Source organism: Colletotrichum chrysophilum (assembly GCF_026319265.1).
Source record: "Colletotrichum chrysophilum strain AFK26 chromosome Unknown scaffold_230, whole genome shotgun sequence".
In the NCBI taxonomy this organism is placed as follows: Eukaryota; Fungi; Ascomycota; class Sordariomycetes; order Glomerellales; family Glomerellaceae; genus Colletotrichum; species Colletotrichum chrysophilum.
In genome coordinates, this window is record NW_026517517.1 from 1 (window position 1) to 56,574 (window position 56,574).

General features: G+C 51.5%; 17 protein-coding genes and 1 non-coding gene across 18 annotated transcripts; 12 read left to right on the forward strand and 6 right to left on the reverse strand.

Annotated features, from left to right (window-relative positions):
- Window positions 1-1,182: 1,182 nt before the first annotated feature.
- Window positions 1,183-1,406, forward strand: COL26b_013427 (uncharacterized protein; the record flags this gene model as incomplete). Its single annotated transcript, XM_053186043.1, is given in 2 exon segments — window positions 1,183-1,389; window positions 1,401-1,406. 2 exon segments carry the CDS (start codon window positions 1,183-1,185, stop codon window positions 1,404-1,406), a joined length of 213 nt encoding a protein of 70 aa, XP_053029996.1.
- Window positions 1,407-1,664: 258 nt separating this feature from the next.
- COL26b_013428 lies at window positions 1,665-1,751 on the reverse strand. Its single transcript has one exon. It is a non-coding gene; the product is annotated as a tRNA-Arg (tRNA).
- A 737-nt stretch (window positions 1,752-2,488) lies between these two features.
- COL26b_013429 (uncharacterized protein) lies at window positions 2,489-3,736 on the forward strand (the record flags this gene model as incomplete). Its single annotated transcript, XM_053186044.1, has 4 exons — window positions 2,489-2,611; window positions 2,764-2,858; window positions 2,986-3,485; window positions 3,534-3,736. 4 exons carry the CDS (start codon window positions 2,489-2,491, stop codon window positions 3,734-3,736), a joined length of 921 nt encoding a protein of 306 aa, XP_053029997.1.
- Window positions 3,737-4,952: 1,216 nt separating this feature from the next.
- COL26b_013430 (uncharacterized protein) lies at window positions 4,953-6,306 on the forward strand (the record flags this gene model as incomplete). The annotated part of the gene is made up of 3 exons (XM_053186045.1): window positions 4,953-5,128; window positions 5,199-5,891; window positions 5,946-6,306. 3 exons carry the CDS (start codon window positions 4,953-4,955, stop codon window positions 6,304-6,306), a joined length of 1,230 nt encoding a protein of 409 aa, XP_053029998.1.
- Window positions 6,307-7,910: 1,604 nt separating this feature from the next.
- On the forward strand, window positions 7,911-8,263 carry COL26b_013431 (uncharacterized protein; the record flags this gene model as incomplete). Its single annotated transcript, XM_053186046.1, has 2 exons — window positions 7,911-8,214; window positions 8,241-8,263. 2 exons carry the CDS (start codon window positions 7,911-7,913, stop codon window positions 8,261-8,263), a joined length of 327 nt encoding a protein of 108 aa, XP_053029999.1.
- A 1,657-nt stretch (window positions 8,264-9,920) lies between these two features.
- Window positions 9,921-10,360, forward strand: COL26b_013432 (uncharacterized protein; the record flags this gene model as incomplete). The annotated part of the gene is made up of 2 exons (XM_053186047.1): window positions 9,921-10,118; window positions 10,340-10,360. 2 exons carry the CDS (start codon window positions 9,921-9,923, stop codon window positions 10,358-10,360), a joined length of 219 nt encoding a protein of 72 aa, XP_053030000.1.
- Window positions 10,361-14,088: 3,728 nt separating this feature from the next.
- COL26b_013433 (uncharacterized protein) lies at window positions 14,089-15,980 on the reverse strand (the record flags this gene model as incomplete). Its single annotated transcript, XM_053186048.1, has 7 exons — window positions 14,089-15,021; window positions 15,076-15,202; window positions 15,259-15,407; window positions 15,434-15,538; window positions 15,678-15,706; window positions 15,764-15,895; window positions 15,944-15,980. The coding sequence occupies 7 exons, from the start codon at window positions 15,978-15,980 to the stop codon at window positions 14,089-14,091; spliced, it is 1,512 nt and encodes a 503-aa protein (XP_053030001.1).
- A 1,203-nt stretch (window positions 15,981-17,183) lies between these two features.
- On the reverse strand, window positions 17,184-17,593 carry COL26b_013434 (uncharacterized protein; the record flags this gene model as incomplete). Its single annotated transcript, XM_053186049.1, has 2 exons — window positions 17,184-17,438; window positions 17,513-17,593. The coding sequence occupies 2 exons, from the start codon at window positions 17,591-17,593 to the stop codon at window positions 17,184-17,186; spliced, it is 336 nt and encodes a 111-aa protein (XP_053030002.1).
- A 786-nt stretch (window positions 17,594-18,379) lies between these two features.
- On the reverse strand, window positions 18,380-19,598 carry COL26b_013435 (uncharacterized protein; the record flags this gene model as incomplete). The annotated part of the gene is made up of 2 exons (XM_053186050.1): window positions 18,380-19,430; window positions 19,555-19,598. The coding sequence occupies 2 exons, from the start codon at window positions 19,596-19,598 to the stop codon at window positions 18,380-18,382; spliced, it is 1,095 nt and encodes a 364-aa protein (XP_053030003.1).
- A 3,791-nt stretch (window positions 19,599-23,389) lies between these two features.
- Window positions 23,390-24,244, forward strand: COL26b_013436 (uncharacterized protein; the record flags this gene model as incomplete). The annotated part of the gene is made up of 1 exon (XM_053186051.1): window positions 23,390-24,244. One exon carries the CDS (start codon window positions 23,390-23,392, stop codon window positions 24,242-24,244), a length of 855 nt encoding a protein of 284 aa, XP_053030004.1.
- Window positions 24,245-30,864: 6,620 nt separating this feature from the next.
- On the reverse strand, window positions 30,865-32,197 carry COL26b_013437 (uncharacterized protein; the record flags this gene model as incomplete). The annotated part of the gene is made up of 6 exons (XM_053186052.1): window positions 30,865-31,504; window positions 31,559-31,599; window positions 31,657-31,723; window positions 31,781-31,921; window positions 31,964-32,016; window positions 32,102-32,197. The coding sequence occupies 6 exons, from the start codon at window positions 32,195-32,197 to the stop codon at window positions 30,865-30,867; spliced, it is 1,038 nt and encodes a 345-aa protein (XP_053030005.1).
- A 5,918-nt stretch (window positions 32,198-38,115) lies between these two features.
- On the forward strand, window positions 38,116-38,600 carry COL26b_013438 (uncharacterized protein; the record flags this gene model as incomplete). Its single annotated transcript, XM_053186053.1, has 3 exons — window positions 38,116-38,250; window positions 38,311-38,382; window positions 38,529-38,600. The coding sequence occupies 3 exons, from the start codon at window positions 38,116-38,118 to the stop codon at window positions 38,598-38,600; spliced, it is 279 nt and encodes a 92-aa protein (XP_053030006.1).
- Window positions 38,601-40,954: 2,354 nt separating this feature from the next.
- On the reverse strand, window positions 40,955-42,860 carry COL26b_013439 (uncharacterized protein; the record flags this gene model as incomplete). The annotated part of the gene is made up of 7 exons (XM_053186054.1): window positions 40,955-41,092; window positions 41,143-41,333; window positions 41,394-41,707; window positions 41,756-42,019; window positions 42,075-42,149; window positions 42,209-42,587; window positions 42,647-42,860. 7 exons carry the CDS (start codon window positions 42,858-42,860, stop codon window positions 40,955-40,957), a joined length of 1,575 nt encoding a protein of 524 aa, XP_053030007.1.
- Window positions 42,861-43,512: 652 nt separating this feature from the next.
- COL26b_013440 (uncharacterized protein) lies at window positions 43,513-45,005 on the forward strand (the record flags this gene model as incomplete). The annotated part of the gene is made up of 3 exons (XM_053186055.1): window positions 43,513-43,844; window positions 43,902-44,108; window positions 44,174-45,005. The coding sequence occupies 3 exons, from the start codon at window positions 43,513-43,515 to the stop codon at window positions 45,003-45,005; spliced, it is 1,371 nt and encodes a 456-aa protein (XP_053030008.1).
- Window positions 45,006-46,840: 1,835 nt separating this feature from the next.
- Window positions 46,841-47,572, forward strand: COL26b_013441 (uncharacterized protein; the record flags this gene model as incomplete). Its single annotated transcript, XM_053186056.1, has 1 exon — window positions 46,841-47,572. The coding sequence occupies one exon, from the start codon at window positions 46,841-46,843 to the stop codon at window positions 47,570-47,572; it is 732 nt and encodes a 243-aa protein (XP_053030009.1).
- Window positions 47,573-49,037: 1,465 nt separating this feature from the next.
- COL26b_013442 (uncharacterized protein) lies at window positions 49,038-50,492 on the forward strand (the record flags this gene model as incomplete). The annotated part of the gene is made up of 2 exons (XM_053186057.1): window positions 49,038-49,816; window positions 49,883-50,492. 2 exons carry the CDS (start codon window positions 49,038-49,040, stop codon window positions 50,490-50,492), a joined length of 1,389 nt encoding a protein of 462 aa, XP_053030010.1.
- Window positions 50,493-51,056: 564 nt separating this feature from the next.
- On the forward strand, window positions 51,057-52,601 carry COL26b_013443 (uncharacterized protein; the record flags this gene model as incomplete). Its single annotated transcript, XM_053186058.1, has 1 exon — window positions 51,057-52,601. The coding sequence occupies one exon, from the start codon at window positions 51,057-51,059 to the stop codon at window positions 52,599-52,601; it is 1,545 nt and encodes a 514-aa protein (XP_053030011.1).
- A 2,891-nt stretch (window positions 52,602-55,492) lies between these two features.
- Window positions 55,493-56,231, forward strand: COL26b_013444 (uncharacterized protein; the record flags this gene model as incomplete). Its single annotated transcript, XM_053186059.1, has 2 exons — window positions 55,493-56,055; window positions 56,213-56,231. 2 exons carry the CDS (start codon window positions 55,493-55,495, stop codon window positions 56,229-56,231), a joined length of 582 nt encoding a protein of 193 aa, XP_053030012.1.
- Window positions 56,232-56,574: the final 343 nt, after the last annotated feature.

Genomic DNA, 56,574 nt, shown 5'->3' on the forward strand with positions numbered 1-56,574 from the left:
GGCGTGTACTACAGAGTATATAGCTAGAGCCTGCGGCCCTCCACGCCACATACCCTTCGGGAGGTCTGCCGCAAGGGCGGCCGCGCCCTTGCCGCCATGGCGTTAAATATTAAACAAACAAACAAACAAACAAACAAACAACCAAGCGTGCTCCCAACACCACCCCGAACGCAACCCATCCAGCTTGCCGCCACACCTATCCCCCAGTGTACGGACTCTAACGCCGAGGAGGGCATTATTACAAGCGCCACCGCCTATGCCGAGAAGCTTCCCTCAGGTCCTCGAGTAATCAGCAGTAGCACACAGATTGCTGCCACTGTCCTGAAAGAGCAGGCAGAGTGGGGAGAACGCGAGCTTGTGAAAGGATCCCGGGATAACGCGCAGAGGGCCATTCGATTCATCCAATGTGAACACACGAGGCTAGAGTCCTACCTGGCACTGAAGGACACGAACACCCAGCTGGTGGCCACCCATGCAACAGCAATCGAAGAACGCAATTAGTTGCAGCGGCAGCTGTGTCAGCGAGAACACGTCGCCGCAATCGATGCATACGCCGACTATGTCGGCCGGCTTCTCCGTGCAGTCCGGAACAGGGTGCGGACGGCCGTCCGCGACAAGCAAATATTGCCAAAGATTGCAAAGGCCGGGCCCCCACATGTTGACTTCCTGGCTAGGGGCATGGCGGCCCGCCTGCGAAAAGAAGCGGTGGCAATCGCGAAGTGGGCTGTCGACACGAGCGTTGAGAAGGGCGCCAGGCCCAAACCTGATATTTCAAAGTATTTAAGCGATGTGAGCTGGCAGCATGGTCATGATTTCAACGAACCCCTGCGGGGAGAGACACTTGCGTAGATAGTAAAAGCCTACAGGGCCCGATGCGAGAGAGCCCGGTCGAAATTTGAGCCGCTCGTCAAGATGAAGGATTGGGCAGGGCTACACAATTTGATTCAGAGCGCACATGGCGCAGTGCCTACAGCATTCAGCGGACCTACTGACCAAATGGTTTTGGAAGCGCTTTCTTCTGCAACCAGTTTCTGTCAACAGTGGTATTTTCTGCGGCCAACGCGCCGCAACAACAATCAGCGGCACCTCCCCGCCAAACACGCCACGGATGAGGCCGACCGCTTGTCGAGTCGTGGGACGGGGGAAGTAGAGCAGCAGCACCATCGACGACGACGTACAACGATGAGGATGAGGATGAGGATGAGGATTGAGGATGAGGATGAGGATGAGGACGAGGACGAGGATGAGGATGAGGATGAGGATGAGGATGAGGATGAGGATGAGGATGAGGACGAGGACGAGGACGACGACGGAGAACGAGGACGACGACGGACGAGAACAGGGACAAGGATGACGATAATGACGGAGATCATGGCAATGGCAGCCAAAGTGACAGACAGATGTAGAAGCAGCAGAAGACGTACTTAATATCACACACAAGTAGGTAACTCAACTTAGCTTAAAGATATGTGTACGGCCCTGTATCATCATTCTCGAGTAGCCAGATGAAGTCGTGACAATATGATTTGCAGATTTCAGCTTATCCAGGCTGCTGGCATAAAAGGCCTTCACAAACGCCGCGAACTTAACCTCATCCGTTGAGAATCCCAAAATCATCATGAAAAGATTAAAAACGATGTTGTGGGAAACGCAAAAATGTATCCCGACCTACCCAGGGATCGAACCTAGAATCTTCAGAGTATGACTTGGAGTAGCCGAAATCTGACGCGATGCCATTTCGCCAGCAGGCCAATTGGATGCGATTTTGGCGAGATTTGGGCCTTATATACGGCAGACAGGGATCCGCTGGCTTCGTCTTAGTGGTCGTGCGGGGCGGAGAGGTACCCTTACAGGTGTGGGCAGTCTGGGGAACCTGTTCATGCTGTGCTGTTAGTGGGTAGATGATATCGGGACATGTTGGCGGGAGAGAATGAGGTGAACTTGATTTGACATGGAACACGACTGTGAATTCTGTGCTGGCAGAATTTGGGGAGGAAGATTAGCTGCGGGCAGGCAGTCAAGCTCAATCCAGTGATTGACTGAGTCTGAACGAGCGCTAAAGTTGGGGCAGTTCTGTGTGTGTGTTTGGTTCACAGGGGGCATCTAACTTGATGGCATCAAATGCAACCTCTGAAAACTCCTACGAAATTTTGTCGGAAGAGGAAAACCTCGCCTAGATGCCGCCATCTATGCAAGTATGTTGAATACGGGGTCGTCATAGTAGGGGAGAGTTTTCGGAACGCCCACCGCGAACCCGACGATCCCTCCACTATCCGACGAACACCTTTCGGCCCCGCTTCGAGGGATGGTTTGTCGATGATTTGTGCCGCTGGAACTGAATTTCGGACGAATTTTCGGTTTTCCGTCTTCGCCGAATTGTTGAAGTATATCTTGGAGTGGTAGGGATATCTAGTGCGAAGTCTGCCCATGCAAAATCACAGTACCCTTTCCCTTTCGTCGCTGTTAAGCCAAGCTGCTGCAAGTTAATATGCCGACCAACAAAGCTGCCTGGCTCACCGAGCCAAAGTCATATCCCTTCCAAATAAAGGATGCCCCGTTTCCCACGGCTGGACCGGGAGAGGTTGTGATTAGGAATGTTGTCACTGCTTTAGTGAGTTGCGCTTCTTCACTGGTCCATTGCCCAAGGTTCCGGCTAATGTGGAGACAGAACCCCGCCGAGTGGAAAATACAGTAAGACTGCACGCAACAGCACGTGAAACGGAAGGCTGGTTATAGATCAGAGATCTCGGAGTGATTGTACAGAAATACCCAACCATCCTGGGGGCGGATGCCGCTGGATATATCGAAGAGGTTGGCGAGGGTGTTACGCATCTGCAAAAGGGTCAGCGAGTGATTGGGTGCGTCCATAATCCATCAGGCCAGTCTCCCCCTTGATCGAACAACAGTCACTGAGCCCCGAGTATTTAGGTATTGCACCGGTCTTGGTCTTCAAAATCACGAGTTCGGAACGTTTCAGCTCTACAGCAAAGCCGCCGCGAATCTCGTCGCGCCGATCCCCGATGACATGAGCTTTGAGGCGGGATCAGTACTTCCCCTCGCCATCGCAACCGCTTCGGTGGGTCTTTACAAGAAGAAGTATCTCGGCCTGCCGTTACCTGGCTCAACACCAGCACCGACGGGCAAGGCATTGCTTGTATGGGGTGGAGCCTCATCAGTTGGCGGCACGGCGGTGCAGCTTGCGGTTGCCTCGGGATTGAGGGTTATCACGACGGCTTCGAAGGCCAACTTTGACAAGGTAAAAGAATTAGGAGCTGACACCGTTCTCGACTACCACTCTGAAACTATCGTCGACGATGCCATCAGGGTGTTGTCTGGGACGGACCTTGCGGGGGTGTACGATGCGATCTCCTCTCAGCGATCTTTGCAACCCATCGGCGCTATTCTGGACAAGCTTGGGCCGCACCAGGTGGTGACGGTGCTACCTGTGGAGGGAAACTTTGGAAAGAATGCGCTCATGTCATTCGGTAAGTCATTCTGGAAAGCCATCGCAAGTATTCTGACACTTTTTCCAGAGACGGCCTTTCAAATCACCGAAAACCCTGAGGAAGTCGGCGATCCGGTTTGGAGAGAATTTGTGCCTGGAGCGCTCAAAAACGGTCAGCTGAAGGCGAAACCAGATCCCGAGGTGGTGGGAAAGGGGCTGGAGTCGATTCAGGGTGGGCTTGAGCGGCTCAAGAAAGGGGTCTCTGCGACGAAGCTGGTGATTCAGTATTGAGGTGGGGCTCGTCTGAGGTGGAAAGATCTGTGTGTATCTTATGCAGTAAGTTTGAAATGCCAAAAGATTAGAACTTCAAACGGGGTTGCAGGATTCTGTCTGTGCCGTGCATGCATGCATGCTTCGGGATGCAGTCAGCTGGATCAGCTGGTCCTCCATCAGTGCTGCGAAGCGCATCGGTGAAGACCTCACCTGGAGCTCACCTGTAGCTCATCTCGGTGTATGCGCACGTGCCATTGGCCGATGCCAAAAAGCAGCGGCGGGATTGGCTCGGAAGGCACCGACCGACCTTGAAAACCGGAAATAACTGAGGTGAGGTGGGGCATCTGAGGCCGGACTTCGGCTGTTCTGTTGATCCATAACGTCACGCCGCATTCATCCAGATCCGTGCGCATGCCCCACCATGACGCTACACTGTGTATCCTCCTTGCAGCTAGCGCCATGACAGCTTGCCTGCAGGCAGCACCAAAGACGGGCAAGAGCTGGATGGGCAGGGTCCAGACTCCCTCCGAGGAAGCCGGCAGCGCCGCAGTCGCAGTCGCAGTCGCAGACAGCAGTCGCAGACAGCAGTCGCAGGCTGCCAAGGCAGCAAGCAGTACAGCGTCACCATCAGCAGAAGGCACCACCCGTCGGGTCGGATGGTTGGAGGGGTTCTTGACTCCTTCCCCGTCCACATTCGGCGCCCAAAATCAAGCCGGCGGACGGAGCCTGAACCTGCCTGCGCTGCGCTCGGCCGCCTCGGTTCCAGACATGGAAGCCATGACCATGACCAGACCAAACCCATGACTCTCGCCAGTGTCGCTATCGTTCCATGTTCCTTGCGGATGTCTCTGCCATCGTCCGTCTTTTGTTTCCTCCTCACCTTACCAAGTACTTTTAAGTTTGCCTTTGCCTAACCGCAGGTACCTTAACTACCTTTACCTATCTGACCTTACCTCATTGTACTCTTCCCGACCTGAAGACGACGTTGGCCTCCTCCACCAAGCAGCATCCCAGCTTGCCGTCCAGCTACCCGTCTCACATGCCCTTCGCACGCGACACCACGAAGACGACTCCTCATCAACCCGCCACGAAGCTCTCCACCGACCCCTATCTCCTTCGATCTTAGCCGCTTGACGTCAGACCTACGAGAAACCTCCAACTCCTCTTCCGCATGCCTTTCGAACCCGCGATACTCTCCCAAACCGACCGAAACCTCCAACATTACCCCGCGATCATGGCGACCGACGTACACAAGAAGGCAGACGAGGCGGTGCCAGCTCCAGGTCCAAATGCTGGCTTGCTCAGGAAACCAAGTGACGCACATCCGGCCGGTCGTATCAAGCATAACAAGCTGATGCAAATCCTCCGCGGTGTCTCCTTCGCCGTCTATTTCGCAGCATGCTGCGCAAGGTACGAAGCTCCATACCCCGCTCTGCTCTGCGACGAAAGAAGACCACAGCTAACCTGAAGCTTGCGCCAGTATCTTTATCACCCAGCTGATGGGCTGCGGCCTCTACCTGGTCAACCGCGAGCTCTACTACGCCTACATGGCCCTGACGAAACAATCCTTCGCCCTGACCACGACCGCGATGACGCACATCTGGGGCCCCACGAAGATCCGGATAAGCGGCGATGCATCGGTAGCGGGGCAAATACGGCAGACACCCGGCGGCGGCGTTGAGTTCGACTTCCCCGAGCGCTTGATCCTGATCGCGAACCACCAGATCTACACGGACTGGCTATACCTCTGGTGGGTGGCGTATGCCAACGAGCCAGGCATGCATGGGCACATCTACATCATCTTGAAGGAGTCGCTCAAGTACATTCCCCTCGTCGGCTGGGGCATGATGTTCTACGGCTTCATCTTCATGTCGCGCAAGATGTCCACCGACCAGCCGCGCCTGGCGCATCGCCTTGGCAAGCTGAAGATGGAGCACACTACTCCCAGTGGCAAGAAGCACCGCGACCCGATGTGGCTGCTTCTCTTCCCCGAGGGCACAAATTTGTCAGGCAACGGCCGCAGGAAGTCAGCGGCATGGGCGGAGCAGACGGGCCTGAAGGACCCTGAGCACCTACTGCTCCCACGCAGCACCGGAATGTACTTTTGCCTGAAGGAGTTGAAGGGGACTCTGGATTACGTCTATGACTGCACTGTCGCATACGAAGGCGTCCCGTAAGTTCCTGCGCCGGCCGGTCCCGTCTGAGACACAAGCTAACAACATTCCAGTCGTGGCAAGTACGGCGAGTCCTACTTCACCCTCGCGAGCACCTACTTCCAGGGCCGCCCCCCGAAATCGGTCAACTTCCACTGGCGCCGCTTCCGCGTCGCCGACATGCCCCTTCACGACCAGAAGGAGTTCGACGCCTGGGTGCGCGAGAGGTGGTACGAGAAGGACGCCCTGATGGAGGAGTACCTCGTCAACGGCCGCTTTCCACCAAGTGAGGACAACAAGAAGGGATACATCGAGACGGAGGTCCGCCTGAAGCACTGGTGGGAGCTGTCCCAAGTTTTTGTTGTTGTAGGAGCCGCCGGGCTCATTTTTAGGATGTTCATCAACACGATGCAGCGCTGGGCGGCGGCCTTCTAGGCTGAGCAGCCATGTTGACGTTATGACGTGATGCTTTCCTTTTGGGTTGGAAGCTGGATATATGGTGGTTCGGCAATGGATTGGGTACACTTTCATGATTCCCCCCGGTGGCTGGTGATTAGCGAGCGATTTCTCATACACGGTGGTTTGGTACATGGTTCGGTCTGGATAGGTACGGTGTATGGCCTGCTTTCATTGATGGCCCTCAGAGCGTCGTTTGACGACACGAATGTGAGGCTTATTGGATTAGAGAAGATATACATACAGAAAACTTGGGATCAGCACTGCCACAAGGACAGTTGAGTCAACTTTGATCCCTAAACTTAGTTGCTGTTGACGGGATTGTTATTTTGAAGGTTTAAATCAATTAGCCTACTTACAAGTATAACCTTTCCATCGCTAAACAAAGCTACAGTACAATAAACTTCCTAATCCAGTATCTCTAAGGCTATCTAGACCCTCACGTTTGCACTCACTGCCCCCCTCATAGCCGCCAGCCGCTGCCGCCGCCGCCCCCAGCCCCCGAGTGAGCCCTTGAGGAGGCCTCGCCCACTGATGCCTTCACATACGCATATAGCTGGGCGTGCCTAGATAAGAAGGGAACAGACTAATCCAAGCCCTCCTATTAGCTAATTATGAATACAACAATATAGCAAGTATTTCAAGTCATTTGAGGGCTGTCGATTCGACTACTTAGGTGGCGATAACAGCGTTCTTTCCTTATGTTGCCTGTATAGCTTGTCAAGTGACCTGCCCTTGCGGAAGCGCTGCTTGGTACCATTCAAGTTGACTAGGGAGGGTTGCCTGAGCATGCATCTAAATATCACTCTGTACTTTCAATGGCTCCTCATCTCAATGCTGGGCCATCTTTATGTGGCCCTTCATTCGGCATTCCAACCACTGTCTGCATGCTACATCCCCTATCCCGGCTTCCTTCTCAAAGAATCTTACGGGCATTCAAAGCAGTGCAACGCCAACAAATGGCTGAAGCCAAGGCACCTTGGGAACCGATTAGTCGCCTCGTTGAAGCGTCAATCAAATAAATTGCATGGAACCGAAACTTCCCTTCCTTTGATGACCAGACGAGGCTGCAAATTAGTCTACATGCTGCTTCTTTTGATTTTGATAGCCTGCTGAATATGCTGTGCCGGTACAACAAGTATTCCGATGCATTTCAGACTGCTAGCTCTTGAATTGAGGCTCGCGAGAAGCTTTGGGTCTCGGTTTTCAAGGGGTGGACATCGAACGACGAAGTTCCGGTCCCCGACAAGATCCCCGACAGAGAATCCTCTCACACCGCGATTCAGATAGGTGTCCTCGCAGAAGACGCGCCCGTGCCTGGCACATCAAGCAGCAAGTCGGGCAACAAGAAAACCGCGACGGGCGAACCCCCCACGCCATCACCCCACAAGGTGAAGCCTTGCAGGAAGGCCGGGGCACCGGTCTTCCTCAAGGTCAACCGCCGTTGGACTGATGAGATCATTTATCCTAAGGTTGATAGCAAAGGCAGCTCGTTTCCTAACATTGTCGGGATTATCCACCCCCCTGGTTTCCACCTTCCAACCTGGAAGGGACGCCTGATGTTGGCACACGACGACGCTGAAATGACAAGAATCGGCAGAATCAACCTGCAGCAAGTTGTGTTCTGGGTACGACATCGGGTGCGTTATTCACTCCTCAACAACCTGCGCGGTCGCGAGTCGTGTCTTGCAGGTGATGATGGTGGAAAAGAGAACCAGCCTCACACCGCAGCCCATTTCTACACACCCATCCTCACGACAGAGGACCACTCGCAACTGCGTCAGATTGATCTCATCGCCGACTCTGCTGGCGACAACGTGTTTTCATTCAAGATGCTGCTTGACGTGGCTTGCACATACCGATATGAGGACAAGACGGGTTTCGGGCGTGAGTTATTGCCTCTGTTCCAGCAGAATTGAATACTGACGCGTTATGAACAGAATGAAAGCTTGCTGCAGACTGTTTCAGTAGGATATTGGCGATGGAAGTTTTTGGGGTTGCGGCGTTAAATAAACAAGGGCGGTTTGATGCATTGGGTTTCTTTTCCTTCTTTTGTTTTTAGTTGTCACGCAGTAGGGTTAAGAGGCCGAACCGTAATCAAGACGTATCCTACTAATTCATGACCTGAAAATCCAATCGGAGCAGCTCAACAAGCTGCAGCACATGGTTATGTTGGGACTTTGAGGGTTTTGAGATACCGCGGGTACAATATGAATCCACAAGATCATAGCGGACAGACAGCACTTCACTGGGCGACATCATCACTCCGAGAAGCTGGCACGGTCAACTGTTTGCTCAGCCTTCCGAATACGGAGAGCGGTACTTCTGACTGCAACGGACGTACGTCTCTCCATTACGCAGGAGAAGGTGGTCGTATCGAAATCGCAGAAATGTTGCTTCAACTCCCAAGTGAAACTCTTCACCGGCGAACGAAAGACAGTTGTGGTCGATAAATCACGGATTAACCACCAAATCCGAAGAGCTTGGAAGTCAGCATGGCCGACAAATATGGCAAGACGGCGCTCCATCTGGCTGCTGAGTACGGAGCCCCAAAGACGGTCGAATTGCTGCTAGACCATGGGGCCGATGCGACCATCACTAAGATTCACGGCATATGTGACCAGTCAGTCATGTCTTGATTCCGCCATCGAAGGATCTCGGGCACTGCAAGACGATCAAGATAGAGGCTGGTCAAAAGATGTATTGAGGCCGCTAATGCCCGTGGTTGGGAAGCATGTCCTGTTGAATGGAGCCTGCATGTGAGCAGCGGGTGGGAACGAATGCGGTGATGGTGGCATTTTCAGGTCGCCGGGAATTGCGATTTAATTGCCAAGAGAACTAGAGATTCACGAGCAACGCCAAGAACTCAGTGATTGACTCAATGGCGTTGGCGTGAACTTGAACGACTCGCGTCAAGCCCCAGTTGAGACGAACATGCGCTCGGCTTCGAAATCGATCTCGCTCGGCCCGGAATTTCCAGGTCTCCAATTTATTCGTTGCGTCTAAGGTCTGTTTGGGCCTAAGCAGCCCAGACCGCTGCCGTCGCTTGTAGTGTTATCTGCGACTGGATCTCAGGGCGCAGCCATGCTTTACACGGCCCGGATAGCAAAACTCTATATCATTCACAGACGATGTGTATGTACTTCAACATCAACTGCAATCTCATTCCGGAGACACGTTGGCATGGATTTCCACAAGGGGGTTCCGGCTAACTAGAGAATCCCTGTAAGTATCTCGGGAAAAACTGTTGTCTGACATTAAGGTAATGACATATAAACTTTTCGCCGGCATATAGGCCAGTATCAGATAACGAGTCTGCTGTATCAGTGATATTATACAACGAGTCAAACCCCATGAACCTCCCGCTAGGTTGCGAAGTCCAAGCTTCAGTTTTCGCAAATAAAAAGCGGATAACGCCAGACGTTCAGACGAGGTTGTAAATACCATCTCTCACCAATAGTTCCCAACTGACTTCCCCTTATTGGCCAATCCTTCCTGTCGAATTATCAACCAACACTCGTTAGGTATGATCAGTTCCACTCCTCGTTCCAAAGTCGGCAAGTAAACTAATCAAAGGACTAGTTAGAGTCACAATGCAGCCCTTCACCTTCGTCCTGACCGCCGTCTTCGCCGCCACGGTAACGGCACAGGGTTGCCATTTCTGGGTTCGAGAGAAGTCGACCGGGAACAACGTGTTGCAGAAGTGTCTCCAAAAGAACGAGGGGACGACCGCCTTGATCAATGGCGCAGCAAGCGTGTACCTCCAGGCCGACTCAAACTGCCGCGTGACGGTAAGCAATACCGGATACAACACAGCGCCCATCGGATTTGACGCGTACTACGACGGCCCTTGCTAAAGTATGTTTCCACTCGTCTGGCGTTGGATCGCTAAAATTGTGCTGACGTTGTTTGACACAGTGCAACGCCTGGACCCTTATCGTGGGATTTTCTGGTGTACTTGCGATGTTCGTTTGTAATTATTGCTTTCCACCATGTACATACATTTGCGAAGCGAACGGTGTTGAGCGCGTGAAAGATTCGGGTTCACCAGGGCCAACCTGCTGCCGGACAGAAGCTATGATACTCAATGTGTTCAAATGGCGAAATCTCCAAAGTTCACGGCCGTTGATGTCGAAAGTTTCCCTCATGACAAGCCTGGATGTTGGCTTGTAGACTCCAACCGCTATTTTCGAGCTACAAACCCAACTAAGGTAGTCGCTCACGTGCGTCGGAATGTTTCAATGGGCCGGTATCATACAACCACTTCTCCACTGCCCAGGGTTGGCGGCGCGTACATTGGTCATGGTAGTGACCGAACCAACAGAGCCATGACACAGATACATAAGCCAACGCCCAACTCGCGAAGCTTCTTGATTTTTGGATACGTCCCTTCAGAAATCCGCACTTGTCCTCGAATGTACTATTGTTTCTTTTTCATGGTTCTTGTATTCGTTTCTTCTATCAACGCATCTTTCGAATACATAATTCCACCAAGCCCGAGGGGTCAATTTCGTCAATTTCAATGTCAACGCACGCAAACACCGAATGGTCGCTCAAGGGAGTCGTGACCGGAATTCGAGATTGGATGCTAAGAGAAGTTGTCCAACCCGAAGCACACCGTACAATATCCTCAAACGCCTGTTTGGCGTACCGACCTCGAGCTAATCTTTCTCAGTGTACGACTCTCTCAGTATCGGCCCTGACGATATCCGTCTCCTCAAGATCCAACCCGCGACGTTACGGCCAAGACCAACTTTGTCGTAACATTGTGTTCCGAGATCGCCATTCAAATCACGTACCGCAGGCAGTAAGGTGTGATTTTCCCCGCTTGCTTGGCTTCGTACTTACTCTGTTTCGGAATCATTATGTATGCCTTTTTCCACTTGTTGTAGTTCGCGAACTCGTCTACGTCACTGATGCAAGGCACCTTTCGGTCCCGTCCTGCTTGTGCAATCGTATCAGCCTGTTCTCTTTTACCTAGAATCCATGGTATTAGAATGAGGCTGTTGAGACCCATTCTTCATTTCGTTTCCTCATTTCCATTTGCGGTGGTTCGCGGAGGTTGCGACGTGGCACATGCAAGGCAACCTTCCAAGACTCCGCTGATGCATTAGTGTTTGTTCTTTCCATTGTCAATCACAGGACATCATGCAAGCAGCCGCAGCAAGTCACGCAACGGCTCGCAACGATTGAAGGGAAAATTAGAGAGCATCTCTGCCGATGAGAATTGCGGCGACAAATTGTCTATCTGCCGGCAGGAGAATGCGGAGACAAACAGTGCGGAGCATTGCATACCTGATCCAAAACCACAAAAGCCTGCGACGACCACCCTGCCTGCGTATGCCTCGTACTTGGTCTTCAAAGGATTTTCGCTTCAACATGTGTTACCAAGTCATTGAGTTGTATAGCGCTTGCCGCTGTCCTTACTACCAGCATACTGTTGATCGGTGTGAATCTTTCAGCAAGCCGGGTCACTCAGTCCAACGACGCAATCTTTTAGTTGGCTATGCTTGTAGCGCTCATTCTGCGTCCTTTTACGATAGCGGTCCTCCTAGCCCGCAAACTTCAGTCCAAGGAGAAGTCTCAGAGGTTTCGGAAGCTTCAGAGACTGCTCTAAATCAGATTCATTTCATAACGAGGTACTGTGATCGCGCCAACGAACTTGCCTAGTGTGAAGGCACAGTGAGCCTTGGCAAAAGCCATTTCTTTGAGTGCACAAACCTTGAGGCCCAAAACTTTCTTTCTAATCTCCACAGTGCCTTGGAGGATAGTTGGAATATAGAAGAGCGTGAGAGTTGTGGGATCGACTGGTGTGGAGGTCAGTCACAACCCGCACAGCAGAGACTTGTTAAAGTGCTGATGATTTCCAGTCTATCGAGAAGTTCCTATCACGATGGGCGAGTTTCGGCTTTTGAGTGTGTGGCCAGCATCCTCAACGGAGTCGCCAGTCATTGCGGATCTCTTTGTGGAAAGGCTCCAGAGTCCTCACGTCCACTACGACGCACTTTCCTATACCTGGGGTGACTCGTCAAGCATCGAAGTGATCGTTGTCAATGGTAGAGAAACACCTGTCACCAAGAACTTGCGACTGGCTCTTCAGAACCTGAGACAACGATCGCAAAGTTCAGGCGAGCCCATTAGAATCTGGATAGACAGCATCTGTATCAACCAACACAACATGACGGAGCGAAATGAACAGGTTTCTCAGATGGGCAGGATCTACTCCCAAGCCAGATGTGTGGCTATTTGGCTGGGGGATGCATCCGGAACATCAAAGGCCGCGATGCAGCTTCTCAACGACTGTCAGAAACTCAAGCGGGATAATGAAATCATCAGAAGAGTCGTCAACGACGAGACTGGTGGGCGAGCTTTGACAGAGCTCCTACAACGGCGGTACTGGAATCGCATGTGGATCTTTCAAGAGATTGTGTTATCCCAGTCAGCAATGGTGTATTGCGGCAATCTAAGCGCCCGATGGGATGTTTTCCGGCGGCTCGACAGGATCTCCGGAAATCCTTCGCTATGGCCGGGCCTAGAAATTCGAAGTGGATGGATCTTGGCTCTCCGTCGAGCTTTCTTTGGAATTGCCCAGTTTTGCATAGAAAAAGAGGAGGCTGTCGACATGAAGAATGTCTTGCAACCCACGAGAAATCTTCAGGCATCGGACCCTCGAGATAAGCTTTATGCTCTACTTGGGGTGTGCGATTCGGCCTCGTTTCCGACGCCGAACTATTCGAAAACCGCGAGAGAGGTGTACGTTGACTTCACAAGAAGTTTCATATCTCACAATAACGACTTATCCATTCTGTTAAACGCGGGGCCTTGGAACTCCAAGAATGGGAACGACCTTGGCTTGCCTTCATGGACTCCCGACTACCGGGGCATGAAAGGAATGGATATACGATATCTTGCAGCGAGCTATCTAGGGTACTTTAATGCTTGCAAAGGACGACGACTCAGGAAAACGATAGCCTTGGGCGATCCAAATCCAGAAGTTCTTTTCACCGATGGTGTGATATTGGACGTCGTCAAAGTGGCAGTGCATTTGGAAGAGGGAGAGGAGAAGCGGAAGAGAGCTTTCCAACGAATAGACCCAGGTTCGATGGGTCCTCGACCAGGTGACAAGTCTCAATTACAAGCCTTTTTTGAGACAATGATCTTCGATAACATCACCTTGCACGGTGGTAATAGGTCGGAGCGTCTGATCAGAAAAGAGAATCTCAAGCGACTTGCTGTCGGCTTCCTTCATGAGGTCAATACATTCCATCATGAGAATGATGTAAATCAGAGGATGAATGGGAAGAGTCTCAAGCAGCTTGAGGTATTTCATTCAGACTTCTTCAAGTCGGCATTTCATGAGTACCGGAGGCTCGGCGCAACGGACCCCGAGGCGCTTTGTTGGCGCCGCGAGGAATACAAGTTGCGAACAGAAGAAGTCACCAACGGAAGTTTAACTAGTCTATTTTCTACTAAGGGTAGGTACATTGGAAGGGGTTTGACGTCCGTCAAGAAAGGCGACTTGGTCACAATCTTGTTCGGGTGCAGGCTCCCGGTTGTTCTCAGGAAGAGTCTCAAACGAGCAGCGTATGAGCTGATAAGCCCCTGTTACGTCAGCGGGATCATGAATGGAGAAGTAATGAAGGATTTGAGTTTTGAGGATATCCTAAAAGAGGACCATGCCAGCAGTTTGAAAGTAGAGAGACTGCGTTTGGTATGACTAAAAGCCGAAATGTCTAAGAGGAAAAAGGTCATGGCTCGGAACTACAGATCCTTCGGCTTGTCCAATCTTTTGATGTTCAGCCTCTCAATCTCTTCTCTAGCTCCATCCCATTTCTTCCGTTTTCCGTCAAAGTAGCGATACATGTGTGGACTGTAGATGCCTCCCATCAGCATACTACAAAATCTAGGCTCTTGGAGCCAGAACTTCCACCCCTTCCAGCCCCAGCCCAAGTATTCATCCACACCGGTTCCAGCAGTACGATCAGCCCAAGCTGTCCACTCAATCCCGTTCACCACTGCAGGCATGACATTTCTCTCCTTGGCCAGCGCTACTGTCCATGCATGCTGCCCGTCAATAGAACGTGCGATTCCCTCCGTGGAGGGCAACGGTGAACTTCCTTTCCAAATCTGAACAATTGCCATGGCTGCCAGGTCATAAAGCTGAAATGCACCAGTTGCAAAAGCTACGCAGCCCATAAAGGCAAGAGAATCCGGATGCTTCTCAGAGAGAACATTCTTGTAGAGTCTTGGAAGTGGTTTGCCTCTTGCTCCCTTCGCAGCAACCCATTCTGGGTTTGGCATATTCGCTGGGTCATCCTTCGGGTCGAGGATGCTGAAGTCAGCCTTATATCCAGTGCAATAGACGATGGCATCCACTTGAAGAAGTCTGCCGTCAGTGAGCTCAACCTCGTCGCCGGTAACTTTACCAATGCCAGCTACAGACTCCACGTCTCCACGTTCCAGCGCGGGAATGATCTCGTCTGACACCACCGGACTGGTTATTTTCAAAGACGGGGCTGGAGAGAGGTTCCACTGCGGTCGAATTTTGAAGTTATTGTCTTGCAGCCCCTTCACCACCCTGTTGAAAAGGCTCTCGCTCGCCTTGGGAAAGAAGTATTCCAAGAACGCCTGAACTTTCGTGAAGCGGACGTTGATTGTGTGGTCAATAGGTCTCCCCTTGTTGACGCGAGGAATCTAGAGTAACTGTTAGTCGATCGCAAGCTGGAGCAAATTGATGGTCTTACTTACAACATAAGCGCCTTCTCTATGTGAGATATAAATATTCTTCGCGTGTCCGATGAGGGATACCGCCGTATCAGCGCCGCTGTTCCCAAAACCAACAACGAGTACACGTTTCCCCTTGAACTCTTCTGGTCTGGCAGATTGCGTTAGGCAAATGCTCTCAGACACCAGGCCGGCTTTCTTACAAACCTTTTGAACGATTTCGAGTGCACCTGTCGGCCGGGGAAAGATTGGATACCCTTAATTTCAGGGTAGTTGGGCGTCTGGTTCATGCCTGTTGCGATAATGACCCTGTCAAAGATTTCGGTGGGGGAGCCATCGATCTCAATGACCCATTTCTTCGTATTTTCGTCATGATGCACACGTCCCACTTGCGTATTGAGACGTATGAAAGGACGTAGCTTAAAGTGATCTGCGTAGCTTTCGAGGTAATCTTCAACTTGCTTCGCCGAGCATTGACTTGGTACTTCTGATGAACTTTGAGTACGAGTAACGGCGGTCGATCAATCATTGTACGCTTACCTTTTGGAAACGGAAAGTCTGTAAAACACCCCTATTGAAGTGTGGTTAGCGGGAGCCCTGAATCGCTGTTCTCCAGACTGACATACCCTCTCTTTAGAAATGTTGACGATAGTGGCTATGGCGTGTTACTGATGGACTTTGGTATAAAAGACGGCAAATCTAGGGATCGTACTTGGAAGCACAGAAGTCTTGTTTTCATCTGGGGTGTACTTCCAGAGGCCACCAACGTATGAGCTCCTCTCAAAGCCGATCGCCTCGAAGCCCTCTTCTAGACAGTTCTTCAAGGCGACGAGGCCCAATGATCCTGATGTCGTTAGCGAGACGAAGAGAGAGAGCGAAGACGTGGACTAACCTATGCCAATCACGGCAACTCTGTTGGCTCTGTCCATCTCGTTGACAAGAAGCTGTTGTTGTCAGTACATCTAGCGAATGATATCGTATCACGAATTGTGCGATTACCTCCCAACTTGTAGGCTCAGTAGCATGGACCCCTAGAATGCCTATTTTTAGCTGCCCAGAACGGTGAGGAGCCGGATAGGCTGACATGCATCGTTTAGTGCCGTGTGGCGTCCGCTAATTCGTCCCGGACAGGGGAGCAGGAGATTCTTAGTGGGCAGTTCAAATGATGGCACGGGGCAGTGTTGGGTGTCTCACGATCAGCTGTTTGACTCTAGTATGCCTGGAAGGGTCAGGAGAGGGCGGTCAAGTCGGGAGTGCTTCGGCGGGGAAGTTGGCGCTCCTTTCGTAAATCCGCCAGCCCTACCGAACGGCTGCGAGATAATATCCGAGGATTCTTCCTTCCTGCAACTATTTTCCTTACCAAATTGTCAGCTAATTGAGTAGACATTCCCAGCCAAGTGAGACATCTCTTTGCACTCTACATGGCTCGATGTCAAGGGTGGCTTGAATTGTGCAACATCCCATGTGCGGAATTATTCCTCCAAGCACCCCAGCGAGTCGTACTTAAGGTCGCGCCACATTGCACATAGGGATGATCTAAGCTTAACTTGGACATTTGACGCGAACAGTCGGGTCAAACTTAATCACAAGTCGATCAGTCCCACGAGGCGCAGCTACGTTTGATGTACAACGGCTGCTTTGTGGCGCTCCGTAAGTGGGGTACAGCTCGAAGGGCCGATAATGTGGATTAAAGTCTTTTACCTTATTGAGCAGTCTTCCTGTGCCTCGATGGCACATTTCACGTCTATGATGGCCTCGATCGAGAAGCATGATAGAGAAGGTCATGATAGCATAGACGATTCTAATGAAAGTAATGACGATAAAAGAAGTAAGAATGACGACAAGGACGACTGACACGACGACAATAATGGGAACGACGACAGCTAAAATAATAGGGATGACGACAGTAGGGTACAGTACATAATAGCTCATTGGAAACGCAGTCGTGCTAGAATAGGTGGATGCAGGGTCTTCTTCTTTTATTTCAATCCGTGAGAAATGGTTCTCTTCTCTCCTAGTGAAGACAGCACTCCCTCGGCAGTGAAATCATGTTCTTCGCATCTCAAATCTATCAGCATTGTTGAGTAGGCCAAGTCTTATTCATCTGCCGAAAGACGGTGCATGATGATAGCTTATTGGTCGATGTGGACAGTTGGTTCAGTTGGGCTGGGGATTTCTGGTCCGCCAGGGTTGACAGATGTGAGAATCGGGTCGATGCCGATGATCTTGTCCTCCTCAGCACTGAGGACCTCGCGGAATTTGAGCAGAGAGGTTGTGGTAAAGTCATTGGTAGTAATGACAGCTCCATGGATGAAAGTGAACTTGTTGTTCACCACAATATTCCATTTAGATTCCAGCTTGGCCAGGAACTTGTCCAAGTCTGCTTCCTATTGAAGACGGAATTAGCAATGCTGTATGTGCTGTTGCGCCTTTTCAAGGCGGATACAAATAGTCAACCTACAGGTCGAAGAATGATGATGTATCGGCCGGCGAAGACACTGGCGATGAGTGAAGCAAAGGCAAATGTGCCGGCGAAACGCATGTTGACTGGTGTGTCAAGCTTTTTAAACCCTTTTTGTTCGTTGGCTGTACCGAAGGCTGCTGGGACACCTGGGTCGATTGTTCTGCTGAAATAATTGCTCCCTGCCCGTGGCACCCAAGCTCTTTATAATCATCAATTCCATCCCTTCGTGCTCCCTTTCCCACCCAGTGACAAAACATAAGTTCCGTCATACGGACCAAAAATCACACCTCGTGGCTTCTGTTGACATTTCCCATTCGCGAAAAGGTCTCGGGCGTCTGCCAAGGTGTCACCTAAGACAGCCGGATTAAATGCAAGCTCAACCAAAATGTTTCTCACTTTTCTGACTAGGTGGCCAAATACGATGTTTCAAGCAAAGAGAAAACTCAAAACTGCATATGGTATTGTTGTGTGTCTTGGATCTCGCATAAACGGCAGATCGACATTGACTGCTCATTTGGGACATTCCAAGGCCTCACGATGCGGAGACGTGTATTCTTAAACGGGAACATTGCGACCGGAACGGGTATACTTGGCAAATGTTTTCAGATGTTGCCGCATGCAGCCGCTAAGTCATCATAAAATAGGTCAAGTCTATTTCCCTCAACATAGAAACCTCACATGCACCGGTATTGCGTCAACGGGCTCTAATCTTCGTCCATCGGCTCCGACGGCTCGGCACGTCACGCCACCCCGTTCTGGCATTTGACGCTCAGTCCCATCGTCAATGAGGACTGACTAGCCTCGGGCCAGCATCTTCGGGCACGCGAGTGTCTTAAAACATCATTCCTTTGAGAATGAGATACTTCAGGACAGACGGACCTCGCTTCCAGTCTTCGCACTCTCCTTCACAGCTTCAATTATGCGAAGCACATCGCGTGCCTCGCTTGCCGGGACAGGAACATCCTCATCCTTTCCGGTCTCGACAGCCTTGGCGAAGGCCTCAAAGAGCTTGAGATAAGTCTTCGGTTCGACGGTCAACTTCGTCCTCTCCTCAATCTTGCCGCCCTCCTTGACGATGAGCAACCTGCCGCCGTTGATGGGGTCCTCTACACCGAAACCGGGCTCGTTGGGCTTCTTGCCCGCCTTGAGCTGGTCTTCTTGGGGATCGAGCGCTGTCTTGTGGAACGAAGCCTTGGTACCGCGCACCCAGAAGCGAGGCTGGATGCTCTCGACGCTCATGACGCCAATGCGGACGCTCACGATGAGGCCGTTCTTGTATGCGAGCTGGGCGTGCACACTGTCGGGATCCTCGGGGTCGAACTTGCCCTCCCGCTGGTTGATAAGCTTGCCGTAGACGGTTTCAGGCAGACCAAATAGATGGTAAGCTTGGTCGATAAGATGGGAGCCCAGGTCGTAAAGGGCGCCGCCGCCATCGGCCATGCCCAGCTCTCCCTTCCAGGAGCCAGGCTTTTCAGCACGGTAACGATCAAAGTGTGTGTCGAATTCGTAGACGCGGCCAAACACACCGTCATCAATCATCTTTTTAACGGTCAGGAAGTCGCTGTCCCAGCGACGGTTCTGGTAGACACAGATGAGACGGTTGTTCTCCTTGGCGATCTGGATGAGCTCCTCAGCCTCAGCGACGGTCGGCACGAAGGGCTTCTCGACCATAACATGCTTGCCAGCCTGCAATGCCTGCTTGGAGAAGCTGAAATGGGTGTTGGGCGGCGTAAGGATGTTGATGATGTCGACCTCAGGGTCCTGGAGCATGGGCTCCAGGGAGGTGTGGTGCTTCAGGGTGGGGTAGTCATTAGGGGCGGATGATGATGCTGTAGGCTTGCGCTGCACGATGCTGTGCAGGTTGAACTGAGGAGTGAGGTTGATGAAAGGGATGTGGAAGACCTTGGCGGAAAGGCTGCGATGGCAAGTCAGCACGTGGTTCTCCTCGGTGAATGCGCCACAGTGAGGCTATTCCGGAAGTATGCAAGGGTGTTGCAGCAAGGATTTGCGATCATCGGTCGCAGGGAAGCTTAACTCACCCGTATCCAATAATTCCAACGTTGTACTTCTTATCGGCAGACATTTTGAATGTTTTGCTGTGCTTTAAACTCTGAGGATCTGACACACCTCTCAGCTCAAGCTCTGCGCGACCTGCCAGCTTTATAGGTATCGTCGACTCGTGTTGTTGAGCATGAACAGAGCTGATGAGGGGCAGCGTGGAGGCGTGGAGGAGCACGGTGGAGTGACGGGCCAAGATTACCGCATTGCGTCACTAGGGACATGCTCGGCGCTTTTCTCAATGGACAACGGAGAAAATTGCCCCATTTTCGGAGTGCTCGTCAGGTTACAAACCCGGACGCTAACACCAGTTTGACACACCGGGATGACCAAGCACGAAGAACTGTTAAAGTTACCCAATTAGGTGACCTCCGAGCAGATTTCGGTGAGCTGTCAATGTTCACCGAGATCCATGGGTATCAATCACACTGACCGCGATGCACTCAGGCGATAGCTCAACTGTCTGGTGAAGACTCAGTGGTCATACGAGCTGAATCTTACTTCGACCGAATAAACACGGGAACTGGGACTCATGCGTGCATTTTGGTCTCGCCAGCTCTCAACGAGAACGAAGAACTGTTAAAATTGCCTTGATAGGTTACCGCCCTGAGTCGGTTGGCGCGGGGCTTTCAGCGGTCCCTGTTCTCCGCGTGATCCCCCCACCACTTGCAATCCTCAACTAGGTAACAAAATATGATTCGTGACGACGATAAACCGGTCCATCTATATTCTGACTTAGTTGCTACCAGTTATCACCAATGAATGGGAAAAATCGATTTCCTGTCATATAAATGCCCTTCGGCTGCTCTCGGAGCGACGCGAAGTCTTCCACGTAAAAGTAAAGTCGGCAAAGAGCGTAGAGAGCCGATATCAGAATATTTGGAATGATGACCAGAAGAGGCACCGCCATCGAAGGATCTCGACCGACAGAATTGTTTACTTGGGTCCGAATCAGAGACCGTAACCGATCGACGATGCGTTGCGAAGGACGCGAGTCCTTCTCTTGATCTTCTTGATGCCTGGCGAGGAGCTGTGCTTCAGGGTCTGCGCCATGAATATCACCGGCAGCGTGCATTCGTTCTTGGGTTCGATGCCATTTCTGGTCCTCATAAAGCCAATGAAAGGCGCCGTAGAGGGAGAAAAACATGTGGTATGGAGCTGCGATCCTCCATATCAACTGTTCGGTGGATGTCGGGAAGTGGAAGTTCCACCCAATCATGAAAGAAGCGCTGAAACCGACGATGAAGAAACCCCCTAAAGGATAGTACATGAGCTCCATCGGTCGCCACAAGTCGGATGGAAATCTGTCCCAGAGTTCCGTTTTTATGGGACGGCCATATGGATGCAGATGCATCCAATCACCAAGTCGCTTGTAGAAGCACCAGTATGCATCTATTCGGAAGACGCGAGGTGTGATATCGTCCATTGGCGTACGATGCCAGGAGGCCGGAAGCCTAGGATGGGTCTACTTTTGGTCAGCATCTCAATCCTCAGACGAGACAAGACTACTCACATGAGCACGTGCATAATTGCGAATTTCACCGACAGTGTATTGGTGTCCGTCGCATACTTTCGTCTCGATGTACCGGGGGTACTGGATGCAAGGCTTTGGGTACCAGCAGATGAACGTAGCCACCATCGCAAAAGTGAATGATAGCGCGGTCAACTCCAAAGCGGTAATTGGAAGGCCTTGCGAGATCCGGTCCATCTCTTGAACGAAGAACCAAAGTGCTTGCCACAGCGTGATCAGCCTGCAAAGTTGAGGTGAGTTGAGCAATGGCCTTGAATGCGGCTGGTTTCGACTTGCCCTCACCTTGAAAGGGTATCGACAGAATTACGCTCAGCGATGTCCATGGACTCCATGTCTGGAAACTCGACGAAGCTGTTCTTAACAAGATAGTGCAACTGTTCGGCGTCTATCGGGAAGCCGCCTGGAAAGTCGGGAGTTTTGAGGAAGATTCCCCCCATATCGACAAAAAATGCCTGCGTATATGTCCATTTCTTTCCATTGCATAAATATTTGTCTTTCCGAAATTGCTAGGTCAAAAGTTAGACCCTCACCTCATGAGTCCTCTGGATGACGGTTTATCGCACCTTCACACTTCTACGGGCGCTAGAGAGCTGACCCACAGCCAATCCGAACAAGAAATCAGGACCCAACAGTCCTATCATGGCCAGATTGACCTTGTCGAAAAGTCCATGGTACCACTTGTCTTTGGGTGACAGTGCATTTGGGTGCGTTGATACCCAGACGCAAAGAATGATGGTCAACAAGCTCGACCACAGAATGTCGATGCTTCCTCTGTCTCTGCCTGCAGCCACCCACCCATGAACTGATTCGTAAATTTGGCTTTGATTGAATGTGTTGCGATTCGTTAAGTTTTGAAGCGATGATTCTGTGAAATCCATTAGGCATTAGTGTCGAGCCGCGTTACACAAGATTGCTGTGGTACGACTGATCTCGAAATGAAGGGCGGAATCAAGCGACAGTGGTGGAAGTGGCGAAAATGACACCAAAAAATGAGCAAAAGAAGATGAGATTCAAATTAGGTTAGGGGGGACTTTTTAAAGGAGGCCTCGCCTGCACAGCCAACGAAGTTGGGGGCCAACGTCTCATCGCCATGGACAGAAATGCCTGCTTCTCGCAGTGGGAAGCGTTGGCGCGATCATCCGTAGATGCCTGTTTCATGTCCCTCGTCATATGCAGCCTGGAAACTAGGGGCGGAGACGAGGATTCATTTCGAACGGTGATGTCGCGATGAGCCTGGGGCCGTCTACAGTCATGTCCAAATACTTGATAATTCTCCCGAGGCAGTCATCACAAAGAAGGAAGAAAGGTACAGGTACAGGGACTTGCTCGTTCAAGTCGATTGGACCAGGCTGGGAGCATCGGTCTGGCCAGTAGAGAATCTCCCTCAGTCTGTTGGTTGTCTACACCCTGGGAAACCTCGAAGCGCCCGAGCCCAACGGATAGCCGCCCGCAAGCTCGACTGGCTCCACTAAGTTCTCAAAGTTGCAGGTCGCCTCGGAATGACTTTTCTTTTGGGTCAATCGGCATGGCTATTTACGGATCATCAAGCTGCCTGGCGCTACCCTGGGCAGAGACCGACACCGCCCGCACTGGGGTAAATCTATGCAGACAGAACCACTGGCGCCATCATGCCGACAATCGTCAGATCTCAATCTCATATCTTGGACACTAACAGAGACTCTATCAAGCCTTTTCTTCGAAGACTTCTTCCACCAACCGGCAAGCTGTGCGGACGCCAACCCTCAGCTCATCCTTCATGTTTGGTAGTATCAATGCCGGAACTGCTTTTGGAATGTCACACTGGGCTCCCAGAATGATCGGCCTGAGGCGCGCTAGTTTTCAGTGCAATTCAGTTCTTCACATACTCGTTCAATGGTTTCTCTGTGTACTTTCAAGAGAGAGCAGAGAGACGTTTGGGGAATTAAGGATTAAGATTACTGATTCTCAACAACAATAATTGCTCAAAGGTTTCACATGGCCTTCCCCGCCCTGAGTCTCAGCCATCATGCGGAGTGTTTTGTGGCTTCGCAGATGAACCTATCAAATGGAGCCGCTTGCGTGTGTCTAAGATAATTCATCGCCGCTATGCCGTCAGCATGGGTGCAGATCACGAAAACTAAAACCCAAAAACAAAAGGGGCAGGATTTCCTGGACACAAAATATTTAATGGGTCCTTTCTTTCGACAATGTTGAACCACAGCCTCCTGTTGCGTGAATATTGAGCAGCCTGACCTCTACACTAAACGCCAAACACCCAACAAACTACCAGCATATCAGTCGCCATCATGAGTGCATCTACTGACTCCGTCATCTCATTCTACGACATCATTCTTGATCCAGCTGCGTATCCCGGATCTCCAAATCCATGGAAGACACGATACGCTCTCAACTTCGCTAAAGTCCCTTATCGCACGACTTGGGTGCCCCTCAACGCCGTCGCTGAGACACGCAATTCACTTCAGCTCCCCGCCAACCGCAAGCACATAGACGGGAGTGACTTCCCCACGCTTCCCATCATCCGCGATCCTCGTGCTCCTGCTGCCGACAAAAAGGAAATAGTACTCGGCGATACGTTCGACATCGCGCTACACGTACAAAAGACCTATCTTTCTTCTCCGTCGACGTCCTCATCCCAACAGCTCTTCCCCGCAGATGGAAGTGGAACGGTAGCACTTCATCGCGCCTTCAACAAGTTCGCCGATGATTTGTTCTCCCAGTATGGAGCTCCGCTTGCTGGGTGCTACATGCCTTTCGACCCACGGACCGAAGAAGCCGACAAGAAAGCCATGATGGACCGCTTTCCAGGAAAGACGAAGTGGGAAGAATTTGAAATTCCCCGAGGATCGGATGTGAGGAAGAAGTTTCTTAAAGATTTCGAGGAAGCACTGGACACAAAACTTGGACCATGCTTTGCCGCTGCGGCAGATGATAGTAAGGGTCCCTTCATGGACGGCCGGAAGACTCCAATGTATGCCGACTTCATAATCGGCGGCTGGCTGCAGATGATGAGAGGCTGCCTTCCCGAGTGGGAAGAGCTAAGGGATAAGTGGTCTGGCGCAAAATGGGGTAGACTGTTTGACGCACTGGAGGAGTGGGCGAGAGTCGATGGACGAGATGGCGTGGTTCCGGCACGGCGATAGAGAACGTCGGTGGATCTGAAAAGCCAAAGTGCATGTTGTAAGGTTCACATGATATGGTGTTTAGTGGAATTCTGTATCTTTCATCCGCTTCCATCAAATGAGAAGTTGCAAATTTGAGACGAACCCTCATTCTGCATGCTTGATTTATTCGAAGAATCCTGCAGTCCGGGCGGATAGCTACTATATCAGGTCCCATTATTTATTTCATATCAGTAATTTTGTTATTCCTGCTATCACTGTCGTCCCTACTACTATCGTTCCCGTCATCCCTATTGTCGTCTATGCCTACTATCCGCCCGGATAGCGAAACTCTATTCGAAACCCTTACTACTCTCGGCGCAAAACGCTGGCCTGTGGAATTTGGCAAAAGTATAAGGATAGAAGACGGAAAGGCTCATGAAATGGAAGCACAATGCCCTCAGGCCTTCCTTCGCATATCCAATACGTTAAATCAAGCGCCAGTCTGCCCTCAATGCTGCGCGGAAGATGTGGCAACATTTGTGGTCTGTCCAGTAGATCAGGGCCCCAAGCCATCCAACGCCAACACGATTCCGACTGTCCTATCTGACGATGGATTGGGCTAGAATCTATGGAAGATGTAACGAAAAGTTCAAAGAGACTGGCGTTATGTTCATGGAAGATCGGTGAATGCTCCGTTCCTGACGGCAGAGGCATGCGACTGCGCCTCCTAATATTTTGCATCATCTTTTCATGATGCACTATAAGTCACTTCCACAGCCTGATTGAGTCGACTGGTGCCTGATGTTACTGCACCCTGTGGAGTCTCCGACATGCGCAGATGGTGCTGTGTGTCAGACTCAGCCTGAATTTTATGTACGCCGTAAAGCTCGTGGAGCTGAGAAGGAGGAGGGGTATACCGAACATGCAAGTAAGGTCGCACAAGCAAGGGGCTTTGGGGTTTAGTTATGATAAGTACCATCTAGCTCCACGCTCAATCAGCTTCTGCGCTTCTGCTCTGATTCTCTTTCTTCCCGTCAGTCATTCTCAAAAATTCCCGCTATCTTCATATGGGGATACTCAATTCCAACAAGTGATAAGAACCCACAATGTTCAGACTGCTCCTTGCGCCACTTTTCATCCTCGCCGTATCTGGACAGGAGGTCACATGTTATGCACTAAATGGCGATATTGGCGACAACACAACATGGGTTCCCTGTAACAAACTTGGACTTACACAGTCAGGTGTATTCTCCAGCTGTTGCATCTTGGATGGGCCGAATGAGTCGCGGGATGTCTGCGACAAGAGTGGTCTCTGCATCGATTCCGAAGGAAACTATCGCACAGGGCTCTGCACCGACAGAACCTGGAATTCTAAGGCCTGTGTCCGAGAATGTGTCAACGAAGAGGTATCTCAAAGTAACAGACTCCTAGGGAATTTGAAGGCTGATGTATAAGTAGGCTGGAGTTAATGTATCCAGCATGGAGTTTCTAACTCCGTGTGACTGGAACACGTCCACTTTCTGCTGTGGAAAAGACGACAGGTCATGCTGCAACACCGACGGCGCTGCAAGGATAGCCACAGAGGAGTCAGTTTGTACGGCTACAACGGCTGATTCCGATCCCAATGATAGCAACAAATGGGCTTTCAAGCCTGCTGCTATCGGCATCGGAGTTGCGGCTGGTCTCATTCTTATGGTCGAAGCTCTCTCTGCACAGTGGTTTTGGAGACAAAATAGATGGATGAAGCTCCAGATCGTCGAGGCGTCAGAGACAAGCCCGCCTACAGAACTTCGGGCCCTGATGCAGAATTGTGACAAATTGCAGCCAGATCTCTCTCGAAATTGAACGGCTGCATCTGTGTTAAGATTTCTTTTCGCATTGAAAAGCGAAGTTGGCATTATGATGTAGGAACCAAATTTGAATTTTACAATGCTAGGTAGACAGACGTCGTAAGGTTCATTTTCATACAACTTCTGCTAGGTCTCAAGACTTTAAAAAAATATGTGGACAAGCTAGCCAAACCGGCTTTCGACTGGCAGTTCGACAAGAGCCTGTTGAAGGTGTCTTCAATCTTTTTTTGGTCTTCTACGTTTCCTTTTAGCCGCTGTCTCGTACCATTAGCAAATCCTATCCCACTTCGATAACATCGTCCATCCCTTCAAATATACTCTGAGGAAAGATCGTGGCATATCTAGTAGCCCTATTGGCCTAAAGGTTACCTGTATGATTATAAAAAACCGTTCTAATCTGTCGAATACTCGCCTAGCCCTTGGCTTCTCTAGACCTTCCAGTCTCTTGTTCAGGTTCATGGCTGACAAGTGAGTGGCTTCGATTGAGCTTGGGAATCCAGAGAGCCATATCCTTCAAAGCCGAGTCCTGTGATCCTCCTCTTAGAAGCTTTACCGAGATCTGCTTAGCAGACTGCTCCATGTCATTTGCTGCCATCAAACGTCCTTCGTTGGATTTCATGATGGGAGGTATCTTTTCATGCCCAAGAGATTGCCCCTCTGAGGTGATGAAGTAGTTTGCGTAGTAAAGGAGTGGTAAAGGGTTGCTTTTCCATACCATTTCCCGGTTCCGGTTCTTGTGCGTGCGAGCGATGGCCCAACCCAGAATAATGAGTTCGGCCATCAACATAGATGACGGAAAAAGTAGCCAGCGCCATCGGACTGTGATATATGTAACCTCCTCAAGTCCTCGACCGTGGAATCTGTAGAGTTCTCCACTTCCGAGCCCTGAAAGACTGGATCGGAATTCAGTTGTTATCCAGGCTGCGAAGTCCGTTATTCGCTTGTCGATACTTACTTTGCTTGACCTCCCACTCTCCCATAGCAATTCTAGCCACCATTTTCTGCCACAGTCAAGCACTGAAGTCCCAGATCTTGAGTTTTCCCTCCTACAACTGCCGTTGAAAATTTCGTCATTCAGGAAAGAGGCCAGAGTGGACCTGAAGGCGGCGTCCATTCTAAATACGCAAGGCTTCGGTACGGCTTCGATGGCATGCTCCGGTGCGCTCGGAGGTGACAGAATGCGGACTTCTGAGTCGCTAGCCAGTAGGCTCATCCGACCAAGAACGGTGGTGGTTTCGATATCTTCGTACCCATAAAGTGCATTGTTCACTCGACATGGGGCCTGCACGGCGGTGAGATCCCAAGAAGCTGGCAATGCATCAACTGGCCCCCCTAAAGATATGTTATTTTCCCTTTCCGAGTAGCTGATTGCGTCTGGATACATGGGTGTTTGATGAAGTGCGTCCTCGCGCAGTGTGTCGTTGAAGACGTCTGCTCCGAAATACTGCAGGCACGGCCACAGAGAGCATGTTCCCGCAAAGACGTGCGGCAAAATTGATTCGGCAAGCTGGCCTGTCGTGTGGTTGGAATTTGTTCCCATAGTTCTTGACGTGAATGTGAAATTGGTCATCGCAGCCCAATATTGTGGAAGTTGGGTTCCAGTACTATTTCTTGCCCATGAAGTGTCGTTGTCGGTTTTGACAATGAAAGCGTTGGGATCGCCCGCGCCGTTGACTGAGAGGCCATTCGGCAATTGGAAGGAAGAATCGCTGAGTTCAGTTACCAAGTGGGTGAGATCATGGCACCCCCCGCAGATACCAACCGACGCGTGCGTGGCTTCTTTACGATCTCGCTGAAATCGGGGCACAAATATGCATCGCCCAGTATCGCATATTGCCTCAATCCTCCCGTCGTTGCTCTGGGGATTTCCGAGGGCTGAGTAGATCATTCCCCGTATGCTGGCTTTGAAGTGCGCCTTACCCGAGATGTCGACATCCACATCGCCATCGCCCGGCGCTTCCACCCTCCGAGAAATGGGTATCCACGCAGCTGTTTCTGGAGGCACAATGTCTATTCTCCGCGCGATGCCCACTCCCTGCTGGACGAAAGGCCCGATAGCAAAAGAGAAGATAATGATAATGAGCGGTGGTAAGCAAGTAAGATCGCGTAGAGCGACTAGCGGGATCAGCTTCATAGCACCCAAAGTCCCGCGGCTCGCGTCGTCAAAGGCGTTGATGTGGTGAAGAGAACGTGTCGGAGAGCGCTTCGACCAAAACCATATCCACTTGAATTGTGATATGATTTCGAAACTGACGCCCACTAGGAGTGCTCTATAAACTGTAGAGAGGACTGCGAGGACAGAGTTGATATTTAGGGGTGACAGCCACATAAGGTCTGTTGTCGGTCTGCCGTCGGCGTAAAGTAGAATCGAAAGAATGCCGATCATGAGAGTCGCCGCGCCAGCGAGATTGAGAACCTCCGATGTCCGCAGTCTTACTATTGATGGCTTCTCTGGCGTTCTGTGACATTTGGCCTTCGTCTGAGATTCTCCTTGATCCATCTCGCTCGGAATCATGACAGGCTGATTTGGCGTCCATGACGTGGATGTTATCGGCTGTTCAGCATCAGAGCTTGCTCCTTGATGCTTTGACATGCCCAAGTTAGATAGCTCATGACTTTCGTCTTCGACAAAGAAAGCTGACTTGTCTATCAAGGGCTCCTCAAAACCAGTCCGGACATTACTTTTTCCAAAGTTGCGAATCATTTTAACGAATGAGTATACTGGGATTAAGTGTTGACGTGGGAATTGATACTGAACAAAATAGACAGAACGTGTTCTGGATTGATTATCATCTTGACGATGAGTAGACTTCTTATGAAATTGGAAGAGGCTTGCCGATGAGGTGGCTGGCTGCATGCATGCTGCTTATGCTGACATGCAGTCTTCCGTGAAAGCTCGGCCCCGGGGTAGGTATCCTGCGCAGCCTGCTCTGTCACACCATGGACGGAAATGAGAATTGAGACCTTTCTCGTCGCACTGCATTGCCAGTGTGTCAACGCTCTCGTCAACTTGTCTGTCTCACGCGAAAACACAAACCTATATCGTATGTACTGACTGAACATTTCTTGCGCCACTAAGCTTGCAAAATTTGAAAATCAGGCCATTTTCTCGTAAAATACGATAATGATACAGTGTCAAAAATGATATTACGGACGGTCTAGCAATGGGCCATATAATGTCGGGGTTAATCTTTCACGGAATGAACTTCTCCCCAGCTGAAGCCCAGCAAGGGCTTTCTTTGGTTCATCCAGTGTGATCGGCAAATGCACGCAATAGGGGGAGAAATCAGGCAAAAGGCGTAGTTTCAAGAAACGTTTGGCAGTACTGTGGGTGCTGGACAGTTCAGGAGGTGGGAAGCTGACCACCCATCTTCCAATACGGATGCGGTGCTTTACAGCCTGCCTTGCGCTTTGTCAAATCGGTTAGGAAAGTCTTGAATGCCAAGGCGAGTAAAATGAAGTGGAGGTTGGAACAAGTGTCATGACACTCGACTGAGCCCAGCCTGCTTTTTCTACTCCAACTCCAGCAATAGAAGGAAGAACATGATTGTTGGCAAACGTTAGGCGCCGCACATTATCAAGTAATCCGTGAATGTGCAGTAACGTCAAAATACAAGCCCCGAGGTCGTGCCAGGCATAAGTAACCAAAAATAACTTGAACCCCCTCTAAATCGAAGTTGGACGCCGTACCTTATTCGAAGCTATAGAGCAAATGTCCATCGAGAGGGATTATACCGGCGCTGCAACGTCGGCCTCGAGGTCACCGACCCGCAAAGGCGTCCACTATGGATATGTGTGCATAGGAGAGGCATTTGACTTCCTCTACATTCCGGATGATCCCACCAGCGTATACCATTCTGTAGGCGTGCCTAACTTGGATGTTCTAGACGATGACGAGAACAGGCTCCACGACACAGCTATTTGGCAGGTCTTCGCCTTCATTCTTCAAGGCCTACATGCTGAACCGCCTCCTGCGTCCTGGCACGACGCTGCCGCGACCCTTGTCACCTGGGCTCTAGAATACGACGATGTGTTAAGGAACCCGAAAAGGTGCGAAAGGGTAAGGAACCGTGCGCATCTCTTTACAAACCCCAACACTTGTGAGAGGTTACGCGCTCGCCGATCCGGGCACGCTCTTGGTGCAAGCAACCCGACAGCAGCGCGAGGCATCAAGACGAGAGTGGCCAATGTAGAAGAGGCGAAGATTAAGCGCTTGCCGTGAACAAGGTGTGTGCCTCACTATCGAGTTAGATGGCGGCTGAGAGGTTTTCTCAGGGTGGAGCGGGGTCGGCCTTTGAAGGCGCGTCGACGGTCGGCTTCTGATTTGGCTTGTGTGGGCTGCTAGCCGTCCGAGCCCTCGAATTTCGTTTGACGTGGTTTTGACATACGCTTCAAGTTCTCAACGAATAGAGCGAGGAAATATCGCCGACATGCGTGAAATAGACGAGCATCTCTGCGTTTCTTTGCTGAGAGCCGCACGTGGTCTCGACGGTGTCGACCTGGGTGCAAGTGACAACGAAAAGGGGTTAAAGAGCTTAACGAGAGCATAAATGTGTTCATCTTAAGTATTTGCCTGGGCCAACTAATATAGCTTGGTGACATGGACTCGTCGTAACGAATATGAGTAAGCCATGGAATAGCAAGTGAATGAAATGATCTGAACAGAGCATGTAACTCATGGAGAGTATAGGTACAATCTGCAAGAGCAGAAGTCTCCTACGCCGTCTCTATGCGGGTTTCCGGCTTACGTGCGTACACGATGTGTCTGATTGATGTTAGCCCAAAGCCCAGGTGGTTCGAGAAGTACACCTACAGGTCGAAGACCGGTTGCGTCCTGAAGTTCTTAAGAGCCTTGCGGAACTCGCTGCTTAAAACCAAGATCTCAGCCATTTCCCAGCCCATGACTTCTTTCAAAAGGAATATTCCAAACCCCTCGACGGATTTATCAAGAAATTCCAGTGCACCTGAGCCAACTTGCTTCAAGACGAGGTCATTGGCCCAGGCCCCAACAGGAATTGGCCACTTCCTTTCGACGATATCAACAAATCCTGCCGCTTTAAGGCTTTTAGCTATGCCATGATCACGACACTGAAGGCCCACTTTCCCGAGCCGGCCACAAGCTTCAAGAAGGTTTCCGGAAAAGGACTTAAAGGCATGCTCATCGTCCAGCTCCTGGATCTGCGATCGGAGCTCAATATCATGCTCTTTGACCTCAATATAGCCACCAGGTGCCATGCATTCAAAGGCCTGTTTATAAAGATCCGTCCAGTTAGATACGCAACCTTCAAGGTTGCGAATGTGAATAAAGTGAAAATGGTTATCAGGCCACGTCCACGGCTGCTCGATATCGTCGATCTGGAACTTGCAGTTGGTAGGGACCCATTTAGGCTGGATGGGCGATACGTCAACCCCGAAAACCTCGGCGGAGGGGAATTCATCGGCGAAATCGCTGCTCTCGTTAAACACATTTTCACGTTTAGCGCGCAAGCATCCAGAAACTCACATAGCCCAAATCCCGGTCCCAGTACCAAGGTCAAGAACCCTCTATGAACAGCGTGAGCCCTGTGATCTATACAAATCATTCATTAGAAGGCCGCTCACCTGCGGATTGTCACCGATTGGAGACAGGAAGAGCCTGTCCCCGAGGAACAAGGTCATAATCCAATGACTGTGTCGAAGGTTAGGGTTTGTGGGTAATATCAATAAGACCAGAAAGCCTTCTTACTTGATCTCAAGACCTTCATTCTGTCTCTCGTCATTTGGTCCCCAGTAGTCAACCTTCTGGGTATACGTTCGACCTTGGATGCGACGGTACTCGTAGATGCTTTCGCTCAAGGAAGCAGTTGAAGACGAAAAGATGCTAGAGCTGGTCAGTGTCTTCAGCTACACCAGTTTATGTCGGACTAACCTTCCGGTCTCCGCTTCGGACTGAGTTTCGGGTCCTTCCTCAAGGGCGGGGTCCTGCCATGAGCTGTGATCAGCACAGGTTCGCCGCCTGGGCTGCCGATACGTCCCCGGCCTTTCTATAGAAATACTGAAAACTCACAATGGTGATCGGTCCTTCAGCGCGTTCCACGCCAGCGGTGTTGGCTGGCGGCGGCGAGCCAGTTGGGGGCGCGGCTGGGTTTGCAGTCGCCAACATCACGGTCACTGTTGAATATTCTTTTGGTTTATGAGATGAGAGAAAATATCAAACGTTGTAAACCTGGACGTGGGCTTCCCCTCACTTTTCTAATGATCTCTGGTTGTCTGTTGGTTCTGCCTGCATGTGCACTTGCATACGGGTGGATCGGCCAAGGTTTCGAGTGCGAGGCCGGTCTCCCCGGACGAATAACGCACTTCGCCAGTCAACTCTACAACGGCTTCTAGACTGGTTTCGGAAGAGTTGAGGCACAGCGGCCCGCAGCGAACGACCACATTTGGGGCAATTTGCAAGGGGGTCTTGTCGAGGAGCGACTTATCAGCTGATTCTGGCGGATAAATGACAACCGAGCACAGAACCAACCTCTCGCCTAACTTTGCTTGGCATCTTCTATTAGTAAATTAGGAGCCATACCACCAATATCCTTATGAGCTGAAAACTCTTCACCCCTCTCCTCTGCAGCCCTCCTGCGACGGCCTCACAGCCTCCGGGGGACACCGCCCTGCAGCCGGCCCCTCCGGCCGCCCTGCACAGTCCGCTTGAGACCACCTCCATAAACAGCCGTGGAGTTATCCCACCAACCTAAAAGTGTTCAAGCCATCACATTATTTCCTCTATCCCTGGTCAGTCGAGACCGAATCTTAACCCGCAAAGCTCCATGAGCCAGTCGCTAAAGCACGGCCGGTCCATCCTTCGCCTTCTGCTGCCGACCAAGTGCCACACTTAGTGCAAAGACAAGAGCTTGTTCCGTATGCGGCGAAATAATCATAGATGGAGAACGCTTCCATGATCGGGTGAATACCTCCGATAGTGACTGGATTCACCGCCTGGTTGTTTTCCCGTGGCATGTCGGCTGGAGCGGCTTGTTGTTTGAAGCAATAGAGTTAATTGTTGGCCTGGAAAACCTCAGCAGGACGTGTTAAGGGGTCCGGTGAGAGACCAGTTGCTGCGACGATGCCCCGCAGTTTCTCGACAATGAAGAAATCATTCAAAAACATCACGTTGGCATATGTTGTTCCTCACAAACTATCAAACCTCTTGTGGGATGGAACACTTGGCACGCTGTCATAGTCAACTCTCTTTCCTTCCAGTATACGTGAGATCACCCGCCACGTCGGCATACTAACCCTATGAGATATTCTTCCAACAAGCCTGTTGTATAGTGAAGGTTCTTATAGGATATGAGAACAATCTGACTGGTCCTAAATCTGGGGCTGGAACTCAACAATATTGCCATCCGGGTCCGCCACCATCAAATGCCGAGGCATAGCCTTAAGAATTGCGTCATTCTCTACCTTCGTCAGGTTCAACAACCCGAATGCTCGGGCACGGGGTTTTGGAAGGGTTTGTGGCAACTCTCCAGCTTTGCGTATAATCGTCACATTATTATCCTTCATTCTCTTTTGCGTCGCGGCAACATCAGGGACAACAAAGCCCAAATGCGAGAGAGTCCCACCCGGTTCTCGCCTGCCAGCTTGATTGCTTCGATACACTAATTCGATGAGACCTTCGATGTTACTTCGTTGCCGGTAGAGTTCCGAACTCGGTTGCCATCCGGTTCCGTTTCTGCCGCCATGGCTGTAGCCGAGATAGACGATGCCAAACCATTCAGTCGCCTCGATATGGTGAATGACTCGCATGCCAAGAATACGAGTGTAGAAGTCGAGACTGACTTCGAGATCGTTGACCAGTAGCGAGATGTGATTCATCGTGTAGGCGGCGGTTGCATGGTCTGGGACAACATCCTCCCCGTAGGAGAACCGAGGATAGGTCTCGTTGCTACTCGTCGGGGGAGTTGCGCATGATCTTCCGAGGCTAAATGTTTCGGCCAAGATCACGAGAGAGAGGAAGTTGAAAGTCGGTAGGCGCATGCTCGGGGGCGTCCTCTTGGAATGTAGTGAGCGTGAAAGCCAATGTCGAGGGCCTGCCAGGATACAATAGATGTAAGAAAGTTGGCTCGTTCCTTTTGAAGGGTTTCAATAAGATGCCATGGCCGAGGCGAAGTATATCTCTCAGCGGTGTGTTCTTGCAGTCTCTGGCGGTCAACGGGCACGATTGAAACCTGTCCAGTAAGAGTCAGCTTGTAGAAGCCATCGCATGCTGTGTCACCCTTTGGATGCAGGTCCAGATCGGGTTTGTTGTAGCACCTCTCGTATTCAGCTCGCAAACAGACATTTGGCCATGACCCTTACCCCTAATTCATGTATGCTATCCTTCCGCACAAAACGTAGTTAAAGCTGCGCCGTGTGCCGTGGACATGGGATCAAGTGAATGGCCAGCCGCATGTTTGTCCTGACTGTACGCAAAGCAAACTCCCCCTTCGAATCTCGCTTGTCTACGTGGCATGTTCAATTCGCATTATTCCTGCCACGTATCAGAGTGTACTAACTAGGCCTATCACAGTAGGAGATACTTCGTCCCCAAAGACGCCCATACAATGTATCTGTTCCTGTCAAGCCGAGTCATGGCGCCCTGTTGAGATCGTGTGTCTCCGCCAAGCGCCGGACGATAAGAGCTGTAGATGTTTCAGCGTAGCTCCAAACGGCTGAATTCTGGACGTTCGGTCTTTGAATGTTGTCGTGTCTCACCAACTACATCTAGCGCCCGCTCGCATCTATGTTACGACAACGCGGGCAGCAACAACTGTCAATGTCGGATACTGAGACCCGGCCAGCCCGTAGAACTCATCCGTCGCGTCCTTCGGATGTGTCCCCGCGGTCCGCTCGTTTGGTACTATCCACGGTATTTGTCCTGTAGACCAAGAAGGTTTCGTGCATCGCATGAACCTGCAGAGGACTGACACGGGTAGCACCTCCGCATGTTGAATAGTTGATGTGAAGTCCTCGGCAGTTACGCTCTTCTGTAGCGTTACTTGTGACCATATTTATCGGAGAGAACACCGATCTGACTAGTGATTGATCATTAGTATGAATACCTTAGTCACAGGTGGGAGCCGGAATCTTCGTGGTGCCTACTACGAGATTCAAACTATGGGCGAGAATCATCTGTTGCTAAGATTACATGACACAAGCTAGTCAGACTAAACATGAGTGAGCCATTCCAAGACAGTCATATGTTCGCGAACCGCTTTCGGCGCTGCCGCGTCCCCCAGGAGTTTGCCGTAGCTCAATACATCCGAACTACAACTTCACGCATTTTTGCCACCTCCAACCGATGCAACTGACAACGGCGATCCACACCTGTTAGCATCCGATCCGACGATACTGCGAAGGATTCGCCTCTTCGACTTCCGAGCTGAAGTCGCGATTTGCTGATAGCACAGCCTACATTCTTTAAGTCGTTGAAGACATAGACTAACGGCGGTATCCGATGGTTTAGTCGATGTTGAGCAGAACTCAAAGCACGGGGCCACCGAAGCTAGGATGACAGGCCCGGCAAAGTACCCGGAACCAGTTCGAAAGACGAGAAACTCTGAAGCTGCATCCGCGGAAAACCCGACTGTTCTATGGACTATCCCAGTGGAATGCCACCGGCAACAACTCAACATGGGCTCATTGCACGACAAACCCGCAGCTACTAATGCCTTCTAATCAGTAATTCTCTCCAGAGGCGCTTCGAATTCCCTCAAAAGAGTCATGGGAATTGGAAGAATACTGTTCCCTTCGTGCGAAATCTCTAGTAATCGGACGAGCCTAAAAGCTTATGTCCAGATTGGGTTCTATCGCGTGCTTCTTGAATGGCTGATTGAAGGGACCCATGCAGGCACATGATGTGTGTACCACTATGCTACGCAGTAATAGCGGGAATGGTACCGGATAACGTTCATGTAGGAACAGTCAGCCTGGCCGGTAGACAAGCCATCCGAATGACCACGGGCACGCCGTTAATACGTTGGAGGCTGTGTAATAATAGCAAACTTCGCATCTTGCATACAAGATAGATCTCCTGTCATGAGGGTTGCAGAAGTGTTGAGTGGAAGATTTCAGGGCACGGTGAGTCGAAACGAAACCAAAGGCAGTGCCGGCCAGACTTTTAGGAGACGACGCAGGGTGGTTTCGCACCCTATTCCCGTTAGCCTCCTTCGTAGCCTGAGATCTATCGTACTTCAGGGGAAACTAAAATTTCGGGCGAGATCCGGCCTTCTAGAATGCAGTCCACGTGGGAGGACGCCTAGACCGTAAATAATTGCCACCGTCAGCATACTACATGTTTAACGGGCGCAGTTGTGGATTTGGCCAAGACCATACGATGTTTCTGTTGCAAGTGTTAAGAGTCTAATATGATCGGTCGATCGTTTAATCACGTGGGGAATTTCCCCAGACTGGTCAACGTCTGACTCTCACTCGGCAGAAGAAATTATCCGAACGGCTAAGACTGTCATCCTCAATTACCATGGGAAAATGGAACCGGGGAAGTTGAAGGCTCATGATAATTTCTCATCAAAGTCGAGCGGCTATATGACTAACCGCTGCCTCGGTTACGGTCTCGCGTTGCTGTGCATCCTGAGACCGTTGCGGAGAAGAACCATGAGGCAGTCAAAATGTTGGAACCGCGTATGCTAGGATCGCTGGTAGGGCCAGGCAGAGTCCAACAGTTCGTAAAGGCGTACGGGAATCGACCGCGACTGGCGGAAGGGAAGGGCACGGCTGTTTCTCCAACTCGTGGCATCACGTCGTGCTCGGACATTTTGAAGCTGCACAGAGTTCAACCTGTACGAGTGAACCAATGAAATACTTTGAATGGTGCCGCCCCTTGCACAACTCTGCAGGATTGACCCTGCTCCAACAAGCCGTCGCAGCTCTTAGCAGAGTGAGTTAGTCAGTCCGGTCCGCGGGTCGCCGAGCTGATGAGAGCCCGTCCCGTCAACACATACTTTAGCCTGGAACGCTTTGGAACGGGGATGGAACATGCACATTTCTCTGCCTACTCAGACATCTTCCCATAGGCTGAGATGGTACACCACCAGAAGCCGAACTCTAATCATCGAAAATTATGAAAGATCAGCTGTTTACCAGTGCGCTGCTTGTGAAGCGCAACTCGGCGGCGCGGGATGTTTGCCGATGGTCCTCCGAAGAGGAAGGAAACGTTCATGTCCCCCCACAGGAGTCGCTGAGTCAATTCCGCTGCCCTTGACTCGACCGTATCTCATTATCCGACCGGGATGAGGGATCTTGGCACCGGAGAATAGAGGATGTGCCGTTAGCTCCCCCATCCATAGCTTGTCAACTTGAGCTGGGGTATATCTCGGACTCTGATCTCCTCTTATATCGCCCACAAGTCCGCCTTACCCCCGGAGCTGAGCAATTCGTCATATAACCCCACCGGCAGCCCGCCCACGATTGCCGGATGACATCGTCACGCAGCTGCGCAACGCCGCCTACCAATTCAACATTGCGGAGATGAACGAGTCGATAGATCATTACGACTCGGATAACTCGCCTTACTCGATTCGCCCATTGCCTCCGGTCCTTCGTCATGGCCTCGCCGCCGTGGCGGCGATGGGGTTCTTCTCCTTCTTCACCAGTCTCGGCTTATTAACGTTCTTGACGTACAAGCTGATAACATGGCACAACGGGCCACCGAGGGAAGAAAAGAAGGATCCTATAGCAAAGGTCGAATCGCCACCGCCGACGGAGGCTGCTTTTATCATCCCGAACGAGTGGTCGGCATCCCAGCAAGAGTTATCAGAGAAGCCGACGAAAGAGACATGGATACAACGAGCGATCAACGAGCCGCCAAACCAGTTTTTGGTACTAATCTTCAACCTTCTACTGGCCGACATACAGCAGGCATTGGCTTTCTTGTTGAACGTGGAGTGGCTTACAAGAAATGCGATTGAGGTGGGAACGAAAACTTGCTGGACGCAAGGATGGTTTATCTCGACAGGCGACCTCGCCTCCTCTGTCTTCATCACGGCTATCGCCATGCATACATACATATCGATCGTCAGAGCAAAGATGCTGCCAACATGGGCATTTCATACCGCCATTGTCATGATGTGGGGTTTCGTGTACGGCACCGGAATCCTCGGCGTGATTGTCACGGAGAACGGCAAGAATGACGGCGGCTTGTACGTTAGAGCAGGGGCATGGGTAAGTTATTAGACCAAGACCGAAACCGAGTCAGGGGACTACATGCTAACATGGTCACAGTGCTGGATCAACTCGAAGTATCAGGACATCCGACTCACCTTACACTATCTATGGATCTTCATTTCTTTGATTGTTACTACAATTATTTACTTCATAATCTTTCTTCATCTACAAAAAGTGGCGCGACGGAGCGGCGGGGTTGTTCCTTGTTGTGGCTCTCCCGCACCCGAGCCAGCTTGCTGCGGCTCATCGACATGCGGAGAAACATCAACCTGCAGTGGAACGACCTGTGTTGGATCGCAATCTGGAAGAGCATCATCTTGCAGGAGCGGAAGCACCTCAACAAGTAACAACAGTACACGAATGTCACGGATGCAAAGTTTTCGAATCGTATGCCTCACCACAATTCTTAGACGACTACCAGGTATTCCAGATTACGCCCGGCAGCACACCTTTTTACTATATCCCCTGGTGTACGTCGTATGTACTACCCCGCTAGCTGCAGGGCGTCTTGCCTCCATGGCAGGGCATGAGGTATCCTTGGGCTACTTTTGCTTTGCAGGAGCAATGATCGCCTGTAATGGCTGGCTGGACGTGGTCCTATACTCGTCTACGCGAAGGTCGATTGTCTTCGCTTGTGACGGTCCACCTTCCCAGGAGACTGGTCTGGAAACCTTTTCCTTCATGTGTTCCCAGCCTCCAAAGTTCGGTAACACCACTATTGTGGTTGGCGGCATTGACCGCCCAAGGCAGAGACGACGCGATAAATGGAGCGAGAAGATTGCCCTGAAAGGCACAAAATCAGGCAGTCTCAAAGGCCTCGGAGTTGACGCAAACACAAGCACAGACAGCATGAGAGGATTTGGTATGGGAGACGGCTCGGTTATGGGAATGGCTATTCAGTGCGAAACGGTCACGACGGTATCTGTGGAGGTCAATAAGACCCCGCAGGTCACACGACCAAAGCTTGCGGCGTTAGGCAGGAAAGGGAGTGACGCGAGTTCATTCAGTGCGACATCTACGGCCATGTCATCAAGGTCTTCTGGGATTTAAGTCGGTGGTGACTACGGACTCATACAAGCTCACGGGAGCTTGACGCCAGGCAGCATTTGGGAGACGGTTTACGAATGATTAGAGCTTCATGACTGGGGAACGGACCACACGGCCTTGTCAGCTTCTCTGAAAGCTGGTCATCATGTCATGACATATACCCTGAATAGGCATTTACTGTACATACTAGGAATGGAGCATTTGACTTGGACTATCATTTACAGACTCATCCTGAGCTTCAATGAAGTGACTCTGCCGTTCAGCCTGGTGTTGTACGCTCAGCCCTCGGTCCTATCCGAGCCGCACACAAGGTTCGCAATCTCAAACCTGATGACAGGTCGGGGAGGCTTGACTCGGCGACCTCCTTCGGCCGTCTGGCCAGAAATGGTAGAACTCTAAATGAAGTTGCCCAGTTGCGACCACGAGGGCAAGGCCGCTCTAACCGATGGGCAGGATTTCGTTCCGCGACCCATGTTGGCTAACTACCATGGCACCCCGCCAATCCACGGAGCGGAACCTACGCAAGGGACCCTAACCGAACCCTTCCAGGAACGAGGGACACACACATGGCCAAGAAGTTTGTTTGCCAATTGCGAAGCTCCGAAACTATCGGCGTTTGGAGGAAGCGGGCGATCATTGGCCACAGAGTCCGTTCTTTCGAGAGAAAGTTGCTGCTCTGGTTTCAAATATCTCCATTCTTAAACTCAGTCTCGTTCTCGTCATTAGGTCTCGACGGACTCACAAAGGCCGCAATAACCCGACAGGCTTGGCGCTCATCTGTTCAATCATCTGATACTCCTTCCAATAGTAAATCGTACTACGAGTTCCTGAAACATTGATTGATCCTTAATAGCTGGTGTAAAGTCATAGTTCAGAGGGCGTATCCAATCGTGAAATGTCTTCAACATAGGAAACAGGTCGCCAGTCAAGATGCCCCTTCGCACAGGGAAAGACATCGCTCTATGTGACGATGCCATCTTGGAACGTGCAGAAACTCTATGGCCCAGACCCAGACAAACGGTAGAGACGATCTATAAGATCTGAGTTCGTGCCACCGGCTGTCTCGTCTTCAGGCTAAAAGAGTGAACGGGATGGTTCGTTGTCGGACAAAGACGCCGTTGGTAGATATTTTACAACAGGATGGAAACATCCGCCAGCTGCCATTCTGAGTTCATCAATCCCATGGTCGTTATGTTTGAGGCTGTGCTGTGGTGTTTTCAATATGAGGTGGCCAACGTCTTGGCATTGTGATGGCCGGCCAAGATGCTTTTTGGTTCAAAGGGGCTTATTGCACTTGACACTGCCTACGAGCGGCTAGTCATAGATGCGCCGTTACAATGTCTTGGCATCTCAACTTGTAGTGTGTAAGAACAAAGCCCCCCACGTCCATAATTAACCCAGTTGAGATTTTACAGTGGTCATTTCCGCGGGGTATGACTCTGTGCGCAGAGCCTGTCCCATGGATGAGTTCTACGGGGGCAAAATCCCACGGGAGCTATGGTTGAAATTCCATGGGACTCACACAAGGCACGGAAGTGAGGAACAATTGCACCATGCATTATTGACTCGATTTGAACTATGCTGGTTGGGTAAAATGTGGAATGGGTATCTGGGTATCTTCCACGCCATTCAACTCCGCAACAAACCATGCAAATTACTGCCTCTCCCTCGTTTCAACAGCGACATCCTTCTTCTCATCGAGCATCTCATCGGCCACGGCATTGATTCTGCCAAGCTGAGCATCCTTTCCATCGAAGAGCAGAGCAATCTGCTCCAAGCTGGGTCCCTTGGTCTTCGGGGAGTTAGCATCGGCTCCCACACGGTTAATGGGCTCATCCTTACCTCGGGGAAGAACAGGTACACGACCACGAACTGCACAAGAATCCAGCCAACATAGAAGAAGTAAAACTTCCACGACATGGCCGCAATGCCGACAGGGTTGACATAGGTATTGAAGGCCCCGCAAATACCCGCAACCAGACTGAACATGGCCATGCCCTTGGCGCGGATGTGGTAAGGCAGGATCTCGACGACTAAGCGGCGTTAGCAACTCCTCATCCCGCATGCCTGGTCCTTGGCTTTCGCGTGCTTACTGTAGAGCATCTGGGCTCCCGTCCACCCCAGGTTGTGGACACCGCTGTAGAGATAGATGAATGCAACTGTAGTGTAGCTCGCATGGCGGTTCCCGGTCTCGACGTATGCTCCCGTGGTGGCAGTGATAACAGCAAAGACAACCCACATGAGGGCCATGCTGATCAACATCAATGGCCTGCGACCGACTCGCGCAGGCAAGAAGGCAAAGGCGAATGAGCATGCGAAACTGAACATCTGCGAGGTTGCCGTGATGAGGGTCGTCTCAATCTGTTTGCTGATGCCAGCGCTCTTGAGCATGCTGCCGAGGTAGTACCTGTGCATTGTGAGCTATGGGTCCATCCCAGCGGCTCGGTTGACTCACGAGACCAGACCGTTGCCTGACCACTGCTTGCAGATACCGCACCAGATAATGATGAACGAACGGTAGCGGTTACCCTTGGTCGCGAATAGTGCCTTAAGATGGAAGGGGTTCTTGTTCTGAGTCATTTCGGCTTCAATCGTCTCCTTGATCTCATTGTACTCGTGCTGAACAACAGCATCGTTGGGGTCGCCGGCGCCGTGGTACTTGGTCAGGATGTCTAACGCAGTCTGCTCTTTGCCTTTGCTGCAGAGCCATCTTGGCGACCTATGTCCAAAGGTTAACCACACCGAGTCAAGAGCAGATTTCTTGGCGAACCTACTCGGGGAGGAAAAAGAGGCCGATCAAAACCATCGCGCTTGGGCCGGCCTGTACAACTGTCGGCGCGCGCCATGCCCTATTTGCTCATGTTAGCAGCCGCTGATAACTCGGTATGTCGTACACCATAATACGCACCAAGAGTCCGGGATGCGGAAGCTGCCAAAGGCAACCCATGCAGCCAAGATGGCTCCGACGGAGTAGGTTGTGGAACTGAGTGCCGTGGCCGTGGCGCGGTGCGCCGGGTATGCCAGCTCGGTCATGAGAATAGTTGAAACGGTGCTGCAAATGACGCCGCCCATGCCAAGGAGAAGACGACCAGCGATGAATGCCCCAACATTCATAGTCGCCGCGCAGATCACGGCACCGACGATGCAGAGAATACATCCCACCGCGATAGCGATACGACGACCCGTCCGGTCAGAAAGAACCGGGATCAACAGGACACCCATGATGTTGCCAACCCAGTAAGACGCGCTGAGAGCTCCGAGGAGGCTGTCGCGAGGGTGGTTGAAGTCTGTTGTTGAGTATGTCAGTTGTGTTGGACGAGGAACCAGTACAGTTTCGGCAACGAACCATCTTGCCATTGGTCGATCTGTTGCAAGTTGTTGATGAGACTGCCATCAAAGCCGTGCGCGACGTCTCCCCAGAGCAGGAAGAACAGGCCAAAGTTGAGCGGCCTCAGCCCAGAGTCCTTGAGCCAAGAGACCGTCTTGGTGTTGGTGGGCGTGGTGGCCTCCAACGCCTGACGGTCGTCATTGTTGTTGATCTTCTTGTCCTTCCAGACCATCTTCTATTTATTCTTCTTCTTCTGCCTCTTGAACTCTCAAAGAAGGATGAGCAAACGCAACCCTGCAAAGCAACAGCTCAAACTTCGGACATATCTCGATGTTTATAACCAATTTGCACAATGTAACATTCCGCTCATCATTACCGCCTGAACGGCTCGGCTCCCCAAAGTCTTGTTTGCTCAGTTTCTCGGACGGGCCCCGTTTCCAGCCTCCCCCGATGCGCCTCATTGGGCAGAACAAAGAAGCACATGCCTGCAAACGCGGGGGAACTGGAGAAAACGGGGGGAAACCTGCGGGGATGGCATGGTTCGACGGCCTCGACCTAGCCGGACCAACAGGCTGCTCAGCACGCACTAACTCATACCAGGTAGGATCGGGCGTCGTCAGAACCGCCGGGTCATACAAATGTGTCGGCGGTCGGGGCAAGCTTCGGGAGGCGGGAGCGGCGTCGGCACATCGGGGGAATCGTCGCGCGGCCATCCGTCCATTTCCATTGGCTCGGCCCCCTCTTCCCCGAACCAAGGAGTAGGGGTTTCCGTACGTCACTGTGGTGAAAATGGAGGGGTGCTCGCGGGCCTCTACACGCGGGGTTCCCATTCCCATGTTGCGCATATTTGACTTTGGGAAATCTGCTGATCGGCTTTAGAGAAGATGGTATCCCAACTGAAACTTTTGTCACAGTCGGAGCTAGCGCTCGACGCGCGTAGAGAGCACCGAATCAATGCAAACTCTTTCCAACAGGATGCGCTGACAACCTTCAACGGATGGCAGTATACCTGCTTCTACAGGCACAAAGACGCGACGAGTAATGCTCTGTTCGTCAGCTTGGCGCGGCGACCCATCAAGGATACACTCGGCGATTGGGAGACATTGACCTTTGAGGACTATGAGCAGACGGCGGATGATGGACACAACACCATCTCGATAGGTGTATGCGAGGGGGATGGCACAATCCACGTTGCCTTTGACCACCACTGTGATCCGTGAGTTTCTCGATCACACGATCTCATAAACGGCAACGCTGATAACATTGTATTCAGATTGCACTTTCGCATGTCAGTACCAGGCGTCGCGACGAGCCCAGAGACACACAAGTGGGGAGCATCGCTGTTCAGCCCAACACACAATCAACTGCCGGGATACACGCGCACCGGCCAATTGGCGATTGAAAAGATCTTCCTGGAAACGACGTACCCTCGCTTCATTCGCGTCGACAATGATCTCTTGTTGAGCTATCGCATCGGCATGTGAGTTGAGATTCCCAATCTCGCGAAGATGAAACCTGCAGCTGATGCGGACGCACGAAATGCAGAGCCGGTGCAGGCTCCGACCACCTCTTCAAGTACAGCAGCAAGGACCGATCCTACTCCTACATTGGCCAATTTCTCACCGGCGTCAAGAACAACCCATACATCAACGGCATTTCTTATGCCAACGGCCGCGTGCACGTGTCTGGGACATACCGGGGGTTCGTATGGTACGAGGGCGTCGACGACCCGGAAGCGCGCCTGCACACGGTGCAAGCCGGACCAAACGGTCCAGAGAATAACTACAGCCTCTTCTACGTCTCGAGCGACGATCTCGGCAAGACGTTCAACAACAGCAGAGGCGAACGGCTGGCGAATCTAGAGGTCGGCGAGACGGTCTTCCCAGACGCGGATGGCCTGATCGTATTCGACATCCCGCAGCACAGCGGCATCCTGAACCAGGAGGCCCAGGCAGCCGACGAGGACGGCGGGTTTCACGCCCTGAACCGCGAAAACGAAGTCTGGATGCACTACTACCGCAGTCCCGGGGGCCACTGGAGCAGGCACGCGTTGCCTGACGCGCTGCCGACGCGGACGGGGGCCCGGGGAGATGTCATTGCTTTACCCGGGAAAAGGACGGTGGTGTTTGCTCTGCCGGGCAATCGAGATAACAAACTCACGGTTGTGGGCGCCAGGCTGCCTGAGACTGCGGCGGCGGATGATGCGACGGTGCGGTTGGAGTATCGCTGCCTGTGGCAGGGGGATGGGTTTTCCGGGGAGCCGCAGCTCGAGACATTTGTGTCTGGGTCAAGGCAGGTGGTTTCAATATACACGCGAACCGAGGAGAAGCAACGAAAGGTTGTCGTGTTGGATTTTGCGCTGGAGGATGGCCTGTGAATCGGCCATGGCCCGGGGATTAAGGTGCTTCAGACAAACGAGACAGCGGGCAGATGCAGGAGAATGCGCGTGGAAATACATTATTTGCTTGGTTTAATGAAACAGACATTTGCTACGCGCAACATGACGTCGCACAATAAAGAAGAAGAAGAAACTCCGGATTCAAGTTTGGGCATTGTGTGTTTGCCGGAAAAGCGCAAACGGTGCGAAGCGGTGTGCTATCTGTTATCTAAAGGAAGCATAGCCAGAAGCAAAAATCCGCTATTGTGGCTGTTCTAGCGAGACATGGGAGGAGATCGTCATGTCAGGGGTCTTGTTGAAAACTTTTTTCCCTCACATGCCAACAACGCTCATTTACTGAAGTCAAATGGCTCTGTAGAGGCAGCCCAAAGCCCTGACCATCTTTTTGATGAAGCCGCCGAAGCTTCATCTCATCTTGCAGATGGACGAACGATTCGAATCTGTACATTCGCATGCATGTCAATCAACATTCGATGCAGACAGAATCTCGACATCTAGCACTCACATCTTCTCCAACGTGACGTGCTTCAAAGACCCAGAGAAAATAACAACTCATTGGCAGAGACAACACCAGCCGCAAAATCGACAGACATATCAGTGCCCAATGGCCAAAAATGCGGCCGATGGGCTTTCCAGTCTCAGCGCGGAGAAATCCCATGCCATTCAACTGCCCAGCGCAGTGCCCATCTTCACACTTCACCACCAATGACACCACACAAACCATCCGATCCTTGTCAAGCACGGCTCGGCCGCTGTCCAGCCACCGGGAGTTCCAGAAGCCCTGATAGGCCGGGTTCGTGAGCCCATTCCGCGGTCGAGGGCCTCTCCCCGTCTTCTATCTCCAACTCCCCTGGTCACCCCCGGCACGTCGTCCGGGATTTGCTTTTGGGCCCCTCCGCCAATGCGGCGCTACTGTGCCTAACCTCGTGTTGGACACCTGACAAGGCCTAGTCAGGGCCAATTATAGCGCAAAAGTGGCCAATCCAGAGCCCCTGGCAGCCCTAAAGTCCGCTTCTTGTTGTTTTCCAGAGAATTTTCCTTCGCCCTGGTCTTCACTGTGCCACAGCGGGCGATGGAGTGATGCCTCCACGTCTTTTTGCTTTACCCCGGTAGGTTGCCTGACAACGGAAGAAGAAGAAGCATCTGGCCTCCGACTATCGTGGCCAACGGCCGGATCACCACAGAGACAGCTGGCCATTCGTCTTTCTGCGTGCACCAGCCATCCCGAATCCCACTCCGAGAGGGCATGCTTACGTCTTCATGCCCATGTTCGCCCTCTAAGAGGGCCTCTCGCTTCAGCCTCCCAAGCCCGTATCCGAACTCTGCCTTCCTCTCCGGGGTGGCTTTCGCGGACTCGACGGCGGTCCCCATACGGGGAGGGGAAGGGGTTCCCTCTCGCCTATGCCAAGCGTGGCAGAACAGTATGGCGTGCAGAAAGAAGCATCACCTGCAGCCCGTGAAATAATACGGTGAGTGCCGCGTTCCTGCGCGGTCAGGAGACTAAAGAGACGTGGGTACTGCACGGAGTAAGCTTGGGGTTCTGCATCCCAATCAATTTTTTAAATAGAATGACCGCCTTTTTGGCTTGCTGCTTGTTACCCCATATACAAGAACCCGAGCCATCCCACCCGCCCGCGAGAAACACATCGTACACCTTTTTTGTGACTCAAGAATCGTCAACTCACATAACCACGCTTGCTCGCGTCCAGCCCGGCCGTGGTATCTGTCGAATTCCATGGCCACCTTACGTTCGTTATAATAACTAAACCCTTATATCCGTCACTCGCTATACACCCAATCACCTGGGAAGAAACATGAAGATCCCGCACGTCCCGAGAAACGACGTGGTAAAGATCGGCACCGATCCCGTCGCTGTCGACTTTTCCGGAAACACCGCCGCCTCCACCCCGAGCACCAAGACCCTGATCATCGTCTCGGCCGTCCTCGGCTCTCTCATCCTGACCGTCGCCGCCGTCACCATTTATCTCGTCGTCGCCCGCGCCCGGCGGAAGAAGCAGCTTGCGCACGAGTACAACACAGCCATCCTCCGCAACCCGAACCTCACCTGGGAGGAATTTGCCCGCCGCACGAAGCTGAGCCATTCGAGGATTTTGTTGGAGGAGGAGCTGCAGCGGAGTATCATGATTCGCAAGTCATTACAGAGCCGGACGGACGTCTCCACTGTGACTCCCGTATCGCCGCCCGCCCGCACACGGTCACGCACCTGGCACGCGAGGACTAGCTCAAGGACGAGTGTCGAAGATGAAGAGGAGGGAGAAGGATTGTTGATGTCTCTACGCGGAGACTGGACTGAGCATGAGGCAAGAGTCGAAAAGACGTGGCAGATCCTGCACAAGAAGTACCCCACACGGCGGGTTACACTGCCGGTTGAGGAGGACGCCGGACCGGTCCGCCCGCCGACGATACGACTCAAGACCCCGCCTTTGCTGTCTCACCCTATGTTCCGGGGATGGAATGGAGAGACCGAGATGAAGCATTCGAGCTTGCCGACCGAGCTGGCGAAGATCAAGCCGGCTCAGATCTGATGAGTTGATGAGTAGTAATGTTTCCACATTTATAATAATGTCTATAACGCGTCGATGAATGGGGGTTCTGGCTTAGTCCCAGCCCAGCGTGGCGTTCAGGTACAGGTGTATATGGTTGTTTAGCGTCATGAAGGCATTCTGCGTTGGGTATCCATCGTTTCCTGGGAGTTCAATGGCCATTAGATACCTAGCATAATTCAATCCCTTCGTCAATAATCCTGAGCCTTTTCCCCTGAGAAAGAATTAAGGTATGCTGACGCGGCCCGTTTTGGCTGGTTACTGTAACAGTTAGTCATCGGCGTCTCAGCAGAGTCGATTGATTGATTGTAGTGAGGCCATCACCATCAGCAATACAATAAGTTGACAAAGATTCATCCTCAATCACTCTTGCTCAGTCTGTCAGATCTTCAAATTTTCTGAGGTCTGACGTATCTCCAGGGGTGCTTTACGTGTGGTAGTTCAATCACGCTGATGTCAGCCATGGGTCAGCGGTTTTATCAGTGGTACACGAGCTCTACTCGCCTAACAGATCATTTATCTGAGACCTCAACTCCATTACGAAGCCAGTCGTATCCCTCATCGCTAGTATAAAGATTTTTGAGCCACCGCTGTTAGATTATGACAGACACAAGTGGTAATATCATGATGAATGACTGACATTCTGCAGCTGAACAAAGGGCTTAGTGGGTAAGAGATCTAACGCAGTCTCAAAATCAACCCCTGTTCATTTCATTCACATGAAGCACAGGTGCCTAGTGTGTCTATTATCAAAGGAGACCGTCTGTTTTTCCTGTGCTACATCGGCTACTTTCCCTGTAGTCATACTCTACTAACCGTACTGTCGTCGTTGCTTCTGTCCTAACCGTTACATACCTTATACTATTATAGTTCCAATACTATGATTATAGCTATCCCTCATCGTTGTACTCATCGTCGTCCTCATTATCGTTATCGCTACTGTCGTTTTTAATACGAGTAATCAAACACGTGGGAAGTATAGCCGCACGAACACAGGGGAATTAGATGGTCTCTATCAAAGAACATAACACCACCGACGGAAGCACGATGAATCTGTCAGAATGACAAGGGACAATACATGTAATCCTGGAAGTTGATAGAAGTCGCGATGATGAAGGAATAATTGCAGTAACGGTGGCAACAATGCCAGCGTTATCTACGAAAAGATAAATCACAAAGAAAATGGATGGCAGATGCGAAGAACATCATGGAATGACTTGATAATATGTTCCCGACACGGACGGAATGTGGAAGGGTGAATGGCTCGGTCACTCTCCCTCCATATTTCACCTTCTGGGTGCCCCAACTTCAGCATTCGGCAGATGTCCGTCTGCTATTCTGAAGTCTTCCCACTTTCACTGGTGTGTCAGAACTCCTTCTCGTTTTCCTTAATCTACTTCGGACTCGCCGCGTCACTCGACGATAACGACGACGACGCGCCACCACCATGGAGAAACTACCACAAGAGATCATTGACCAGATCATCGACTACTCACCTTGGTTGACCGGGCGCCGTCGTGCTCCGACGTTCGCGACGGTTTCTAAGCGATTCCAACTCTCCATCGAGCGGCATACTTTCAGGGAAATTGACATCAATCATGTCGAACTGGAGCGTTTCGCAGACCTTTTCACCCACCCGCACCGCCGCAATGTTCTCAAGCATCTCGGGTTTAAGATCAAACTTTTGCTTTGTCAGAAATACCCCGAAGCAACCGAGAGAGAGGCCAACAACAAAGTCGCGACAAATGCCATTCTCAATCTTTTGAACTGCTTGTGTCGCTGGGAAAAGAACTGCAACATCGGCTTATTCATTACAGCTCGTCCTTATCAACTAGGATTTTCTGGCACCAACCTTGATTATCAGTACGACTATCTCGAAATCCTTTACCCGGAGCAGCTGCCCCCAGTCGACTGCATTCGGTGGCTTTTGTTAAATAACCCGGAGTCTCGCAAAAAGCCGGGTTTCCGCGAATTCTCACCATTGTCGTATTTGGCACTAGCAACCAAACTTCCCTGTCTCAAAGGCACCTTTCTGAGTTACACCGAGCCTGGCGAATTCTTGGCCTTCCGTCAGAGCTTGCGAGAGAATTTGGTTCAAGCCATCAGCAAGGCACCTTCAATGGCCAAGGTTTACTTTAACATCGACGGACCTGACTACACCGGTCACGACCCGCCGAGCCTGGTGCCAAGCCAGCAAGAAGACTCGCTTTCTCTTGCTCTACGCCGGTTAGCTGACAGCGTCAAAAGATTTCGATACAGTGGTCCGTTGGATCCTTGTTTCTTTTGGCCTAGTAGTCTCGCGAAAAACCCACAGCCGTTCTGGGAGAATATCACTTACATCTTCATCACGCTCAATCCTGTAGCCCCCTCTGGAACGTGGTACTTCCGCAACGGCCCCCAGAAGGGCCAGGAAGCTTTCGCTCTTCATCTCAAAGATCAGAGTCCTCCTGGCTATGGGACAGAAGAACAGACCGTTTCGGCCCTTGCATTCCTAGGGGAATTGACCAAGAAGATGAAGCCAGAAGTTGCAAAACGGAATTTTCAACGAATGAAAGCACCTGAACGATTCGATGTGAACCCCGACACGGTCATGCCGCTGCTCAGATCAGTCACCAGAGCCATCGCCCAGATGAGATCCTTGCAGATCTTTAAGCTACGAGATGCCGATAGCCTCAGCACGTGGTATTCGACGAACTCCTTGAAAGTGGAATACTACCTCCCAGGTGTGCTGGACCGAGAGTACAGAGAAGAACTAGATGGGCTTCCCTTGGGCAAGCCCCGAGTCCTACTGCGTGCCCGGGGCCTGGCAGAGTCTGGATGCTGTGCAAGTGAACTAGAAGATATGTTCCGGAAGGTCTCAATCGCAAACCACCACCAGGAAGCGGTTGTCACATGGATCTAGCGCACCATTTCGTCATGTTTGATAAAATATCAGCTGCAGTAACGACCTTCCACATTGCACTTCTCTTGGTACCAAGTCTTGGCTCGGAGAGCAATGAATCTCTAACAGCATTGCCAAAATTGGGAACCATGAGGAAGAAGGAAAACAGACCAGGAATTGAAATGATTGATGTGCACAAAGCAAATGTATTATTATTATTCCAAACCACAGTCAGATCTCTTTACACTCAATCAACAAAGGTTGTTCTCTTGTCTACTGAGTCTACCAAGACATGCTGTTTATCCGGTGGTGATAACTCTGGAAGTGACCTCCTCATTTGTTTGCTAAACAGGCTGCCCCCTTTTGCATGCCGTTTGTCACCGCCCACACACTTGTTGGCTTTTTTCTGGGTCATGCATGCATGTTCCCGCATCACCAGAAGAAATGGGAGCCTGCCACAGCTTGTTCAAGTATCTCACCAGCCCTCCTCCGACACAAACTTCCACCTTCCAACATCCACGCTTTCCTGTCGGGTTTCCTCTTGGCTTCTGTCAAACTTCACCACACCACGTCCTCTCGCCCACCATGGATCGACTTCCGCAGGAGATCGTCGACGGCATCATCAGTCACCGTTTCAAAAACGACATCATCCACCCATACAGACCCAAGCTTCGGCTTATTTCCCGGTTTGCAACGGTCTCTCGCAAATTCCAGCGTGCCATCGAGCGCCTCCTCTTCCGCACCATCGAGATCAGCAACCTCGAGGACGATATCCAAAAGTTTGAGTCGATGTTCTCCGCGAGCCCCTACCGTCGCAACTTCGTCAAGCGTGTCACATTGCGCATTCAGCTGGACGAATACCTCCAGCGTATCATCAAGCGCCCATACAAGGCCCTCGACATGGACCAAGCAGGCCGTGAGGCGTCCAGAGCGGTCTCGGAGACGCTCCTCATCCTCTCGGCTTGGACGGATCGCCAAGCCATCCGCCTGACCATCAACTGCCAGACGTGGGGAAAGGTCGTGCCGGGAGGCATGCCTGTCAAGGGCCAACACCGCCGTCGCGAATTTACGGTCATCGAGCTGCCGGATCTTGACACGCTGCCGGCGGCGCCGTGCATCCGTTCCCTCGAGACGACCTGCATTGATGCCTCTCCGCAGGTACACCTTCCAGCATCCTCGCCATCGCTAAGGCGTGCCCGAAGCTTGAGGACCTCATTCTCGCCCATGCCGACCCGGACGGCTAATTATATTGATTTTGAGTTCCTCGACAAATATGAGCACCCCGACTCTGAGATCGCGTTCCAGCTTCCGACCCACAACTTCGCCAAGGTCTACATCGACCCCTCGGCCTGCTTCGAGCTCGAGCAGCTACTGGACTTCGTGACCGACAGATACCACGCAAACTTCTGCGCCACGATGCACGGCCTGCTTAACAACTTCGCGAAGCTGGACTACCGCGGCATCCTGGAGCCGTCCTTCTTCTGGCCTTACGGTCCTTCCGAGCAGCCTGCACCCTTCTGGCAGGACATGACCTACATGTGCCTCCAGTTCGAGCCGGTCAAACTGTTCGGAGAGTGGTACTTCAAGACCGGCCGCCAGATAGGCCAGTGTCCGGTGCAGTTTCGGCGGACTCCGGAGGAAGACGTCATGATGCCCTTGATTGAGGCGATGTGCAAGGCCTTGGATCAGATGCCCAGTCTGAAGACCTTTCAGATGTACTGTGACGTGAACCAGATGAGTCGCGGCGGGTATTGGCGGCTTTCGTACGCGGCGCCCGGGGTTCCGTCTAACTTCGACAAGCATGTCGAGATCCCGCCCAACATGTCTCGTGTGTCCGGCGGCGGCGAGCGCGCGGTTGACCACGATGATGACCTGGGAAGTGGCCATGATGATGGTTCCAAGGGCAGTGGCGGTGGTGCTGAAGCGAGCAAGTCGTCTCAAAGCACCGATGACAGCTCCCTGGACCATGTCCGCTCGTTTCCGAGATGGATGCTTGATGTTGGAGACTGGAAGCCCTCTGCTGAAACTTTGGAGGCTCTGCAGCGGGTGGGAAGAGGTATTCATGGTCAGGATGCTTTGATCTCGTTTGTCCCTTTCGGAATGTTCTGGTGGACAAAGACATGTACCTAGTGTTGTCGATCACCGGGAATTTGGCTCTGAGCCCAAGCTTCAGACATGTACATTTTAGTTATTCGATAATGAATCCACTGTCATAACTATTATTTCATATCGCTGCCCAATCTTCGGGCAATTCTGCTGTTCTGAAGAAGAGTTTTGCTGGCTGTGCGTTCCCCTATGACTTCAATCACAGCGCACCTACGACTTCGACGAGGACGATAGTAGTAGACAAAACAATAGACGACTACGACGATGGACAACAACGATGGGCGATGACGGTAGAATCAACGACGCCAGCAACGATAGCGGCGACAAAAATGATGACAATAGCGGGCATGAAGGAAATATAGTTACTTTATTGCGATATACATACAATAGTGATTCTCGCTAAGATGTATGGATTACACTTGTAGACACTGCCCAGATAGCTGACTGAACCACCTTCTGTTTGAGTCGCCGTTCCTGCCATCCTTGTCTCCCTTTTCAGAACCATAAAAATGGCTTCTTCTCCGCCTTAGAAAGAACACGTAAACCACCATCTTCTAAAGCCTTTCTCACCAGCTCTACGTCACCAGTTCCCTCTACTGCCACCTCTCGCAACTTTGGATAGCGACCGGACTTGTGATCTACCGCAAGAGCCTCGAAGTCCTCTATCAGAGACCATTCCTCATTTACCGATTCATAGATTGAGGGAAAAACGGAGCCGCTGAAATGAAGCCGCTCCACTGACTCTGGAAGCGTCGACATGAATTCATTGCAGCGGCTTGTCCAATCGTGACGTCCCGGGTTAAGCGGGCGTGTGACCGGTCCTGGCTTTTCCTGGATAGACCTAAGAATGCTCCAATTGTCGATCCAAACATTCCGTATGTTGTTGAAGTTGCGCAGCGAGAACGGGTCGCCATCTCCAATATACGCCTTTTTTGTGCATCCTGGGGGAACGAACTTGAGACAAAGCGTTTCCAGGGCCGGGCAATGCTCCTCTAACTCGGTAATAACATCAGAGGCGAAGACACGCCCTTCCCAGATGTCCATGGCGAAACTCCTTAGGCCGCGGGCATTTTTCAAGAGCTTTTTTACGTCGCCGACGCTGACAGCGACGTTGTTTAGTGTGATGGCAGTCAGATGCTGGGTCGCAAGGTCGTGGGTCAGCGATATCCAGAAATTCTCGATGAAAATGTCCGAGACTTCCGCACCGAGGTTTAGAATTTTGGTCAGATGCGACGACTCCAGCTCGCAAAGGTACGGATCCTCAAGGCGTCCTAAACTTGAGGTGGCGAGGATGGATTCGAGGAATGGAAGTAGATGTCCACCGTCGCTTCTCTTCAAGTCGCAAACCCGGGCAAGATCCTGCGTGTTCCCTCTCAACCCTAACTCTGTGAGATTGGGATGCCGAGCGAGTACGAGGCTAGCTTGGACAGAAACGTTGCTCTCCGCATCTTCAGGGAGCGGCAGGGCAATTCCAGCCAAGTCCGCCGCCCTGCTAACCTGGTAACGTCTCTCTTGGGCCGTCGACGGAGGAGAGCGCTCCCCAATACCGCGGTCCATACCAACATAACACCGCTTGACCAATTTGTCCACTCTCACCGTCTTGTTCGTACGACCTAATACGTCGAGAGGCTGTTCCGGTGCCCAAAAATGGCCGCATACAAGTGCAGGTGGCGCACGGAGTAACAGGTAGAGTATGGGGTTCCGTTCAGTAACGGTCAACAGACGCTTTTGACGCTGCGTCTCGGATAATATGATCCCTGCAATTGACCAAGTGGCCAGACGGTGCTTCCACGGATGCGCATCAAAGTTGGACATCACCAAGTACGAGCAGATGTGCTCGAGAATCTCGGGTGGCATATCATTGATGGAGACCATTTTTCTAGGCTGAAGGGGTGCCGCTGATAACGCAATTAGCATCTGGAGTTGTTTTGAACTCGAACAGAGTACCTAGTACTTACACATAGCGACAATAACAGCAATAAACTGGCGACGGAGAAAATCACGTAGAAGATAAATGATGTGGCTACTCCTGCTTGGAGATAGGATAACGCGATGTAATGTTTGAAACTAGACAAAGGTGGATGTGACAAAAAGGATCCAGATCTCAGTCTTAAGTAGGTACTTCAGGTGTAGTGGACATCTATGAGTTTGTGAATGACTTTTCCAGATGAACCTTGCGAGGTACACTACCCGGGTGAAAATTTCTAGCAAGATTATTGAGGACTAACCCGATGACCTATTTTCCTGTAATGGTCCTACTTAGTGTGGTGGTTGGATTTATGTTGCCCACCTGGTTGAATTGTCATTTGCCCGGAATTTTGGGCAAAGCTCCGTCGACCTAGGAAGACTACCCGCTGGCTAAGAGATTTTACAATAGCATGAGATTCCATCAGGACAGAAAAGGAACTGTAATTTTGTACTTGTGACTGGACTGACATTGAGGGTTATATGGTAGGGAGGGCCCCCATCCTGAGGAACGAAAGTATTATATCGTAACCAAGCACAAAATGAAGCACTTATAGCGCCCGCTGGCAGTAAGACCAATTTTGGCTGCAATTAGTGAAAATGACATCGTTCAAGTTGAACAGTTGATTGTGCTTTCCTCATGCTTGAAACGAAGTCATGAGGGAAGGAAGGTACGATTGGGGGGCGTGCCTGCCTCAAGTGGGAACAACGTTGCTGGTTTTCACCCACTTCACCACCTTCGCCTTTTCACCTTCGACCTTCTACCCACACATGGCACCTTGAAAATTCTGATCACCGTCTCTATTTATTTCAACCGCTGAGAATTCAACATCCCACGCACCGAGTTCTCTAACCTTAACACCATCGTCCGTCACCGTCACTGTCACCGTCGCCGTCGCAGTTGCCGTCTTTGGTAACTCTGCGCGACGACATCAACAACCAGATTCACGATGAACAGGCTTCCTCAAGAAATCATCGACCACGTCGCCTGGTGGCTGCCGCTGCCTGAAGAAATCCACTGCCGCAATGGGATGCCCTCGTCGCCAATCCGACCCAGCATCGCAAGCGTGTCGGAGAAGTTTCGGCATGCCTTCGAGAGGCTCACCTTCCACGAGCTTCACATCAAGACTTCGGAGCTCGAAAAGTTCGACGAGATGTTTTCGGGCGCCGGATCGTACCGCCGACGATTCCTCACACGCCTCAACGTCGTCGTCGTCCTTCCCGAGTACGGTGACCACAAGGTCCCCACATACGAGTTCGCTGTCGACAGATACGCGAACAATTATGCTGCGACTAGAGGCATGCACCAACTTCTCTACGTCCTCTCCGGCTGGGAGTCGGACCTTCGCCTTGAGTTGACCCCCGAGGCCCAATCGCCCTCGGACTCAGGAGCTCTCACCAGCAAGCAATGTTATCAGCGATGGAAGGAAATCGAACAAGGAAAACGTCACGGCTTGGGCCACGAACGATACGAGTACTCAATGACTGAGATTTTTGATGTCGACAAGATGCCGTTTGTTCCTTGTGTTCGCACGATCCATTTCCACGGACAACGTCAATGTCGTCAGTTCTCACCAAAAGCTGCTCTCGCACTGGCTACACGATTCCTACAAGTGCAGACCGTTCGGACGGAGTGGTGTGAGCCATTTTGGTTCCCGGATCTGCTGCAGGCGATGCGGCGCCAGCTGATGGATTCGCTCAACTCAACTCACTTCCCGCTGACTTTGAGTGAATTGGTGCTCCAACTTTACCCACCTGTTCGTATCAGCGGCAATCTGACCAAATCATGGATGTCACAGCCCAATGGTCTCTGCAGGGTATTGTTGTTGTTGTTGTTGTATTTAACGCCGAGGCGGCAAGGGCGCAACCGCCCTTGCGGCCGACCTCCCGGAGGGTATATGGCGTGAAGGGCCGCAGGCTCAAGCTATATACTCTAAAGTACACTCCTCTTCCTAACGTCCTCCAAATCCTGCCCGTGAGCTGCTGTGTGTTCTGTCCGTCCCTAGTTCCCGCTGGTTCCCTAGTTCCGTTG